The 72089-nt window shown below is 38.5% G+C and overlaps 3 protein-coding genes across 5 annotated transcripts; 1 reads left to right on the top strand and 2 right to left on the bottom strand.

Moving 5' to 3' along the window:
* Positions 1 to 13787: 13787 nt before the first annotated feature.
* mfap5 (microfibril associated protein 5) lies at positions 13788 to 33366 on the top strand. Its single transcript, XM_056475770.1, has 7 exons — positions 13788 to 13866; positions 17915 to 17998; positions 18114 to 18143; positions 18688 to 18726; positions 18822 to 18909; positions 23288 to 23361; positions 31977 to 33366. The coding sequence occupies exons 2-7, from the start codon at positions 17953 to 17955 to the stop codon at positions 32078 to 32080; spliced, it is 381 nt and encodes a 126-aa protein (XP_056331745.1). The 5' UTR covers positions 13788 to 13866; positions 17915 to 17952; the 3' UTR covers positions 32081 to 33366.
* A 12378-nt stretch (positions 33367 to 45744) lies between these two features.
* On the bottom strand, positions 45745 to 49679 carry aicda (activation-induced cytidine deaminase). The gene is made up of 5 exons (XM_056476046.1): positions 49660 to 49679; positions 48246 to 48411; positions 47839 to 48118; positions 47644 to 47759; positions 45745 to 45932 (listed from the first exon to the last, which is right to left on the bottom strand). The coding sequence occupies exons 1-5, from the start codon at positions 49677 to 49679 to the stop codon at positions 45882 to 45884; spliced, it is 633 nt and encodes a 210-aa protein (XP_056332021.1). The 3' UTR covers positions 45745 to 45881.
* Positions 49680 to 63520: 13841 nt separating this feature from the next.
* nat14 (N-acetyltransferase 14 (GCN5-related, putative)) lies at positions 63521 to 70699 on the bottom strand. Of its 3 annotated transcripts, none has more exons than XM_056475832.1 (3): positions 70565 to 70699; positions 70065 to 70150; positions 63521 to 66744 (listed from the first exon to the last, which is right to left on the bottom strand). In XM_056475832.1, exons 2-3 carry the CDS (start codon positions 70143 to 70145, stop codon positions 65983 to 65985), a joined length of 843 nt encoding a protein of 280 aa, XP_056331807.1. In that variant the 5' UTR covers positions 70146 to 70150; positions 70565 to 70699; the 3' UTR covers positions 63521 to 65982. The 3 variants fall into 3 exon arrangements, with proteins under 3 accessions (XP_056331807.1, XP_056331809.1, XP_056331808.1); XM_056475834.1 differs by lacking the exon at positions 70565 to 70699 and adding an exon at positions 70431 to 70451; XM_056475833.1 differs by lacking the exon at positions 70565 to 70699 and adding an exon at positions 70339 to 70423.
* Between the last annotated feature and the right edge of the window lie 1390 nt (positions 70700 to 72089).

Raw genomic sequence — 72089 nt, 5'->3', positions numbered from 1 at the left:
ATGTATTTGTCTCAACTGTCACCGGGTGGCTCACCAGTATATTAGCTTGTACATAATAATACAATTAAAAAGTATAAAGTATACAAGTTTAATACAAATAATTAGTAAGATAATCAGAGAAACATGGTTCTTATGCTTGGGTCACACATTCCTGTATGCCATTTGGTTTATACCTCGTTCAAAAACTCATTTGCATTTGAAACAAGCCAAACTTTCAGTCATGATTTTAAGCATTTGGGGCAGTTCACACTGATTGTGTCTTTTTTGACTTTAGAAAAATTGTACATTTTGTACAGATGTTGAAGAAACTTTCAAACTGTCCATGGTTGTTTGAACAAATCTGGCAATACTTTTAAGCAGCTGGATAATATGTCCTGCATGGAATATAATTCTTGACCATTATTTTTTACTGTGCGACTAGTGTCTCTTTCCATTCTCCGCTTCTCCTAATTGTGAATTTCAACATCTGTCCTTCTGTGTTTCACAATTACAGGAATTAATAAACGAATTAACTTGAGGAATTAACTTGAACTAATGTTCAAGTTCCCTGAGTCATAAAGCAAGGTGTTGATAGGAAGTTCAGCCTCACTGTCAGCAAAGCTGCAAGAAGATTTTGTTTGGAGAGCAAAGTCAGCAGATTGTCATTTTAAATTAGCATTCTTTCTTTATCCTTCTTTAAATTCTGCAATTTCTCATCCATTGCCTGGACTTTTGCTTTCTCTGCTTTGTTCTCATGTCAGTCTCAGATTTATGCTCATGTTGAAAAATTTGTTAGACCAAAATCATTGACAGTCCATCCTTCTTGGTGTTTGTACTTAAGGTTGGTTTTTCCATAAGCCCTTTTAATGTCAGCCAAGGTTTTTGAGTGCTTAATTCTGTATTGCACACATCATCATGGTACTTTCTTTGTCCCATCCTTTTGGCCATTCATGCATTCAGATGCTCCAACTTCTGATCGGTGGTAACACTGCAGACGGTGGTTTGTCTGCAAACAAATGTTTTCACAAATAAATCATGATTCACCAAAATGTTTTTTTTTTAAATCCATAGAAAAATGTTAAATGTTTGCATGTTCTCCCTGAGTTAGCATCAAAGTTCTCTTTAATTTAGAATGGGGAATATTTAAATATAATTTTTGTATTCTTAATAAAAATAAACCTGTATCTGAGCTCTACCACCAAAGAGTCCTGTCAAACAACACAGGTATCTGTTTAATATTCACACATATGTATGTGCATATTAAATTATTATTAATATATATTTTTATTTGTCTCATACATTTTGCAGCTAGTAAAACTCAATCTCAGTCATAAAACAAACGTGCGCAATGTCATAAACAGATTTTAGGGTCACTAAATTCCAGAGGACAGGGATAGACTCTGCAGGGGACAGCTGGATGGAAGGACACACAACTGATGAGTGCTGGGAGACAGATAGAGTGCAATGGATCATGAGAATGACAGAAGAAGAGCTGGAGTGCATGAGCAGAGCCGAAGACAGCAATGTGTTCAGCAGAACCTTCTACAAACCTCAGCAGAATGCAGGGATAATGATTACATCGTGCAAACATATCAATATACAAACTGGCTTATCTTGATCAATTGCAGTCAAAATTTTACATTCTAGTACAAGTTGAATAAGTTAACTTTTTTAAATCAAATGCAAGCTACACAACAGCATTGATTCCATTTTGAATTAACAAGTAATGATTCAGTGACTCACTCAAAATACAAAATAGACAACTTGAAATGGATTGCAAATTATATATTTCTCTGATTTTCCTAATTAGTTGATGCAAATGACAGTCAATGTAGTTTTCAAGTCATCATCAACCATTAGTATAAATCAAATCCAATGCTTACAGTATTTATTTGAAAATACTGTTCCAAATTATGATGTACAATGGAGTTTGAAAACATTTCTAGGTTGAACATTGTTATTTGTTGAGTTTGCAGCATTGGGATGTCACATTTACTAAAATGAAAAGCCATTTCAATCAAAAACATCCTAACAGGGCAAGTTACATGTTAATATAGGACATCCTCTTTGATATCATCTTCACAATTCTTGCATCCATTGAACTTCTGTGTTTTTGGATAGTTTATTTAGCTTGAACTTCTTTGTAGGATGTCAGAATAGCCTGCCATAGCTGGTGTTTTAATGCTAACTAGCCTCCCACTGTCATAGATGTTTTGATTGAGGAGGTTTGAAAAAGTTTCTCAATAGTGTTGAGATCAGGGAAAGGTGACAAAAACACCATGTGTTTCTCTCCTTTTATGTCCACCGCTGGCCTCTGGAGGATCCCACACATTGAGGTTTGTGGGACCCCAGAGACACCAGCCGCTCCAAATATCAGTTTGCTGCTTTTGTATAGCATTTTAGCTGATGCTTTCTTAATCCAATGAATTTGGCAGACACCTTCCTGATTCTGTCTCTATATGCACATAATGATCCTTGTCTGAATAAGACACAAATCCACAAAACGGCAAAAATGATCTGTTTTTGTGAAATATCTAATATTATCATACCTTGTCCATGGCATTGCACTACTTGACTCTTGACTCACATGTTAACTCATAGAGATCATTTTTCTTTTCCATAGTGCTGCTTATGTGAAACATCCTTCATATGTTGTTTTCCTTTATTTGGGCTCATCTGACAAACCAATTATCACAGGTGTCTGAGACTGATTTCAGTTATGCAAAGAGCAATGACACAATACCATCCAAGACTTTAATAAAAAAAATTCTGTCTATGAATTATAAAAACAATTTGCACAATAATTTAGAAAATAGTAACACAGCACTTCTAAAATCAACCTTTCTTTCCCATTTTTGACATTTTTGAATTTTTTTAATGAATGTTATCACTCGATTGAATGGGTATTTCAGTGATTGTTTTTCAGTGATTATCAGCTGATAGATATGGGCCAGTAGAGGCCTTCTGTGCCTACTGGTAGGCTCAGAAGGCTGTTATCATCCATCCACATGGTTAATCAGCTATAGATCACATACGGCTGCGGCCGGTAGTTAACGAGAATTATTTATATTATTTATTAAATTTCCCATTAATTGTGTTTTATTGTCGGCGCCAATAGCCTAGTGATTAGTGCATCAACACATAGCACCAAGGTGCTCACGGCGACTCGAGTTCGATTCCCGGCTCGAGGTTCTTTGCCGACCCTTTCCCTATCTCTGCTCCCATACTTTCCTGTCTGTAAATCTCCACTATTCTATCACAATAAAGGTGAAAAACCCCTAAAAAATAATTCTTAAAAAATTTTATTTTATCAACATCTACCCCAACCCTAAACCCAACCATCACAGTAATGTAAAAACAGATCTGGCGTCTTCTCAATTAGTATAGCTGATTAACCATGTGGATGGATTATAACAGCCTTCTGGGCCTACAAGTAGGCACAGAAAGTCCCTATTGGCCCATATCTATCAGCTGATAACCACTGATAACGTTCATTCAATCGAGTAATAACATTCGAAGCAGATGATGTAGGACAGGACAGTAGTCAGACAGGAAGTAAAAGGGAATGAGATTGGGAAAGGTCTGCAAGTTGGGAATCAAACTCAGGATGCCTACCGCACAGTATCGCTTTACATGTTAGTGTATAACTTCCAGAACCAGCCTTGACCATCCATGATGACAGACTCGTCCCAATCCATTTTGATGAAACTGCTTATTTCCTCCAGTGGCAAGGGCTTATTAAAGTGTACCTTGTTTTTCTGGGTACAAAGATCATTCATTAATTAATTTGCTTTTCAGCTTAGTCCCATTTTTAATCAGGGGTTTCCACAGTGTAATGAACCCATACACTCTCATTTACACACACACTACGGATTTAGCTTACCCAATTCAGCTATAGCGCATGTCTTTGGACTTGTGGGGGAAACCAGAGCACCCAGAGGAAACCCATGCGAACATGGGGAGAACATGCAAACTCCACACAGAAATGCCAACTGACCCAGCCGAGGCTCAAACCAGCGACTTTCTGTCTGTGAGGTGATTGTGCTACCCACTGTGCCGCCTTCTACAGAGATCATAGTTCAGTAAGTGATGTTTGATAAACAAATTTCGGGAGGAGCACGCGCAGAAGTTTCAGTATCAAATACGTCATTGACAATTATTCTATTATCCAATCAGTTCTTGACCAAACCCCTATATATACCAAAGCTGTCTTACCTGCAGCATCTTACGACTTTAGCATCCAAACTTCGACGCAGAATGTCTGAGATTAATCTCTTCGCAGAGGACGACGCCTTCCTTGCCGAGGCTCCTCTGAGATCTCCCGCCGGTACCCAAAGCTCCGTAGCCCCGCAGAGCGCATCAGCTCAGCCCGCGGCTCCACCTCGAGGCCGCCGTTCAGCCAGAATCACGGCTGTCCGATCAAGACGGGGCTCACCATCTCCATCTCCCAGAAGGCAATCCTCTCCAGCCTCATCATTTGCCTCAGCCATGTCCTCCGTCCCAGCCACAGGGATAAACACCGTCTCTGACCTCCGCCAAGCATTGGCCAGCGCAGGCGTCACCGTTCCGCGCCGAACCACCAAGGCGGACCTCCTGGCTATGTATAACGCCTTGCAATCCGGAGCACCACTTCCTTCCATCACTCCACCTTCCAAAGCCACGAAAAAAAATCCGGCCAGGTCCAAAAGTCTCCATACCAGCGTCCGGATCGAAACCAGTCTTCCAGACCCGGACGCAGCAGCAGGCCGTCAGCGAGTCTGGGGAGAGCCCAAGGTCCAGAGGACGTAGGATCTCAAACCCCGGAAGTGGGACTCCACGCCGGCTCTGGACTCGTTCCTTCGAGCCGCCAGTATAGCGTGAGCTTGCCTCCGCTAGCGGCACCAGAAGTTCATCCTCAAATATATCCTTGGCCCGCAGCCCCCCCTTCAAACTCAAGCGCAGGGTCGCTACAGGAAGCACAGGCCCAAATTCACATCCTGCCTCCCCATTCCTCCCAAGCTCCTGCGAGCAGTGCGAGCGCGAGGCCGCCTCAGCTCCCAGCTCAAAACCCAGCTCCTCTAATTCCTCCTCTTCTTCCCCAGGTTTTCTCAGGCCCCGACGCAAGTTCCAGCGCGAGGCCACCTCCGCTGATGTCACTAACGTCGGCAGCCCCTCCTCTCTTCTCTTTTCCTCCCACCGGTGATCCTAGGGCCAGCAGCAGCGCGAGCATGCCTCCGCAAGCGGCCCTAGCTTACAACTTTCCTTCAGGCCCCGACGCAAGTTCCAGCGTGAGGCCGCCTCCGCTGATGTCACTAACGTCGGCAGCCCCTCCTCTCTTCTCTTTTCCTCCCACCGGTGATCCTAGGGTCAGCAGCGCGAGCATGCCTCCGCAAGCGGCCCTAGCTTACAACTTTCCTCCAGGCCCCGACGCAAGTTCCAGCGTGAGGCCGCCTCCGCTGACGTCACTAACGTCGGAAGCCCCTCCCCTTTTCTCTTTCCCTCCCACCGGTGATCCTAGGGCCAGCAGTAGCGCGAGCATGCCTCCGCAAGCGGCTCTAGCCTCCAACATCCCACAGCCACTTCTTCACACTAAGTCTTTTTCTCTGTCCACAGCCACGCCTCTACCTGTTCCACCCAACGCCCTCGCCCTGGATCCTCCACCCGTCTCCAACACCATCAGGAGCCAAATCCTGTCAGGTTCGGATGTTGATCTTTTTTCTCTCCTCTCACCCATTTCACCCACATCGGCAGACCGCCAGATAGATTGCGGCCAATTTTCAGTAACCTTAAAAAACACAGCTAACATTCAGTCACGCATCTTATCATTCGCAGAATTCACAATAGCATTTTCAAGATATACAGACGTCATTTGTTCTGTCTATCCCCACAGGAGGCGTGAGCTCAATGATTATCTCGCGATAGTCGCTGAGCTCGCGCTCTCATACGGAGGCTCTCATTTCTATACATACCACCGCCTTTTCTCCGCTAAATGCGCCATTCGCATTTCACAATGGAACCAGACCCCATTCTGGGGAGCCATAGACACAGATCTCCATAATAAAGTCTTTCTCGGTTGCCGCAGTATATCTTGCGCGGTCTGTCGATCCACCACCCACCACACAGAATCATGCCCATTCATAAATCCCATCCCTCCTCCCCTCCCCGACCCAGCCCAGCCCAGATCTACCAGTTACGTCCCTTCAAACCCAAATATTCCGCCCCTTTTTTCTGATCACAGCTCTTCTGTCCCAGCCTCCGCCAGCCCGTGCACCAGCTTCAATAGCGGCAGGTGCTGGAGACAGAAATGTCGTTTTTTGCATGTTTGCAATTTCTGCGGCGGCGCTCACGCCCGCACAGTATGTCCAGTGAGAAAATCTGTAAATAAAAATACCAGAAAGTACCTATCGACTCCTGTGAATGTTTCTCGCCTAAAATCGGAACTGCTCAAACATCCCGATCCCAAATTCACCGAATTTCTATTAACGGGTCTGTCTTCAGGTTTTCATCCAGGTGTCATTAGCCTACCCACCTGTAGTTTTATTTGTCCAAATCTTCAGTCCGCTCTCGCCGAACCCGACGTCGTCGACCGTCTAATCAAAAAAGAAGTAGACGAAAATTTCATGATGGGTCCTTTCTCCGCACCTCCTTTCAGAGTTTATCGCGTCAGTCCTATTGGCATCGCCACTAGGAAATTCTCCGATAAAAAACGCTTAATAATCGACCTCTCCTCCCCGCATAACTCTCCGTTTCCTAGTATCAACAGTCTCATCCCTCTGGAAGAGTACTCAATGATTTATCATGACATCGACCAAGCTATTTCATTAATTAAAATCGCGGGTCGCGGCGCATGGATGGCTAAAGTCGACATAACGTCCGCCTTTAAAGTCATGCCCATCCACCCTGACTTTTGGCACCTTTTCGGCATTCTTTGGCGAAAAAATTATTATTTTTCCGTCCGCCTAACCTTTGGTTGCAGAAGTAGTCCAAAGATTTTCGATACGCTGTCGGAAGCAATCTGCTGGATCCTTTCCAATAACTACGAAATCCCGCATCTAATACATCTACTAGATGATTTCCTAATCATCTCACCACCAGACGCTATACCAGCCGCGCACCTTTCGACAGTTCAGAAGGTTTTCGCTGAACTCGGGATTCCCCTCGCCGAGGAAAAAACCGCCGGTCCAAGCACTTCAATCGAATTCTTGGGCATCAAATTAGACTCCAATAAATTCCAAGCGTCCCTACCAAAGGAAAAAATTGATCGAACGATCCTGGTAGCTTCCTCCCTATTAGACAGTCCCCTCTGTTCTAAGCGTGAGCTATTATCAATTCTCGGCCATTTGAATTTCGCAATGCGCATAATTCCCCAAGGCCGCTCGTTTATTTCTCATCTCTTATTTCTCGCGTCCTCAGCTCACGGTCTAGAGGATATTATATCCATCGATGACAATAGCCTAAACGAACTCCGTTTATGGATATTATTCCTCAAACAATGGAACGGTCTCTCCTTCTTTTACAGCGACCTCATATCCTCCCCAGCAGACATTAATTTATTCACCGACGCCGCCCCGTCAATCGGATTCGGAGGCTACTATCAAGGACGCTGGTTCGCGTCCACTTGGCCGCCCCAGCTATTAGACCTGCCGCAACCACTAAAATCATCGGCGCTATTCGAGCTCTACCCACTAGTCGTCGCTGCATCCCTATGGGGTAAAGAATGGTCCTCTTCCCGCATCATAATTCACTGTGACAATGAAGCAACCGTTCACTGTATAAATAAAGGCCGTTCAAATTCGCTAGCACTAATTCCCCTACTAAGACGCCTAACTTGGATCTCAGCATGTGACCAGTTTATTTTAACTGCAAATCACATTTCTGGGTCCAAAAATCAAATTGCTGACTCTCTCTCTCGTTTTGCCTTCCAGAAATTCAGACATTTGGCACCAGAGGCGGATCAGTTTCCAATCCAAGTCCCTCCTTATTCAGAGCTGATATTCCCATAGATCATCCTTTAAAAAACCTGCTTGGAGCCTCTCTCGACTTTATCCTTCAGGCAGTGGCTCCTAGAACCCTGCAGTCATATTTAACAGCATGGAAAAGCTTTAAAACATTCCATGCATGTTATAACATACTGTTTCCTGATTTTTCTCTACTTTCCATTTCATCTTACATATCCTACCTCACAATTATCAAAAAACTCCAGATCAATTCCATTAAAGGCTATTTGAGTGGAATTCAATTTTTCCACAAACTAATTTACGGCTCCCCTGCACCTCACATAGCTAATTCGCAAACAACTCTTCTCTTGAAAGGCATACAGAGAACCCACCCCACACGTCATGACACCCGACAACCCATAACACTGAAAACACTCACTAAATGCATATCCACTCTTCGCAAAGGATACGAATCAATCCACACAGCACGTACTCTCGACGCCATGTTTATTTTAGCCTTCTTCGGATTTTTAAGGTGTTCAGAACTCACCATTACATCAGGGTTCAACCCAAACATTCATCCCACCATATCCGATCTAGTAACGCTGGATAACGAAACCATTTCTTTCCTCATTAAACAAAGCAAAACTGATCAAGCAAAAAGAGGCCATTACATTTACATTTTCAACCTTCAATCACCTATCCATCCATACCAAACACTGCTAGCATTTTCACATATCAGGAGATCACAAGCCACTTCCCTTTCAGACCCCCTTTTTTACAGACGATAGCAATCGCCCAGTCACTCGTTTCTGGTTCCAGAAGCATCTTAAATGCGTCCTAATTAAGTCGGGCTTTCCAGCTGACAATTTCTCCAGCCATTCCTTCAGAATAGGTGCAGCCACCACTGCAGCACAAAATGGTCTATCAGAGCAGCGGATCCAAACACTCGGACGCTGGTCCTCACAGGCCTTTAAGTGCTACATTCGAGCCGACCGCTCTCACATTAGAAAAGCCCATCAAACCCTTATTCAAAACACATTCCTTCATTGACACGACACTTCCTTCGAAATACACTTTGCATAATATATTTTAATAACGCTAATACAGCATCTACATAGCCGTTCCAACAGGAGATGCACACCTCATTATTATGCACCACTGCAAGCGCAGAGACTGCTCCCACGGGAGACGTACACCTTTTTATGCACCACCGCTAGCGCGGTGACCGCTCCTACGGGAGACGTACACCTTTATAATCATGCACCACCGCAAGTGCGGTGACAGCTCCCACGGGAGACGTACATCTTATGCACCACTGCAAGTGCAGTGACCGCTCCCTCGGGAGACACACACCTCATTATTATGCACCACTGCTAGTACAGTGACCGCTCCTACGGGAGACGTACACCTTTATATATTATGCACCACTGTATGTGCAGTGACCGCTCCCATGGGAGTCGTACACCTCATTATGCACCACTGCAAGCGCAGTGACCGCTCCTACGGGAGACGTACACCTTTATAAATTATGCACCACTGCAAGTGCAGTGACCGCTCCCATGGGAGACGTACACCTCATTATGCACCACTGCAAGCGCAGTGACCGCTCCTACGGGAGACGTACACCTTTATAAATTATGCACCACTGCAAGTGCAGTGACCGCTCCCATGGGAGACGTACACCTCATTATGCACCACTGCAAGCGCAGTGACCGCTCCTACGGGAGACGTACACTTTATAATTACGCACCACTGCAAGTGCAGTGACAGCTCCCACGGGAGACGTACACCTCATTATCATGCACCACTGCTAGTGCAGTGACCGCTCCTACGGGAGACGTACACCTTTACAAAATTTTGCACCACTGCAAGTGCAGTGACCGCTCCCATGGGAGACGTACACCTCATTATGCACCACTGCAAGCGCAGTGACCGCTCCTACGGGAGACGTACACATTATAATTATGCACCACTGCAAGCGCAGTGACAGCTCCCATGGGAGACGTACACCTTATCATGCACCACTGCAAGCGCAGTGACAGCTCCCTCGGGAGACGTACACCTTAATTATGCATCACTGCAAGTGCAGTGACAGCTCCCATGGGAGAAGTACACCTTACCACCACTGCCAGCGCAGTGACCGCTCCTATGGGAGACGCCCGTCTCCCGTGGGAGCGACGACTCCTGCTGGAGACACTTAACGCATCACCATCAATATAGTTACTGCCTCCTCCCGAGACACACACCTTGCAAAGCACAACCATCAGCTTAACAGCACCCCTCCAAATTTTAAAGATCAGCAAATTTTGGGGGGCTCACCCACTTGTCTGGCTGCTGTCCTGTAACAAAATAAGCAATTTTTGGGGAGCGTTCTGGGGCCGGGCTAGATACTTCGCTCGAATCCCTATTCCTCTTTGTTTCCTGATAAGAGGAATGACTCGAGTTTAGGTGTCTTCCCCGAGCTCAGAGCCCTCTCCCCGGACAGCACGCCAAATACGCTTTATTCTGAAACTGTTGCAAGTGTGAACTCGTGAAGTGATGTTTGATAAACAAATTTCGGGAGGAGCACGCGCAGAAGTTTCAGTATCAAATACGTCATTGACAATTATTCTATTATCCAATCAGTTCTTGACCAAACCCCTATATATACCAAAGCTGTCTTACCTGCAGCATCTTACGACTTTAGCATCCCTCCACCACCCCGTCACCTCACCTCTTAAGCATTACTATCCCGGGGGGAGCGTTCTGGGGCCGGGCTAGATACTTCGCTCGAATCCCTATTCCTCTTTGTTTCCTGATAAGAGGAATGACTCGAGTTTAGGTGTCTTCCCCGAGCTCAGAGCCCTCTCCCCGGACAGCACGCCAAATACGCTTTATTCTGAAACTGTTGCAAGTGTGAACTCGTGAAATAAAGAAAGGAGGAACTAGTGGAAGATCAACGTAACATTATAAAACAATCAAACACCAAAAAGAGAAAAAGCAGTTGATCATCACAGATGACTGCCAAATCTAATCAAAACTGTAATCAAAACTGTGATCATCTCTTGTCCTTCACAGTCATCTTTCCTTATGGTTTCTTTCTTAAGCTCCTCTGTAGGCCTTGAGACTGGCATGGCATTTTTAATTGATGTTAACTGCCATTCTAAGTTTATGAAGAAATAGTAATAACCGTAGTAGTAGTTATGTGGCGCTGTGCTATTTTGACCATTAAAAAACACACTGAAATAAATATTTACATCAGAGCGTGGATTTGAAAAGACTTATTTTATTCTTACACTTACTTAAATATCACAACTTTGGCATTCCCAAGCATCTCCAGTTACCTTTCACTAACCACAAACTTTCTATTATGAGCTGTCATGCTATCCAGTTTACAGATTTTCAGTGTAAAGGATACCGTGCCAATTGTACTGTCACAAGTGCACCTGAAAGCGAACAGGTTTCTCTTTGAAATAAGCTGAAGAGAGTTCCATTCATTTGAGAGACATTCCTCCAATAAACAGGTCTGGATTTTATGCAGTGTTTATGACCTGGTATGCGTACTTTATTTTTGGTCACCTCAAGGACCCTCCGTGTCTCCCCTCTCCCCATGTTGCAGCATGTGAAATTCTACGATCAGATTGTCAGGTCACTGTGTACACAGATTTGGACTAGCTCAGCTTTGGCTCTTCCCTGCGATGCCTCCATCTGTCAAAATGTCATCAGCTCTTCTGTAGATCAGTTTGTTGACCTAGTTAGATCATCTCACAAGAGAGTATGAATATTGGGAAATAATGCAGCCATGTTGTGTCAACTACACGATGACTAGCTGACTAGACGTAAAGGAGGCATCAGTTAAGCTAAAGGTCAATACTGGACCTTCCCAGGGGCACTGCGGGTTTCCCCCAGTTCAAACTAATTGTGATCCCAGTAGAGGTGGTGAGCATTTACAGTGTTTATTTACAGCAGTGGAAATGTTCCTTTCATGTACATGCCAGCTCTATATCTGTCTGATATGGTCTAATTTTTCATCTATAAAAAATATCCATATGTGAATCTGACATCTTGTCTTTAAAGTTTTACCTGATAAAATGTACATTGTCAAACAGTGGAACTATGCTAGACATTTGTAAACTACTAATTTGAGTCACTTAACAAACTTGGAACAATAAAAATGGCAGTGGGAAAAACTACATTATGTAGAAACAGTCGTAATAAAGTTAAGAGTATAGGAATGTTATGTAAAAACATACAACTTTGACCTTTGATAACTTAATAAAAGTTTGTCAAGACAAATGTTTGGTTTGAGAAAGGCTGACAGTCAAACTGGATTCTGTTTAAAAAATTTGAAGACACAGACAGACAGACAGACAGACAGACAGACAGACAGACAGACAGACAGACAGACAGACAGACAGACAGACAGACAGACAGATAGATAGATAGATAGATAGATAGATAGATAGATAGATAGATAGATAGATAGATAGATAGATAGATAGATAGATAGATAGATAGATAGATCTTGATGTGTGTGAGTAATAGGAAATTTAACCCATTGCTATTATGTATTTACAAGTTAATGTAGCTAACACTGGCAGCTTGCTTTAGAATTTGCATTATTTAACACAATGCTAGCATTTTTAGGGCATTGCTAGCATATTTTAACATTCTGCTGTTGCTGACAACCTGCTTGTTTGGCTTTAGTTGACTATCTTTGCTAGCTAGTTACATGTTTTAACACAATTACAAACTTTGAGATAGATAATAATAATTATAAACTTGTTCAATGCTTATTTTTTAAATAGTTTTTGTAATACGTTTTTTCCCCATGTAGCATAACTATTGGTTATTAAAAAAATGTTATACCTGCTCATTTTTTATCGATGAAAATGAATGGAGATCCTTTTCTGTCAGGCATGTTAAAAACGACCATTCACAGCTGTGCGGTGACCCCTACTGGCGGAAGATATGTACAAACAACAGTAATTTAATTCGTGCTCCAATATTTAAAGAAATGCTAAGCAACTTTAATTTTTATCTTTAATTTATTCATATTAAGATTTAAAACAAATATAAGTATAATATATGTAACTTTGCTGTTCATATTGTTTCGCACATCACTTTGTTTAAGGGGATACAGGTTTAAAGGATGGATCAGCGTAATTACAAATATAATTACATTTAGATTATTTTAGAATATAAGTATGGTATAAAAACCTGTGTGTACATTATAAGTGTACCAAATGATTAATTGAAATGTAAATAGGCCTATGTAGTAATTAAGGCCACTTAAAACTGAATAAGTGTGGGGAAGCACAGTGGCTTATTGGTTTGCACTGTTGCCTCACAGCAAGAAAGTTGCTGGTTCGAGTCCCGGCTGGACCAGTTGGCATTTCTGTGTGAAGTTTGTGGCATTTCTCGCGTTGGTTTCCTCCGGGTGCTCCGGTTTCACCCATAGTCCAAAGACATGCAGTATAAGTGAATTGGATAAACTTAATTGGCCATACTATATGAGTGTGTGTGTGTGAATGTGAGAGTATATGGGTGTTTCCCAGTACTAGGCTGTGGCTGGAAGGGCATTCGCTGTGTAAAACATATGCTGAAATAGTTGGTGGTTGATTCTTCTTTAGTGACAGAATAATAAATAAGTGACTAAGCCGAGGGAAAATGAATGATTAAAATAAGTGGGATTTTGTATTTTTTTACAAAATCTACAAACATTCAGGGTGAGTGAAGCCCTCTGATCTGTGACCTTTCCTAACCTGTGTAAATACGATATGATCAACTCACAAATACACCAAACGATGTATTTGTTTTATACACACAACTCAAAAAATAGGATAAAATGGGAGAGCGAATGAGCAATAGAGAAAGGGAGTGAGATAGAGACAGGCGGAGGGATGTTGAGGGGAGGGAAGAGAAAGGGAGGGGAAAAGTAAAAGCCGAAGGATTCTGAAAACACAAAGAGCAGCAGGATTGGAAATTTGTAAGTATTATTAAAACCAATTCTTTTGAGATTATTACATCATTACAATCTCCATCTAACACATCATCTAGTCATTGCTGCTGACAGGCACACACTAAAAATTAAGACGACTAAAAAACATCAAAATTAGCCTTGAAACAACTGCAAAAATACACATTTTTATATGAAAAAGAATGCTAAATGCGAGTTATACATACACTCTGTAGTTGAGTTGTCAGTTTATGAATATGTAACGGATGCCTCAGGCAAAACTATGGACCAAGGGAATTCATAGGGTTGCATATATGTTTATGAGTGTTTGTGAATTCATGCATCTGTGTATGTGAGTTTGTTGAATCCACAGGGAGGGGTGGGAAAGCACATTCTTTAGAGTGAGATCATGTCTTGGACACAGAAAAATACAGGATTAAAGGAGAAGACTCGGGGAGAGAGAAGGAATCAGACAAATCTGGATGGATGGAACAGCTGTAACTGATATCTTTAATGAGTGATTGTGACATCAATGAATGAGAATTTGCATGAGTCAGAGACAAATGGAAATGTAGATTTTCTACATTCTGCGGTTGTGCTTTCTTATACGCTTGTCTTGCAGACTTAATTCGTTGCATCCAGGTGTTTCGAGGATTTCTATAAATGGATACATTTTGGAAGGCAGTGAAAACTGGACTCATGACTCCAATCAGACTCAAACAAGGCTCTTTTTGGACTTTCTGTTAAAAATCCTACAAAAATATTAAGCAACAACTAGAGGTGCACTGTAAAACCCAGCAGTCAACGTTATCAAATGAAATGAGTGTAGTGAACTCAAAATTTACTGAAAGTTAATTCTACTCATTTGAAAAGAGTTTTGAACTCAGTGTTGAAGGTAACCAGTTAATTAAATACTTCATTACTTCAACTTAAATGGAGTAAGTTCACAGTACTCATTAGGATTAGTTTTTGAACTTAAATGGTTTGTTGCAATCGGTTTCCTCAAATGATTTGTGTTATCTTAACTTATTGTGTTTTACAGTGTAAAGTAACAAATTACAAATACTTAAACTACTGTCATTGGGTAATTTTTTGTCAGGAATTGTAATATGCTAAGTAGTTTTAAAAATGTATACTTTTACTTCCCCTTGAGTTCATTTTTCGTGCTGTATCGGGGCTTTAACTCCACTGTTTACCTTCTACCTGCAGTCATTACTTTATTTCTTTCTTGTCTCTGGTCATTGGCTAAAGTAGAAAAATCAGCCCTTCGATTCCTGTCCAATCAAATCACACATAGTAAGTAAATCTTTATAAATGCACCCTTTGGAAGACATAAAAATGTACAAGAAGATGTCCAAAATCTTTACACGCAATGACTCAGCGACTGTTTATAGACTGCATGTCACTGATGAGAAAATGAAGGATGTGGACTGTATGATGACTGAAATCACCAAACAGCCTTAAACAATCACTAAATGGAATGAAGGAACAATGGAAGGAATGACCGAATGAAGGAAGGACTGAACGAGGAATGAAGAATGGACCGAATGAAGGAAGGAAAGAGCCAACTAATGAAGGTAGGAAGAATTCAAGGAAGAACTGGACAAACGAAGGAAGGAACGAACAAATGAATGAATGAACAAAGGACCTAATCAAAGAATGAACGAACAAATGAATGAGTGAACGAATGAAGGGAGGAACGAAGGAAGGAACAAATGAATGAAGGAAAAAAACAAACAAACAAATGAATGAAGGAAGGACAGAACGAACAAACAATGGAAGGAAGGAAAACAGGAATATAACTAAATGCACTACAGAATGTTACGTTTACACATCCTTTCACAAACTGCATGTACCCGGATCAACTTTTTACAGTGTAATACTCATACTCACTACTCTTGAGTACTTTTTAAAGGGCAAATTTTTACTCAGATTTTGAGTAATATTTACAACAGATACTTTTACTCTTCTTGCACTACATTTTTGGGCAAGTAATGGAACTTTTATTTGAGAATGATTTTTCAGTACTCTTTCCACCACTGGCAACAACCTTTTACATAAGTTTTATTTGCACATTATTATAACATTAGAGATAATATTAAAATGCATAGATTTTCATGTCACAATCTGCCTCATTTTAGCAATTACAACCGTCCTTTTCAACATCTTCATATTCAATTTTCTGATAGCTCACAGCTAATACAACAGATCCACTATCAAGACAGTGGCAGCTACATTTGGTTGCATACAGTAGTCATTTAATTTGGTTTAGTTTTATTGAATGTTTAATGCATCTTCAAACAGACAAAGGGATGACCAAATTGAGGATAATAAAACTATATAACTAACTATAAAATCCAAAATAAAATTAGGTTTCTCAATATAACAGTCATTCAAGCCATTTCGAGATTTGTTGATGATACTCTTTTGTTTTATTCAAATAAAAACAAAAGTAAATTAACAAAAATGACATCATCCAGTGTATCCGCGGGGACTTAAAATGTCTTAAATTCCAAAAACTAAATTTTAGGTCTTAAAAAAATCTTAAATTGACTGAAATATTTGTCTTGTAGGTCTAAAATTATTTCAAACAGGTCTTAATTTTCCTTTATGTAAACCTACTCGATCCAACACATCCAATCACCAACAAATATATCTGAATAAAACTTAGAACAATCGGTTGTACATACGTTTAGTTTTTAAAGTGTTTTTTTTTTATGTTGTTAATTATGTTTACATAGGGTCTGCTTACTTTGCCACATTATTTAAAATATGAGGCTAAGAAATAACTATTTAGAATTAGTTTTTTGATAGGGCAAGTAAATTTTTTTCTTTAAGGGTCATTCAAAAATCTTTAGCGTTTAACCCTACAAAAGTCTAAAATTTCATTCCTCGTGGTCTTAAAAAGGTCTTAAAAAGTCTTAAATTTGACTTTGTGAAATTAGCAGAAACCCTGTCATCAATATAATTAGAAACCTTGATCAATAAAGGGTTTATTGCACTGGAATAATTCCAAATTAAATGATTGTTGTGCAGGAAAAGTAGTCTTACACTGCTACATACATTGGGTTACAAGTGACTCTATAAATATTTTTATTTTTTTCAAAAAAAATATAGAATACAGACAGTAATACTCAATAATACTTAATACTTTTTTTTGTTACATTATTTATAATGATTAGACTGAATACTGAGAAGGTTAAGGGCAAAACTTTATAATATGAAGGAATAGTGAATGAACCCAGCAGACACGTCAGAAGACGTTAATATTAGGTTAGATTTAGGTCATGACGTCAGGTGACCAAAATTCAATGTCTAGCCAGCGTCTAAGGACAACATTTTTTGACGTCTATAACAATGTAAAATAACGTTGATATTTGGTTAATTTTAGGTTACGTTGGAAATTGACCAAAATCCAACGTCTGATAGATGACATAGAGGTAATGTCCACATAACGTCAAGGTGTAACAATATTAGATGTTGATATTTGGTTGATTTTAGGTTGGTCATTGGACATTGATGTTGGCCTGACGTTGGGGTCTGACATCAACCCAATTTTCATTTCTAAACAAAATCCACCATCCCCACAACATTGGGGTACAACATCAATATGACGTCATGTTGACGTCCTGTGCCTGCAGGGAAGTCCGGGATTGCTAAAGACCAAAGCTATACATTTATGTTAGCAGTATATTCAGCCAAAAAGATTTACTTACTATTTACTCACAAATGGTTCCAAACATTTATAAGTTTCTTTATGCGCTGGACCTGGATACCGATAAATGAAAAACAAATACTATAGAAGTCAAATTTCTTCAGAATATCTTTTTTTTGTGTTCAACAAAAGAAAGGAAGTCAAAAAATGTTCAGTTTTACGTGAACCATCTCTTTAATATCATGTTTTTAGCATCAACTTAGCATGTCTGATATCTTTAGGATTATTTTACAATAGACACTATGAAAATTCTGTTTTCTATCCTAGGAATAAACAGCCATACAACCATTTTTTGGAATGCACTGAAAGCTATTTCAGGGTTGTTATAATCAACATGCTCATAACCTTTCTTGTTCTCTCTAGCCCCGAGCTGTGATCGAACCCTGTGAAGACCCTAAAAGATGGGCAGCTCTCCAGTCTCTGTGCTGCTATGCTGTTGTTTCTTTAGTAAGTCCATTAAAAACAACAAAACAGAAGCCTGTTCATTTAATTAATATGAATGAATGGTTCCTTTTGAATGCTCAGTCAAAAAAACATCTCTGCTTTTCTTTTTTTCTCACAGTACTTGTTACGGTCCAGGCACAACAGATTGGTAACTAGTTAAAACGTTGTTAAAATCATTGTATGAACATGTGTGTGTTTAAATATATGGAGAAACCATTAATGTCTTTTATATATAAAAACAGGTTTTGAAGGAGTGATTTGGTGTGTTGGTTTCAAAGCTGCAAGCTGTCATGTCCATTTATTCCAATTAATTAAGAATTGTATTAGCACATAATAAATAAATAAATAAGGTGATGCGGTGGCGCAGTTAATGACTTTCTGTTCATCGGATATAAGGCATGGATATACATTGCAATCGTAATTTTCGAATGTATTACATCGCTTTGTAATCGTTTATTATTACCATTTGTTGAGTCTCCGCATACAGTTTGATAGAGCGATTAGACCCAGAAACTGCTTTGCGCAACGTCACACTTAACAAGCCGTTGGTCTTTTTAAAAAAGGTATTATTTTTAATCAGTTTAAAATCTCCTTGTTGTGACAGCTCACTCTATTCACCAGAGTAAAAAAGCATGATAACTAGACTTAGTTACATGTTTTTAGTTTGCTGTGTTTTTCTTTTTTCTCGCCAGAAATAGATGACATTGACGCCACTGTTTTGCCTCCGCCAGGTGAGTGTGTATTTATAGTGTGTGTGAACACATGATTTGTGTGAATAAATTGTGTGATTTGTGTGAATGATTTGTGTCTTGTTTCTGTCGTACAGACTGCAGAGAGGAAACTTACCCCTGCACTAGGATGTACTCGGTTCATCGACCTATAAAGAGATGCATCCATTCGCTCTGTCTCTACAGGTGCCTACAACACTCAAAGACACATGCATACACATCTTTTATAGGGACTTCCAATAGACATAATTTTTTTAATACTGTACAGACTGTATTTTTTATCCCCCTATCCAAATGAGGGACCAAAGAATGTCTCTACAAGGTCAAAATTTACTCGTATGTCTATACTTTTGGCGACATTTGGTCCCCACAATGTATACCCACAAGGAATACAAGGTACACAGACACACACAAACAATGCACATTTTGCTTCTCCAAATAAAGCTGGGTTATAAAAAACACTTTAATGAAACTGGTTTGAATAATAGCACACATTATATCAAGTTATCTCTAAAAATTATGTTTATATGTGTATTTAAGCACATATTATGTTCAAAAATGAACTTTAAGACTCCCACTACACATTCAGCTTGAACGTCAAATTTTCCTGCTTTTATCTTTTACTAAGTTAAATAAACATTTGTTAGAAAACATCTATTTGCTGTATTATTTCTAATTTAAATTAAAAAAAAAACATTTTGTGTGTCTCCCAATATGTTCCAGTCAACTCTGTTACATCAGTTATAAAAAGGTAAAACAATATGTAAAGCCCTAATAGAAAGCATATGATTTGCTCCAAGTGATGTCACTTCCTTTGGAGAGAAATGAGGGGGTAGGGAACTTGTAACCTTATTATGATAATTTCAAAGTTGAAACAAGCATTCCCTTGATTCTTCTTTTCCACAAAAAACTGGACAGATATTACAAAATACATATTAAATATATAAATAAGAAATACACCCTAATAAAGCAAAATACACCAATTTTAAAATATTACATAGATATTATCCATGCAATGATTTTATTAGTAAGTTTAAGGAAGGTTTTTCACCCTTGTGTTGTTTTTGTCAAATGGAACCGGAAACAATTCTTTCAATTTATTTTTCAGTTTCAGTTACAAAAAAGGGTTACTACTTACTCCTTACTACCTTACTACTTACTACCTTACTCCTTACTACTTTTTGAAGTGTTTTATAAATTTATCAACATAACTGATAAAATGGTTTTATTTATGGATTGCAACTCTGGATTATTGGAAATGGACAAAATAACAAAAATTCTTATTTTATTTAGAAAGTATCACATCCACAAAACAAAATGTATGCTTACTGTACCAAATTGTAAACTATTTTTCATTTATCTAAACATTTTTTATGATTCACTCACTTCTATACAGAGTAATACCAAAACTATTAAGATATCCCAACTGCTGAAAAAATACCTAATGTACATGATTAATTTTTGTTGTTAATTCCCTTGTATACTGTTTTATGTATAATTCTGTACTCCCCTGTTTAATCAATTTAAAAAAATAAAATAAAATAAAATGAAAAAAAATTCACAAAGTTTTGACACACTTTCCACACATGTCAATTTCATCACAGTCCACTTATATACAACTTGTTTGTTCTATTTTGATGAATTCTGACTCTGACTTCTGAATTTTACACTTTTACGATCAAATTCTTGTGCTCTGCAACACCTGCACATCACACTAACAACTCACATGTACCACAAACATGCATACTAAACAACATACTACACATGCGCAGTGGAAAAAGTAATTAAAAGTATATGACATACAAATCAACAAGAATTATATAACATTATATAACACAAAAATATAATTACTTTGAACAATAAACTATAAAATATGGCTCTGATACGAGACATTGAGGCATTTTATTTTTTCTTATTAGTTTAACAAAATGTTTAGGATACACCAATATTAGTTTCATTACTTGTCAACTAGGTTCTTGTGTTAATTCAGTGAATATCTCATTCACTATTTAAAACAAATAATATGATGAAATAAATCAACACAGACTCATCATAGATGCGTACCCCTGTCTACATTTCTGGAGAGCGCGAATTATGTAGCCAGAGCTACTTATGGCTGCATTTCATCTTCATAATGAATGCTACAGGGGGGTATGATACCGCAGATGGCTTCTGTTCCTGTTAGTGCTATCAGCTGACTGCTTATCTTCGTATGGACAGCCTTTGTGGTTTTACCAGTTTGCCCAGTAGCTTGCTATGTACAGTGATTGACTTGGTTATGCGTGGCTGAATTAACCACGATGACTATATTATAAAATAATAGATGCTTAATTAAATTTCTGTAATTTAACGTCTGTTATTTTACTGTAAAATTCTGTAATTTAACATCTGTTATTTTACTGTAAATTTCTGTAATTTAACGTCTGTTAATTTACTATAAATTTCTGCAATTTAACGACTGTTATTTTATGTTTTTTATGGCACCCTGCTGCCAGAAAAAAAAGCATAAAATACCAGATTTTTTTACAGTGCAGGTAAAACTAAAAATATATAAATAAACAGCAGGCTGAAAATGTGGTGAAATTGCATGGTTTTGATTGTTTTTCTTTTTACTAGATTGCTTTTGAAAACACTCAGTTAGGTTTAGGGACGAGGATGGGTGGGTCAGTCAGTCAGTCCATCGGTCGACAGTAAGTTGGCCTGGGGTGCGTTTCCATGAACCATTGTTAGTCAATTAAGATCGCAAGTTCTGTCATTACAAACATTGTTCGTTGATTTGGTGTTTCCCAAATCCATCGTTCCAACGAACATTCACAAACTGCATTGCAAACTTGTACACTTGCAACTACAACTCCAGAGCTGTAGATAGAGCATAGCATAGTTCCTGGCTGTGTTCTATTCCCAAGTTAAGTTAACACGTTTAACAAATTTATGTGGATTAAACATAAAAAATTAAGTTGTCTCAATGAAATCTCAAGAATTGTGTTGATTTAGCATATTTTAAATATGTAGTTTGAAGAAGCAAAAAAATATTTTTTTGAGTGTAGCATAGGTTAATGTTTTTAATTTATAGTTGAGATTTATTATTAAGAAATGTATCTGTAGTCTGCTATATATGACATGGGCCTGTTGGTTAGAACATTTCTGCAGTGGTTTGAATGTGTCAAAGGTGTAAAAGTAGACTTTTCTAAAAAATAAAATAAATAAGTAAACAATATCCTATGTAATAATAATAAAATTAATAATAATAATACAAATGAATAATAAATTATAATTTTAATAATTATTATTATTAAGTAGGATTTTTTTCATTTATTAATAATTTTTTATGTTCATATTTGAGACTAGAATATGTGTTAGCTTTTTGTTTATGTTTTATAATAGAATATAGAATATTCATAATATTGTAATGAAAACATAGGCCATATTTTAAATAATATGGAAAGTGAGTGCATGTTTTTACTATATAATTTGCACAAAAAAAAATTATGGGGATTTTCAGTTTTTTTTCTTTGAAGAAATTGTTACTTCCCCCAGTTTAGAGTATCATTATAGACATTTTAGGTTATAGCTAACGTGGTTCAAGTGATAGATCTGCGACAGAGAAACTATGGTTTAGGGAAACACTTGTCACTACATTTTTCTTTTCCCAAATGATGCATTGTGCTATGGTAGTTCAGTCGTAAGTTATGTTTTTGTTTGGGAAACGCACCCCTCATCGGCTGAAGTGTATATTGCGCCCTCTGGTGGATTTATGCAAGAAGAGGACGCGCGAGAGAAATTTGAGATCCTCAAAAAGCATACACAGCGACCTCTGGTGGATTTGCAAAAAAAAAAAAATGTAATCAGACATGTTTTCAGTTACGTATTTTGCTGTCCCCAGAAATGTAGACCTGGGTACGTATCCCTAATGAGCCTAGGATTAAATAAATAGTGTTATAGGCATGCGATGTGGAGCTAAAGCACAAAATGTTGAGAAATGTCAACTCTGTTATTGTCGACCCTGTTAGGGGTTTAAAATTGTTTATACAATAAGTTAAATAATAGTTTGTACAAGAAGCAAATGTTCCCTATCATATTTAAGCATTGTGCATTATTTTACAATAATAATGGATTCATAATAAATACATTATACATTTGTTTTATACCATTCCAGTTTAAGTAAAATTAATGGAAAATGCTTGAAATGTACCAGCAATCCCTGAATGAGTCACATACAAATACTCACAAACACATTCACGCACACACCCACGGTTTTATGAAGGAAACATTCTGCAGTTTAACATTTTCAAGATACTTCATTGTATGATTTATTATCTGTTTTGTCATGGAGTCACCACAAGGTCAGACATCACTGCTATTGCTTTACATACTTGTACGGTCCCCACAACATGATGAATACTAGGACCACACACACTTGCACGCACACACTCCCTTTTTTTCTCTCAATTTAGGCAAGCTGTTTTGTTTTCTCTATCTTGTTAACATTCTCCTCTGCTGAACACACACAGAGATTTGTGTTTGATATGATGCATGTGAAGTAAATGACATCTGTTTCCTCCAGTCTTCCTAGAGTCTATGTGATCAACAAGGAAATCTGTGTGAGGACTGTGTGCCTGCAAGACGAGATCCTGATGGGTAGGACACCCAACATCTAATTAAGAATCAAACTATAAAACCTCTCATATGTTATTTTCTTTTCAATGAATATGGGTGAAAATATCGTTTAGATTGGGCATAAGTGCTGAATATATTGTTGTCATATGGTTAATATTTCCTGAGAAATTATTAAAGGTGCTATATGTAAGTTTTTGACTTTTTAAAGCATAAAAATACCATAATATGTTTGCAGATATTTAAGAAACATGCTAAGTGAACATACTTGTTTATTTGAAAATCAATGATGAAGTCAGATATTCTGCTTTGAAAATGTCTGTTACGTGCCAGAACACTGTCTTTGCTTTGGTTCTTTAAACCTTCCCAATGCCACTTTAGTCAATTATATTTCAGCACCTGGGTTGCCTTGGTGAAAAACTGCGTTTTTGATTCATTCAGCCAGGAAGTTTCTCAAAGTGTGTGTCTGCAACCAAAATGCGACATATAATATAAATAATTATTATATAAATATTGTGAAAAGTAAACATTAGGTGAGCAGGTTACATTGTAAGCCTGTACCCTAACAGCACGCTACGTGATAAGATTTAGGGCCCTATCATACATCCGGCGCAAGGTGCGACGCAATTGTTGTTTGCTAGTTTCAGCTTGTCGCAAGAGTGGTTTTGACGTTAATAGCAAATGCATTTGCGCTCATATGTGCGCCCATAGGCGTTCTGGTCTAAAAAAGGAGGCGTGTTCTGGCACGTTGCTATTTTGAGGAACTTAAATAGACTGTTTAATAGACCAGATCAAATCAGGTCTATAGTCCAGCACAGAGCGCGTTAGTTGTGCGCCCCGCTGACACATTGCTTAATACACACAGGGTGTACAGCAATACGCAAATATCTTTAGAAATGAAAAAGAATTAAAATATTACACATTTCCCTATTCACGAGAGTGAAAGTAAATAATGAGGATTATGGTGTGGATGTTTAACTGTTTTCTCTCTAGTGAAGCTTTCAGTTTTTCAGCTTACAAAGTCCGCCATATAAATAGCAAATGCACCATGCCGCGACGCAACTGGCTCTTAAAGGAAATGGAAGATGACACTCTGATTGGTTTATTCTCAAAACACACCTATTGTTATGAAGCGGACAGGAGACAGAGGTAAGGAAACGTTAGGGTGTTTATTAAATGACAACAAGGAGCACATGAAGGATAGCCAGGAGGATCAGGAATGATGTTGGGGTCTTTTCCTCCGTGGCTGGGTAACAGGAATACACGAGGATGGACAGCACACACCAGATACAGCTGACAGAGGATGACACAGACTTGGAAGGACTGGAAGACAGGACGATTCGGGAGGACCAGGAAGACTAGGAGGAATACAAAGAGAACAGGTAAGTAAATCGTTTGTTTTAGCTGAGGATGACTACGCTGAGTGGTCGCTCAGTTGTCCGCTTTCGTCGAGACGAGCCCGGACAATGAGCGACTGGAGTGCTGTGCTTTTATCTGGTGCTCGTGAATGTGATGCAGCTGTGTGCTCATTAGAAGTCAGGTGATGGTGATCTTCGTGAGTGGGGGTCGTGAGAGCCTGACCAATCCATGACAGTACCCCCCTCCCCAGGGCCCGCTCCTGAGGGCCGACACCTCCGACGCCGTGGTGGTCTCCCTCTGCCTCTAGGCGCTGGGAACTCAGGGTGGCTCTCATGAAACTCCACCATGAGACTAGGATCGAGAATATCAGCTCTGGGAACCCATGTCCTTTCTTCGGGGCCGTACCCTTCCCAGTCCACCAGGTACTCCAACTGGCCACCACGACGTCGGGAACGCAAGATCTCCTTCACTGCGTAGACGGCTCCTTCTTCTAGGAGCAGTGGAGGAGGGGGTTCCTCTTCGTGGTCAGGCTCTGTGGAGGGAAGAACAGGATCGTGATAGGGTTTCAGGAGTGATACGTGGAATGTAGGGTGAATACGGTAGTGAGAGGGTAATTGTAGTCTGTAGGTGACGGGGTTAACCTGTTCCACGATGGTGAAGGGACCAACAAATCGGGGACTTAACTTGCGAGAGGGCAGTCGCATGCGTATGTCCCGGGTGGATAGCCACACCTTTTGTCCGGGTGTGTATCTGGGTTCTTCAGACCTTCTCCTATCGGCGGTTACCTTGCTTCGACGGACTGCCCTCTGCAGATGTTGATGAGCCTCGTCCCAGACTCTCTCGCTCTCCCGGAACCAGTGATCCACTGCGGGGACATCAGATGGTTCGCCATCCCAGGGAAAGAGCGGTGGTTGGAAGCCCAGGACGCACTGGAATGGCGTGAGTCCGGTGGAGGGTTGCCGCAGTGAATTTTGGGCATATTCTGCCCAGCCCAAATACTGGCTCCAGGAGTTCTGGTGACCACTGCAGAAGGTCCTCAGGAACCGTCCCACCTCCTGAATCTTCCTCTCTGTCTGCCCGTTGGTTTGGGGATGATATCCAGAAGAGAGGCTGACGGCCACACCTAGGAGCTTGAAGAAGGCTTTCCATAGACGTGAGATGAACTGTGGACCTCTGTCCGACACAATATCTTCTGGAATACCAAATGACCTGAAGACTTGATTAAAGATATTGTCGGCAGTTTCAAAGGCTGTGGGAAGACCTTTCAGAGGGATTAGTTTGACAAACTTTGAGAATCTATCTACTATGACTAGAATACAGGTATTACCTTCTGACGAAGGGAGGTCAGTGATAAAGTCCACTCCTAGGTGTGACCAGGGACGGTTCGGAATCGGCAAGGGATGGAGCTTTCCAGCGGGTAGATGACGTGGGCTCTTGGATTGGGCACAGTCCTTACAGCCCTGAACATATTGCCTCACATCCCTTGCCATGTTTGGCCACCAGAATCGTTGGGATACTAGCGAGAGAGTATTGTTGATCCCTGGATGTCCAGTGCCTAGCGAGGTATGTAAGGAGTGGATCAGATCTACCCGGTGTTCAGGTGGTATGAACTGCCGATGAGGAGGGCATCCCGGCGGAGCAGGGGCTTCCGGAGTGGCAACGACTGGAGGAGCGTTCCAGGTGATCGGACAAATGGAGATGTGTTCGGGAAGAATCTTCGTTGGGAGTTCTTCATGATCGTGATGCTCGTGTAAACGAGAGAGAGCGTCTGCTCTTAGATTCTTGGGTCCTGGACGATAGGAAATGGAGAAATCAAAACGTGAGAAGAAAAGTGACCATCTGGCTTGACGTGGACATAGTCTCTTGGCCTCTTTGATGTATTGGAGGTTTTTGTGATCTGTGATCACCTGGAACGGATGTTTGGCTCCCTCCAACCAGTGACGCCACTCCTCCAAGGCTAGCTTGATTGCTAGAAGCTCCCTGTCTCCTATGCTGTAATTCTGCTCCGCCGGGCTCAACTTCCGAGAGAAATAGGCACAGGGATGCAGTCGGGGCGGTGTATCATGATGTTGAGATAATACTGCCCCGACGCCGGTGGTGGATGCGTCCACTTCCACCACGAAAGGAAGATTTGGGTCAGGATGAGTCAGGAGTGGGGCCCTTGTGAACTCCTTCTTAAGAAGGCGGAAGGCTGCGGCTGCTTCTTTGGTCCACTCCAGTCCTTTGGGTTTACCCTTGAGGAGATTAGTGAGAGGTGATGTAATCCTGCTGTAGTCCTTGATAAACCGTCTATAAAAGTTAGCAAACCCAAGAAACCTCTGGAGCTCCTTAATGGAAGTGGGTTCTGACCAGGATAGAACAGCCTCAATTTTCTTCCCATCCATACGTATACCGGTTTGGTCAATGATGTATCCCAAGAAATGAATCGACTTCTGGTGGAATGAGCATTTCTCCGCTTTGAGGTAGAGGTGATGTTCTCTCAATGTGTGTAGGACCTCCGCAACGTGTTGGCGATGTTCGGCCTCACTCCGGGAGTAAATGAGGATGTCATCTATGTACACTATTACACAGTGGTGAAGAAACTCCCGGAGGACTTCATGAATGAAGTTTTGGAATACGGAGGGGGCGTTGACCAGACCGTAAGGCATGACCTCATATTCATAGTGGCCAGTAGGGGTCACGAATGCTGTCTTCCATTGGTCCCCCTCACGTATTCTTATCAGATTATACGCGCTGCGGAGGTCCAATTTAGTGAAGACTTTAGCTTCTCGGAGCTGTTCCAAAGCGGCTGGTACCAGAGGAAGGGGATATCGGTATTTTACTGTACCGTTATTTAGGACCCTGTAGTCGATGCATGGACGCAGCCCTCCGTCCTTCTTGGCCACAAAGAAGAAGCTTGAGGCGGCTGGTGATTTTGAGTGACGTATGTACCCCTGACTCAGAGCCTCCCTTATGTAATCTTCCATTGCCTGATTCTCTGGAAGCGAGAGCGGGTAGATCCTACCTCTTGGCAACTGGGCATCTGGAACTAGGTCGATCGCGCAGTCCCATGGCCGATGCGGCGGTAGCTGGGAAGCTCTCTTGGGGCAGAAGACATCATGAAAGGAGCTGTACTCCTTAGGAATGTGGATAGACTGCTTCTCAGGAGGGCTCTCGACCGATGTTGCAAACAAAGAAATGGGGTTCCGACCTTGAAGAGGGAGATTTGGAAAACAGGCAGGTGTACATCCAGATCCCCATTTCTTTATCTCTCCTGTGCCCCAAGAGATGATGGGATCGTGCTTCACCAGCCACGGGCGCCCTAGAATGATGTCCATATTTGCACCCTCCAGAACCAGAAATTGAATCCTCTCTTGATGTAACAACCCCACTTGAAGAAGGATGTCTTCGCATTGTCGATGGATACGGGTCGAAGATCGAGTGCACTGGGTTATCGGTTGTATCTGGTATATATGCGAGGACGCCTCAGTACGGAGGTGGAGTTGACGACAGAGGGATTGGGAGATGAAGTTCCCTGCTGACCCGGAGTCGATGAGGGCTGTGACAAGGAGAGAAATAGAGGCAGTAGTTATTTGTACGGTGGTAGTAAGTGGTTTACATTGTTCAATATTCGTACTGAATACACTCACTGAAGTCCGAATGGGACGAAGGGGACACTCCATACGGGTGTGTCCACTGACACCGCAGTATAGACACAGACCCCGGGTCAGCCTCCTCTGTCGTTCCGCTGATGTCAGTCTTCCAGACTCTATTATCATGGGTTCTGGTTCTGGAGAGGCTGTTGACTCAGGCGATTGGAGGAGTGCAGACGAGGGGGTGATGGTGTCCTGTTGATAGGAACGGAGACGATCGGAACATCGGAGAGAATGTTGGATGAATCTCTCCAGACCCATTGTATCATCTAATGTGGCCAGTTGGATTCGGAGAGTGGGTTCCAAGCCGAGCCGGTACGTGGTCAACAACGATCTCTCATTCCATCCACTTGCAGCTGCTAGAGTGCGAAACCGGAGAGCATATTCCTGTGTAGATAGAGTACCTTGCTTTAGATGATACAGCTGCTCTCCAGCGGCTACTTCCCCATCAGAACGTCCAAACGCCTCTTTGAAATACTCCGTGAAGGTAGTGATGGAATTCATGACCGGCCCGGCTTGGTTCCAGATCGTCTCAGCCCATTTAAGTGCAGGTCCAGAGAGTAGAGATACGATGTAGGCGATCTTCGACTTATCTGTGGGATATAGAGAAGGTTGCATTTCGAATATGAGGGAACATTGTAACAGAAAACCATTGCACTCCCCCGCTCCGCCTGAGTAGGGCGCTGGTCGGGCCATGGGACTGGAAGGAAGGGCCGAAGAAGAAACTGTGGAGGCGGAAGTGCTCGGTGCTGGTGGTGCGTTGGAAAGTGGAGCTGGTGGCTGTAGAATCCGCTTCAACTGGTCCACCAGCTCTTGAAGGTGATCGGGGGTGCTCATGTTGTCGTCGTTATGGGTCCGGGCTTCTGTTATGAAGCGGACAGGAGACAGAGGTAAGGAAACGTTAGGGTGTTTATTAAATGACAACAAGGAGCACATGAAGGATAGCCAGGAGGATCAGGAATGATGTTGGGGTCTTTTCCTCCGTGGCTGGGTAACAGGAATACACGAGGATGGACAGCACACACCAGATACAGCTGACAGAGGATGACACAGACTTGGAAGGACTGGAAGACAGGACGATTCGGGAGGACCAGGAAGACTAGGAGGAATACAAAGAGAACAGGTAAGTAAATCGTTTGTTTTAGCTGAGGATGACTACGCTGAGTGGTCGCTCAGTTGTCCGCTTTCGTCGAGACGAGCCCGGACAATGAGCGACTGGAGTGCTGTGCTTTTATCTGGTGCTCGTGAATGTGATGCAGCTGTGTGCTCATTAGAAGTCAGGTGATGGTGATCTTCGTGAGTGGGGGTCGTGAGAGCCTGACCAATCCATGACACCTATAACTCATTAAGAGAATAAGCTCAACCCTGTAAGACCATGCGCCACGGCGCAAAGCAGATTTTTCCATCCTTAAAATAGCAAAAGTGGATTCTGACACGCCCTTAATGCTTTTGCACTCTGCGATTGCACCAGACGAAACACAACAGAAATTTAAAACTGCCATTTAGAAGCACAGAATATGAACTCAAAAAATAATAAGGTTTACAATCTAATTATTAAAGGTTAATTTTATTTTAGATCTGAGGTGAGCTATCTGCTGCTGCTTTCAGTTGTATGGCAATAAATGTGATGTAAAACACATTGTTAGCATTTAACACTGAGGCACATGAGGTGATCATTGTCAGTTTATCCTGTTGTTTAGCTGCAAGAAATAGAAGCCTTTACTAAAATGTCTATTTTAGGTGTTGGTAAGAACAAAAACTCCTTTTAGTATGTACATATTCCTTCTATCGCGTGTCGTTGATTTTTATGTAGAACACGATTTAAATCAGCCTTTAGGCTTGATAGTCAAACTCGCTCCTGTTGGTGCTCAATCTGGCAACCTGCGCTTGGGTTTGTTTTGATCTAGGAATGCAATACCTAGTTAAACCACTGGGTGTCAAAACTTACATACTGCACCTTTAAGAGACAGAATATTAAAACTTTTAAAAGGATCTCTTTTTTCCTGTTACATCAGACAAGGCAATGAAGAGGAAATAAGATTTTAGTAACAAGTAAAATACAAAATTGTTCAGATATAAGGCTGTTGATTTAACACAATAATTTCATGAATTAGTTCTAAGGAAAAATAATGTGTTAAGTAATACTACAATGCAATTAATGCATACTGTTTTATTAATGCAATTTAATAATGGAATTAAGGCACACAGCCCAAGTCCCAGACCTGATCAGTCCTCTTGCATTTGATTGCATTGGAAGTTTATTAATGATGAAAATATTGAAGAATATGGTAATAAAAAATAATAAAAAAAAATACTGAAGGTGAACAGTTCAATCAACTCAAATTTAATAAATTGGGGTAAGAATTACCCACATGATGGTTTTTGTCTTATATTTGTATCATATGATATTGTTAAACAATATCACAAGTAAAAATATCACATGAGTACTGTTTTATTTATTTTAAACACAGTACTGTGTTTTTTGTCAGTTTTGCCAATGAAAAAGAATTCATTGCTAAATAAAATTAGTAGGTTGAACGAATCAAATAAATAACTGAATCAATAACTAAAGCATTAGACATTTACTGCCACTTATACTGGCTGGTTCAGTTTGTTTTTTTTAGTTATTAGTGTGCGCAAGCCCTAAGGGCCATTATACAGCAATTACAAACAGAAAAAATGTATGTGATTTGTTTTGTTTGTTTACACTACAGCAGCATTTTGGGGCATTTTGATTTATTGTATTGAGGTATTACATGTTCAGTCTATACTATGGTGGCTGAGAGAGCTTAACATGCTGCAATTTAAGAAAACACATGCAATTACAAAAAACACCAGCAAATTGTGAAAAGATCTTTATCCGTTTGACAGCACAGGTGATGCATACTGTCACAATGGAAACACATTTTTAGAAGACGCACTGCATTTTCGCAAATAATTAATAAAAAAGTGCTGCATTTTCTCACAACGTAAACATTTGACGAAAACGTGCTGCATTTTCTCACAATGCAAAAAAAACGGAACACAATATAAATGTTTCAAAGGGGACAGAAAAATGTGACGGACGCTGCTGTGCTATGACTTTTGCTCGGTGAAGTTGTAAGTAATCTTTGTTTTTTTTTGTTTGTTAATTTTAACATACCGATTCCTGTTACTTTAGCATTTATTAGCCTAAATAACCATAACCTAAATAGTGAGGTCTGTCACATTTTAGGGTCTCCTTGAAACATTTCTGTTGTGTGAGAAAATGCAACATGTTTTCGTTAAATGTTTGCATTGTGAGAAAATTCAGCATATTTTATTAATTGTTTGCTTTGTGTCAAAATGCAAAAAAAATACGTTTTTTTTTTATATATGTGTGTTTGTGTTGTGAGGATTTGCAGCATGTGTGCTCTCAAACAGATAAAGATATTTTCTCAATTTGCTGGCGTTTTTTGTAATTGCTTGTGTTTTCTTAAATTGCAGCACGTTAAGCTCTCTCAGCCACTTTATTATAGCCATTTGTGAGTACCTCACAACCTAAACAACAAAAGCGGACAATAGAACTGCATGAAAACAAGCATGCAGTGTTTATTTGAAAAGCAACATCGCCAACTACTGGCGAGTACAACTCAACTTTTTGCTAATCTAATCTCTTTCTCACTTCAGCTGAAATCTGTAGGGAGAAATCAGGTTGGCCGAAACGCCAAAAGAGGACAACTAGGAGACGCTGTCATCGTGGCAACCCAAAAACATGGGCAAACAAAGCTTAAAGTGAGATGGAAGGCAAGGCCAGCTTCCAGCAACAAAAACAACTATAAATCTGCAAACTGAATCTCAAACTTTAAACTAGCATGTTCGAAAACTAGTGGTTCGAAATTACTGTTCTCGTTATAATTTGGTACTTTTTATCATTTAGGGGAGCACGGGGCACAAAGTAACTCAGGGTAAAATGTAACATGGAGTTTTAAGGTATTTGCTTAGGGTTAACCATGGCATGCTTCCGAGGTTTTCACCACCGTGTCGGCAGATGCCTTCCTACCAATTATTGTAAAAGTTCGGCGAAATTTGGATGAGAAACACAGGAGAAATCATTTTTGCAGCGTAAAAATATTTTTTATTATACTCTATATTTTTTATTTTTAAAAAAATCTGTGAAAGTATGAACGAAAAAATCTTATATTGTTGTAATTACCGTTTTCTAGGCTAAAAAATGGAACCATTTTGAAAAGTGTAAAAACACACAGTGACTGCAAGCCAGTTTTCAGGAAAACACAATAGGCCACACACTATTGGACACAAATAAACAAACAAAATAATGTTTGAATTTTGAGTTTAATGTTGAGAACTTTTTAAATTAAAAATGTTTTTTAATAGAAAATATTTTTTAATAGAAAAAAATACATTTTATTGTTAATAATGCAATTAAATGCGTTGTATAATAATGGATAATAATGCAAATAAATCCAAGTGTGTTTATCCAATAGATATATACATAAATAAACATTCTGTGCTATGTAGAATAAAAAGAAATTAGCTACTGAGGAAATACACAATTTAAAGTAAACTGAATTTAAATTAACTGTGTGAAATCTAACTAACCCTGTCTGTTACAAATTGCCCCACAGGTGGGGTAAATAGTAACATTTTTACTCCTGGCACTTTTGGCAATACTACACAGAAACCATTGGTCCGGCGGGCATACTTTCAGTGGTCATTTGTAGGAGAGGCTTGTGTGTTGCTGGAAAAAAAAATCTGATTTGTCTAACCCCATTACTTTGTTCATTATTTAGCCAAAACCAAAAAGTGTTACTTTGTGCCCCGCTCTCCACTAAAGCTTCGACTTGGAACTGAAATTAGCTCGCCAGAATTTGTCTGTTTTTACATATTATTTCACAAAATCACAAAGGGCATGAAAATGTACAGCTCTGGTCCTGAATGTTTAATTATAACCACTATGTGCTTTATATTCCTCTATTATACTGAATATGTCCACACCAACCACTGTAATTAAAAGTGCACAAAAGCAAATAAAAATGTCTATATTTTCACTCTGAAAGACCTTTTACAGTGTCCTATTGAAGTATCACATGCTTGAAGGGATAGTTCACCCCAAAATGAAAATTTACACACCATAACTAATTCTAAAGTGGTTTCATCACCTCGTCTGATGAACCCAAAAGAAGATCATTTGAAGAATGTTGGAAACTGGTAGTTACTTCTTAAGTAGTAAAAAAAATATTATTTAAGTCAATGACTACCATATTTAAATCTTATTTTTTGTTAATCAGAAGAAAGAAACTCAAATAAATTAGGAACAAGTGGTGTGTGAGTTTATGATGACTTTTGGGGGGAACCCAAAACCATATTTTACAGGTTAGGATGTTATTATTTACCTGTTATTATATATTCATATGCAGTAAAGCACAAGTGTGTTCAATGCATATAGCTTACAAATCTTCAGCACAACGACGAAACAACAATTTTACCTTTATTATCATGGGTTGTTACACAAATCAAACAGAAGAGGGAGACAGACATAAAAAGACAGTAGAAAACAACATGCTGAAAGTATGAACACAAGACCTATCTGGAAAACAACAGCTGTGATACACGTGTATCCTCTGAGTAAAACTGTTTTGAAAAGTCGAGATAAATAATAGAAATGATGTAATAATTTGATTAATGGTCTGTGGCTGGTGCCTGAAAATGTTTACTGATCTCATTGTAGTTGTGAGCATTTCTGAGACAGTATGTCGACTGATAAGCAAACTGACGAAAATAACTTTGTGAACAGCAATAGGCTGTTTCTGCCTCTGCTTGTTTTGGTTTAAAATCAATAATTTGGTGACTGGATGTGTTGTGAAAATGTGATTTATCTTTCAATATCAACAGATTTTAAGTCATTTTTCACATTATTCTTGTGGCGACGCCTTTTATCTGGCTTTTATTCTTTCATTGTGTTGGTTTTTTTCAGAAATGTAATCCTAAAGAACTATAGATATATATACTAAATACAGCTATGCTTTTGTTGTCTTTTGGAAAGAATGCATCAATAGAGCAACCATTTTTGGTACAGGGTAACGCTCTTTAAAATGAATGAGGTGCAGTGGCTGCCTGCCCATCTGGAGCCATTGATATATATATATATATATATATATATATATATATATATATATATATATATATATATATATATATATATATATATATATATGATCTGAGGTTTTCCCAGTGGTCAATATGCAAAAAAAATTTTAAATTATAAAAATTATAATTTCACATCACTTTTCTACATTGATGGTAAAGACACAGGCATTGCTGACAAAGGGTGTGTGTGTTTGTGTGCATGGAAATGTATTATTTTCTGTCCCTGTTCAATTTGATCTAATCTATGTCTGGAAACACATTTCCTTTTACTTCTAATTCTAATGGAGGGAGCCATTCATTTGTGAATGAATTTTTGTTGTGAACGATTCATGTGAATCATCGATATCCCTAGGTTAATGTGCATATCGACCTTTCTGATCTAAATGGTATGTAACATTTGTAATATTCAATCCCTTATGGTGGAAAGCATGCATGCACATTGAAGCACAGGCACTATTATATTATCGGGCACCCTTATAAGTAACTTAAAAAACGTTACTGAACGTTACTATAAAAACGAACGTTCACTTAGTCGAGAACAATACAAGTTTCTGGCACAACAGCGTCTTATTGTCATATTTAATTAACTTTTTTTTCTGATTTTATTCTACCAAACTAGCATAAGCCTAGAATTTAGTGCAAATTGGTGCTACTTTGCCTTATGGTGAATGCAGTAAGTGACTGTATTATCATCAATAAAGTTACTTGTTTAGCACAAAAGTTTGTAACATACAAAATCGTAAAAAAACGAAATCTTACCTATGAAATGTTATTCCTTTATGCTTTGGTTTCTTTGTTTGCTCATTATTACACCTGTATGCAGCACAAAAGTCCAGCATCTTCAGATTGGCATTATTATTACTTTTGCAGCAGTATTGATGCATGCTCAGGGCCCATATGCAATACCTAATGTATGTGTCTATGATAAAGAACAATGAAAGACTTTTACCCACCTGGTGTGAAAAGTGAGAGCAAGAGTTCAGACAACCACCCAGATCGTCCCAGAAGTAATTTTGTATAAATTCAGAGAAATGACTCTGATGATTTAAAATGTTACATTAATTACATGAGAACCGGTGAGATATTTACCCAATAGGATACCTATTTCTCAGTGATGGACAAAATAAATATATTACTGTACAGAAAACATAAAAAAGGCAGATGAGGTGACAGAGATGCTTGTGAATATTGCTTGTGATGTTGATGAGGTTTTGTGACCAGACCAAACAAGAAACAATAGTAATATTAATTGAAAATACAAACGTATTTGAATATATCAAATAAAATATCAATAATTATAATTGATATATCCTAATATAAAAAATATAAAAGCATGTACAGTTCAATTAAATTCATCTTTATTTGTTTAGCGCTTTTACAGGGTAGATTGTGTCAAAGCAGCTTAACATAGAAGTTCTAGTGAATTGCATTTGAAACTGTGTCAGTCCAGTTTTCAAAGTTAAAGTTCAATTTAGTTCAGTTCAGTGCGGTTTAATTTTTACTGCTGAAAGTCCAAACACTGAAGAGCAAATCCATCGATGCGCAGCTCCATAAGTCCCAAACCAAGCAAGCCAGTGGCGACAGTGGCAAGGAACAAACCTCACCAATTGACGAAAGTAAAGGAAAAAACTTAAGAGAAACCAGGCTCAGTTAGGCATGACCATTTCTCCTCTGGCTAAACTTCCTGTGCAGAGCTGCATTCTAGGCGCCGGAGATATACAATATATATGCCACTTTAATCACAGCTGATTGGTCCAGGTTGGGTTTGTAATCTTTAAACCTGAATAAATACTGCTCCACTTTCTTGAGCTCTAAAACCCAAAGTTTGCTGAAACTAACAGCAAACATATCTGTAACATTCCTCTGGGTTTCGAGATTCATGAAAAAAACACAAAGGACACAAAGGAAAACGATTACATATCTGTGATTGAGCAATGAAGTATTATAAAAACCAGACAAGAAAAATTCAGATATTTGTATTGCTCTAGAAAATTTACTAGAATAAGCTGAATTTGTTGATATTAGAGTCTATTTTCATCTCAATTTCGAACAATGGCCATACTGGTTTGAGCTGATAGAAAGGCAACAGTTACTCAAACACCCACTACACAAGAACTTTGAAGCAGATGAATTAAAGTAGCAAAAGGAGAGAACACAAATGACACTCCTGCCATCAAAAATCTGCAAACTATGGCTACAATTCGTCACCTTGGAATTATAAGGTTCTATCTGCATTTTGAATAATTTTGAGATATTGAGCTTCAAAGTTTTTGCATTCCATATAGCAAATAGTTTGTTTGTACCATTTGTTTTTTAAATAAAAAGTCTTAAAATGTAAACAACTTATAAAAAAAAACATCCCATTATAAAAATAAGTTGTCATTTAATACCAAAATGTTAATAACGCAACTTTTACGCAACGCGGCATTTATAATTTTAAGGTGACGAATTGACATAGGCTCACTGATGTTGGACAATAGAAGATTGGAAAAAAAAGCTAGGCTAGTCTGACGAGTCTCAATTTCTGCCAGGACATTTGGATAGAAGAGCCATGATTTGGCATAAACATCATTAAAGGCCTTGAGCCATCCTGCATGCTTTTGTATCAAGAGTTACTGTACACTCACTGTCCAGGAAACAAGACATGTTAATAAATGGGAGAAAGAGTGGGCAGAAATATATAAACGTTGTGCTTCCTGAATCCCCCACGCAGAACATATCAACCTCAACAATGCACATGATGTATACACTGTGTAAACAACCGCTGTATGTTAATACTGAGGTTTACCCAATTTAGTCAACTTAGGATGTTAGGAAGGGTCATCAGTTTTCCCCTGGCTGATGTTATGATATTTACATTGCAAAGCCATCGAAAGAATCACTACTGATGTTAAAAATGTTATGCTAATTTATTACATTTTTATTTGCTTTTAAGCTGACTTTTAATTTTATAACTTAAGGCCTTAAATGCTGTTATTTATTTTTTTTTAATGCATAAAAATTATAACTGAAACTATATTTTTTTTATTGCACCAATGTTAGACAACCTCTGCAATATCAACATAATAGAATGGTAAGAATTTTTTTATATACAAAAAAAAGTATATTATGCTCACGAGGATGCTTCTACAGTATATAATATTGTGAAATAGTATTACAATTCAGAATACACTACTGATCAAAAGTTTGGGGTCAGTATGATTTTTAAATGTTTTAAAATAAGCTTATCCTGCTCACCAGAGCTGCATTTATCTCATCAAAAATACAGTACAAATTGACGCTTCGCTAAGCCCCGCCCTTCTTATTTACTGTTGTCACGCCTGCACTGCAAAAATTGCTTTTCTTACTTAAATTTTTTGTTTTGTTTCTTGTCCAAATATCTAAAAATTCATAAATCAAGAAACATTTTCTAGGCAAGCAAAACATATTGTCTTGATTTTTAGAAATGATATGCCGAAATTAAGTGTTTTTTCTTAAAACAAGCAAAATAATCTGCCAATGGGGTAAGCAAAATAATCTTGTTTTTCCTTTTGACATATGGCATATTATTTCTCAAAACAAGACAATATGTTTTGCTTGTCTAGAAAATTCTTCTTGATTTAAGAATTTTTAGGTATTTGGACTAGAAATAAGACAAAAAATCTAAGTAAGAAAAGCATTTTTTGCAGTGTGTCAAGCTTCCGTGCCTGGCACAATATATATGTATCTATTACAATATATATGCGCCAGTGTCACACATTCCCAGGAATATATAGTCCTTTTTGGCGAACAGGTGAGATATCTGAGAAAGCCAGGCAAAAAAGGACTATAGCATGCATTACAGGGGTATAATCATGACTTATTACGCAACCGATTAGAGAATAATTTAATCAAAATTGAAGCTAGGTTATAGTCAGGCCAACTCATATGCTAACCATTCAACAGCTTATGCACAGCGGGATATGTGAAATTTAAAAATAATCTAATAATAACTAATTAAACCACGATTTCTCTTTTTTAGCAAAAAAGTCTGATAGACTAATTGTTGTGCAATAAAATATAGCGTAACTAACCGACAAGGAAATATGCATGGGCAGTCCTACATAATTAATTCATAGAAAAGGCCTGAAAGGGGAAATTGATAGATTTGTGCCAAATATTAGCACAACAATGTACATTAACTGTCAGTATGTTCAGCCTGATCTCACGAGAAAACGTAAGTATTTTACGTTTTGTCAGTTTAGTGGCTAATTTGTACGAATCAGCTTGATCCATGCTGCCATTTCTCTCCTTGGGTTTTAGGTTTTGGAAAATAAAATAAAAAAACACCACCCTGTCCAAACTTTTAGGATGATTTGCACAATCCATATGCACAACACTTTGGCTTGTTTCCCTCACTCGAAAGCTTGACAGACATCCTGCACATAGCTATGGTTGCTAAGCCACTATTGGTGTGTGGCGGTTTTCAGGTGTGGCTTAGCGAAGGGTCAATTGTAAAATTGTGAAATGTTATTGTACTATAAAATAACTGTTCAGAAGTAGTTTATAATTTAATTTAATCATTTATTCCAATGATTTTAATGATGAATTTTCACCACCATTCCTCCAGTCTTGAGAGTCACATGATCCTTCAGAAATCACTCTAATATTAATTATTGTTGTTATTATTATTATTAATATTATTATTATTAATGGTAATAGTAATAAAAGCAATAGTGACTGGAATGATAATTTCACTTGAAACTACATGCAATAAGAAAGCAGTTATTTAAAATTTTAATAAATCTTTAACAGTTTAACAATTTTTTATTTAATAAATGCCGCCTTGAAGAACACAATCATTTTCTTTAAAAAAACATGAAAAAAATAAAATAAAACAGACCCCAAACTTTTGACTGGTAGTATTCATTCATTTCTTTTTTGAATTTTAAAAGTCACAGTTCTAGTCTTCAGATCCTTAAAAATTAACACAGATATTCTAGATACACACAAAAGCCATTTATGAGAAAGGGAAACAATAATAATTGTCTTTACTGTCACTTCATGGTGAATTTAATGCATTCTTGCTAAATAAAATATTGCTAACTAATGTATGTAAAGATTCACCTAACTCACAATTTAGTCACGATTAATTGAAACAAATTTAGGGTTACATTTTTTTCTTAAATGCTGCACATTTTTTGTAAAATAATATATTTTCTGCCATAACTAAATTGCTATTTTAAAAACAAAAACAATGTAATAATAGAAACTAAGGAAGACTTGTTAATATAAACAACCTAAAACTGTAAATGTACTGGGATTTTACATTTTTAAAAAGAAATATAGGCATATCTATGTTTTCTGAGATCTTTGCACATTTACAATGTTCCCTGCTGAATAAAACTCTTTCACGGGGGACTAAGATGGTTGGTGTGGAGAGGCAAGCCTTTCCTAAACTAGAAAGCAATGTGTACAGAGGTGGTCGATGGGTCCTCTGATAAAGGGGACTGGCCTATAAAATTATTAATTATATAGAAGGAGAGAGACAGGAGTTGAACATGATTATAAAGGTGAATAATTAATATTACTTGTATAATTAATTAATATAAGAATCAGTGTGAAAAGGATAGGGTAAAAATAATGTAATATTATTTGTAGTATTTCTATTGAGCTCACTCTTAAAACAGCCAACTGTACAGCAGAAAGAAGAGGTGTTTACAGTCAGGTACAAAGAACAATTTTGGTTCAGATAGCTAATATTACCCTTTATGACAACTGTGAGGGGGCGAATTTTTTTTATAACTCATCCATTTAGTTTATATTAAGTCTACATAATTAAGGGTGTGGCCACTTGAGTGACAGCTAGGTCTCGCTGGTCACCGTCACTTCACCTCAGCTGATTCCGGCTGATTAGCCGCTGAGCTCGGCATATACATTGTATTTTTGTGTTGTTTTATGTGGCTTTACACAGTCAATTGCCTTTTGGAATTATTTCTTACAACTATCCAGATGATATGGCATGCTTTGTGCACTTAATTGTGCTCACAAACCATTCACGTTTCCCAGGTGAGTAAAACTATATACTTATACCATATCTATAAATGTATTTGTTTTTTTTAAGATCATTTATCATTTATAATTGTCTTTAAAACTTGAGAGCACTCCAGAATCTGACAGATTGATTAGCTGTAGGCTACAGAACAGTCGTCTGAAATGTTGTCATACAGTGTTATGCCTGGATTTCATCAATATCCTTGCATTTAATATCACAGACTATATCTGAAGTATTTGGAAGAAATTAGCGTTTTTGTCCTGTAGAAAAACATCATAAAAACAATACTTGGTGGCTCAATGTGTTACAACAGTGTTTTTAAAGGACTAAAAACTTTATTAATATAGTTACAACCCAGCACAAGTGGTCAGAACATAAACAGTCACAGGTAATAAAGTATTAAGCGTTTCTCCCAAAGAAAAGCCAGTCTAAGCAAAATGCTAGCAGGCGTCTGTAGCTCTGCTCACACTCCGCCTCTTTGCCCTTGTTTGGTATTGTAACACGGGGAGTGACAGAGACAACTGAAGTTTAGGATCCACTTGCAGGTTTATTCGAAGTCAGGGAATCAATGGTCAACACAGGTGCAAACAGATGTATAAAGGCAGTCCAGAATCGTGGTCAAAAGTAACAGGCGAGAGGTCAGAAGGCAGGCGGCAGACAATGGGAAAAGTAAACAAGGCAAAGATCAAAACACGGAGAAACAAGACCTGGAGAAACGCATTGTAATGTCACTTATACAGCTAACAAGACTCGGCAATGGAAGTGAGAGTGTGTGTGGTTTAAATCGTGTGTGTAATCAGTCTCTGACAATCCTCAGCTGGTGCAAGTGTAATCAGTGAAAATGAGGAAGCGTGTGTGTGTGAACGGAGTGCATGTATGAATATGTAGTCCATGAATGGCGGATTTGTAGTCCATGCGTGTTTGTGTGTGAGATCCAGCGATCTGGGAGTTATGATCGCTGATGATCGTGACAGAGCCCCCCCTCTAAGGAGTGGCTTCCAGACACTCCTAATACTGTTCAGGCGGGAGGTGGAGCGGAGGCGGAGCAGGGGGAGGGATGGAGGGCCAGGACCATGCAGCGGAGGCGTACCTAAAGCATGGGGCTGAGGAGGGGCTGGAGCATGGAGCTGCGGAGGGCCTGGAGAGTGGAGCTGTGGAGGGCCTGGAGAGTGGAGCTGCGGAAGATCTGGAGAGTGGAGCTCTGGAGGGCCTGGAGCATGGAGCTGCAGTGGGCCTGGATCATGGAGCTGTAGAGAGCCTGGAGCCTTACTTTCAGCAGACATCGGTGACCATTCGGGAAACGCAGGTGGCCGCGTCCACCATTCAGAAAGCTCAGGCGGCGACCGTTCTGAAAGCGCAGGCGGCGGCCATTCAGGAAGCTGAGGCGGCGGCCATTCAGAAAGCTCAGGCGGCGGCCATTCAGGAAGCTCAGGCTGCGGCCATTCAGGAAGCTCAGGCGGCGGCCATTCAGGAAGCTCAGGCGGCGGCCATTCAGGAAGCTCAGGCGGCGGCCATTCAGGAAGCGCAGGTGGCGGCGGCGGCCATTCAGGAAGCGCAGGCAGCCATTCAGGAAGCGCAGGCGGCGACCATTCAGAAAGCTCAGGCGGCGGCGGCAGCCATTTAGGAAACTCAAGCATCAGCGGCCATTCAGGAAGCGCAGGCGGCAGTGGCAGCCATTCAGGAAACTCAGGTGGCGGTGGCAACCATTCAAGAATCTCAGGCAGCGACCATTCAGGAAGCTTAGGTGGCGGCAGCCATTCAGGAAGCTCAGGTGGCGGCAGCCATTCAGAAAGCTCAGGCGGCGACCATTCAGGAAGCTCAGGCGGCGGCCATTCAGGAAACTCAGGCGGCGGCGACCATTCAGAAAGCTCAGGCGGCGGCGGCGGCAGCCATTCAGGAAGCTCAGGCGTCAGCGGCCATTCAGGAAGCGCAGGCGGCGGTGGCAGCCATTCAGGAAACTCAGGTGGCGGTGGCAACCATTCAAGAAGCTCAGGCGGCGACCATTCAGGAAGCTTAGGTGGCGGCAGCCATTCAGGAAGCTCAGGTGGCGGCAGCCATTCAGAAAGCTCAGGCGGCGACCATTCAGGAAGCTCAGGCGGCGGCCATTCAGGAAACTCAGGCGGCGGCGGCCATTCAGGAAGCGCAGGTGGCGGCGGCGACCATTCAGGAAGCGCAGGTGGCGGCAGCCATTCAGGAAGCGCAGGCGGCAGTGGCCTTTCAGGAAGCTCAGGCGGCGGTAGCCATTCAGAAAACTCAGGCGGCGGCGGCAGCAGCTCTGGCAGCTGTGGCAGCTCTGGTGGCGGCAGTGGCTCTGGCAGCTCTGGCGGCCATTCAGGAAGCTGAGGCGGCGGCCATTCAGGAAGCTCAGGTGGCGGCCATTCAGGAAGCTCAGGCGGCGGCCATTCAGGAAGCTCAGGCGGCGGCCATTCAGGAAGCGCAGGTGGCGGCGGCGGCCATTCAGGAAGCGCAGGCAGCCATTCAGGAAGCGCAGGCGGCGACCATTCAGAAAGCTCAGGCGGCGGCGGCGGCAGCCATTCAGGAAACTCAGGCGTCAGCGGCCATTCAGGAAGCGCAGGCGGCGGTGGCAGCCATTCAGGAAACTCAGGTGGCGGTGGCAACCATTCAAGAAGCTCAGGCGGCGACCATTCAGGAAGCTTAGGTGGCGGCAACCATTCAGGAAGCTCAGGTGGCGGCAGCCATTCAGAAAGCTCAGGCGGCGACCATTCAGGAAGCTCAGGCGGCGGCCATTCAGGAAACTCAGGCGGCGGCGACCATTCAGAAAGCTCAGGCGGCGGCAGCCATTCAGGAAACTCAGGCGTCAGCGGCCATTCAGAAAGCTCAGGCGGCGACCATTCAGGAAGCTCAGGCGGCGGCCATTCAGGAAACTCAGGCGGCGGCGGCCATTCAGGAAGCGCAGGTGGCGGCGGCGACCATTCAGGAAGCGCAGGTGGCGGCAGCCATTCAGGAAGTTCAGGCGGCAGTGGCCTTTCAGGAAGCTCAGGCGGCGGTAGCCATTCAGAAAACTCAGGCGGGTGACTGAGGATCTGGCTGCTCTGGAGGTGACTGAGGCTCTGGCAGCTCTGGAGGTGACTGAGGCTCTGGCAGCTCTGGAAGATCTGGTAGTTCTAGAGGCGGCGGCTCTGGCAGCTCTAGTGGCAGCGGCTCTGGCAGCTCTAGTGGCGGCGGCGGCTCTGGCAGCTCTAGTGGCAGCGGCTCTGGCAGCTCTAGTGGCAGCGGCTCTGGCAGCTCTAGTGGCGGCGGCGGCGGCGACTCTGGCAGCTCTAGTGGCGGCGGTGACTCTGGCAGCTCTAGTGGCGGCGGCGGCGACTCTGGCAGCTCTAGTGGCAGTGGCGTTGACTCTGGCAGCTCTAGTGGCGGCGGTGTCGACTCTGGCAGCTCTAGTGGCGGCTCTGGCAGTGGCTCTGGCAGCACTGGCAGTAGTGGCTCTGGCGATGGTCTTTCAGCAACAGGAACAGACTCGGGACAGGAAGCCATCTTGTGTGCTGGAGGACTGGGAGCAGCCATCTTGTGAGCTGGAGGACTGGGAGCAGCCATCTTGTGAGCTGGAGGACTGGGAGTGGCCATCTTGTGAGTTGGGGGACTGGAAGAGGCCATCTAGTGAGCTGGAGGACTGGAAGAGGCCATCTAGTGAGCTGGAGGACTGGAAGCGGCCATCTTGTGAGCTGGAGGACTGGAAGCGGCCATCTTGTGCGCTGGAGAACTGGAAGCAGCCATCTTGTGCGCTGGAGGACTGGAAGCGGCCATCTTGTGCGCTGGAGGACTGGAAGCGGCCATCTTGTGATCTGGAGGATGTATCGTAGGCTGGAGAGATGGTGATGCTAGCATTACTGTCTTGGTGAAGTGTATAGCAAGCCCTGTTGTCACCTGGTCATGCTGTACACTGCCCTCCCCCAAAAAACATTTAGGAGTTTCCTCCACCTCTCCTACAGTGAAGGGGGACCCACTCATTTATAGTGACAAATCTATGTACTTTTCTAATGTCCAGTGGGGTTCGTACAGTGGCATGCCTAAATAAAGTGGCTCAGATAACCCACCATGGAAAAATATCATCAAGCACAAATTGTTCATAGATGTTAGGTGGGCTACCTGAATAAAGTCCTCAACATAGTCTTCGATCTCCCTGACAAAGACGCATGAGTTGAGCTCCTGCTGGACCCATAGTATGGCCGAGTCTTCTGTAACACGGGGAGTGACAGAGACAGCTGAAGTTTAGGATCCACTTGCAGGTTTATTCGAAGTCAGGGAATCAATGGTCAACACAGGTGCAAACAGATGTATAAAGGAAGTCCAGAATCGTGGTCAAAAGTAACAGGCGAGAGGTCAGAAGGCAGGCGGCAGACAATGGGAAAAGTAAACAAGGCAAAGATCAAAACACGGAGAAACAAGACCTGGAGAAACGCGTTGTAATGTCACTTATACAGCTAACAAGTCTCGGCAATGGAAGTGAGAGTGTAAATGGTGTGTGTAATCAGTCTAGAAGCTGCAACAGCTATGGGAGTCTAATCAGTGGAAATGAGGAAGCGTGTGTGTGTGAACGGAGTGCATGTATGAATATGTAGTCCATGAATGGCGGATTTGTAGATCCAGCGATCTGGGAGTTATGATCGTGACAGGTATCCCACGGTCGGTGTGATGACGCAAGAACGAAATAGTGACAGTTGGCCACGCCTACTTGTAGCTTCTTTTGCGTTCTTCAGAAACCTATGGGTGATGTCACGGATACTACGTCCATATCTTTTACAGTCTATGGAGCAAGTGGAGCTGCAAATCATCCGGTGCATGTGGTTTGTCTTATTAATAGTTTTTTTTTTGCATATAGACGTCTGTGACGGTAGTTTTTCACTGTGCTGATAGTTTATGATCATCACATTATTTGTTCTGTTAGTTTAAGTAAACGTCTTTTTGCAGTATTTACACACAGTTTGTGTTTGTCTGGCGCACTTCACCGCTGTCATTTTACTTTGCCGCCACACCTCTTGCTCGCCGCTGATGTGAAGGTCAAGCGAATTTGCGCTTGTGTAAACAGCGCCCCCTCTTTTTTTAAAAATGTATCGTGATTCGTTCAACATTTCTACCTTTTTGAATCGTCACATATTTGAATTGATTTTTAACCAGTTCACAGTGAATTGTTACATCACTACAAAAAAAGTATATCTCATACTCATTTCACACAGAAAAACAAAAATGTTTATGTTAAAATCACGTAAAAGTTTAGATTTTTTAATGTTCACAATAATTACGTTAATGCTACAGTACATACAGTACAAGATCAGAATACAGTCAAATTCAAGTCAAAGGATTCAAGTCTCAGGTAATAACAGCACCATTTCTCTTCATCCCATTCAGGTCATATCTCAGTGTTCATTGATTTGTAAGTCTCATATTTGTCATCATAACCCAAGGAGAGCAAAAACATCCCTCAGATCTTCAGTCTCGCAAGGCTATAGTGAGAAAAAAAGGTAATTAAGCAAAATGACAACGACATCATTATTTATATATAGTAGAATATGAATAACTACCCCAAAATCAAGCAAAATCAAGAGAAGACACTTTCACATGAATTTTTAATTTGTTGTTGTTAGTTATTTTTGAAATGGCCATATCAATACCATGTCATATTAAGACCCGTTCACACCAAGAACGATATTTCAAACTTCTCATGAAGGGATTATAAAGTGTACAAAGGGGTCACTAACACCTGTTTTAGACAAAAAAGTGTCTTTTGAACAAATAAGGTGTCTATTGGTAGGCTAGATCTGCCTACAGTATATCTGCCTTGACCACTGAAAGTGTGATCGCCGGACCTATGATTTCTGTGCAGTATTGCCAAAAGTTCCAGGAGTAAAAATGTTACTATTTACCCCACCTGCGGGGCAAGTTGTAACAGTCAGAGGGTTAGTTGTAACACATGCTTATAAAGGCAGATTTCACACAATTAATTTAAATTCAGTTTACTTTAAATTGGAGCTATTTTTCCTCGGTAATTGGCTCATTTTTTTGTACATAGCACAGTAGGTTTATTTATTTATTTTGTTTATTGTAAAAACACATTTGAATTTATTTGCATTATTATCCATTATTATACAACGCATTTATTTGCATTATTAGCAATACAATTTTTTTTCTATTTAAAAAATATTTTCTATTAAAAAACATTTCTTTATTTAAAAAGTTCTCAACATTAAACTCAAAATTTAACATTTTTTGTTTGTTTAATTTGTGTCTAACAGTGTGTAACACCCTGTTACAACTAACCCCACTGTGTCATGTTTTCCTGAAAACTGGCTAGCAGTCACTGTGTGTTTTTTACACACTAATTACAACAATATAAGATTTTCATACTTTCATACGTTCATACTTTCACATATGTTTTTAAAATAAAAAAATATAGAGTATAATAAAAATACTTTTTTTTAGCAGTTTTTTTTTTTACAATGGAAGTCTATGGGGTAGTTGCTAAGGTGCCATAAGTGGTTGCTAGGGTGTTAAAAGGTCATCAGTGATTGCCAGTCTGAGTTAAATGAGCCCAAGCTTACGTCTGTATGACAGTCTGGTACAAAGTTATGAGGTCACAAAGTTTGGTCCAATGTTAGGTCAATGGGACTTCTGAATTTCCGGGTCAGTTTTAGGAAAACCGTATGTCGGATCAGTTGGAAAAGATAAATCAACTTAATTCAGTATAGTTTGGAGTTAGTTTGGAGGTTGTAGTATGAACGGTCTAGAAGGAAATGCGTTCTTAAAATAGTCTAAGAAGAGGAAGAAGAAGACGGAAGAAGAAGAATTTTATAATTTTTATAGTTTATATAGTATAACAGTATGTTGGCTTTCTCAAGCCACCATAACAGCATAACAGAGTCCTGGCCTAATTCCTATTATCAGCCCTTACCTATCATGGCCTCCCAACCATCCCCATCCACTGAACTGGCTCTATCACTATCTCTCCACTCCACCTATAGCTGGCGTGTGGTCAGTGCATGGCTGCCATTGGACGTCAATATAGTTCCTGCTATATTTCATTCATTTCAATTCTATAAAACATTCTTGGTGTAAACAGACCTTTATATTGATAATCAGTTATTATTCACCACATTCTTGGGATTTCGTTTTAAAGACTCAGACCGCATTTAAAAAATATATAGAAAAAGTCGTAACCTGCAGAATCCGATTGAGTTTTCGTACAAGCCGGACAGAGTTTTGATGAAGATCATCCCAGGCTTTAAAACTCCGCTCCCTCCGCGCGACAAACGTTTGCCAGCAGTAGAAAAAGTCTAGAAACAGGAACAGGAAATGTTCAAATAGATATTCACCGCATAACCAATACAGCATAAGCCATGCCCCTTTGTTTACCTTTATAAGTCATGACCGAGATCTGAACTCCTGCCCTCTTCAGGTGTCGCAGACCTTCTCTCTCCACGCTGTCCTCTTCATCACAGAAGTACAGACGTGACACAAAGATCCTCAGCCTCAGATTGGGTGTCTGCGACAGGAAGTGGGCGAGCTGTTGAGCGCATTTAGAGCAGGGCGACCAGGAACAGAACCAGGTCACTGAGTAACACAATCTTGCACCGTCCACGCTGGAAGCGCTCAGGCCCGGACACAATGCACCCAAGTGACGCAGAAAGAGCAGCTGGAGGAGAAACAGGAGGGAGAAAAACCATCAGATAGAGAGAGAGAAAGAGGGAAGTGGCTATCTTTAGAATAATACTCGTATATTAATAGCTGGTCATTTCTTTATCAGTTCATCTCTTCCTCACCTCTACATGGCATCCGGAGCGATTGCGCAGGTGTCCAAAGTCAAAAGAGAGGGAATCAGGGCCGATGCGTCTTTTTACTACAAAACAAAGGTAGGTTTCGTGTCTCCCTCGAGCCCAGCGCACGTTCTTATAGTGGAAGATGAATTTCTTCTGGGTCATGAGCACACTGGAGCAAAATATTGTATTTTGTTATTCATTTTAGACTGCTGTCATAATAAAAAATTAATTTATAGGTAGACTATTCTGCAAAAAAAAAAAGGTCACACTTTATTTTGATGGTTTGTGTGTTGAATTTAAGCTACATTGCATCTACATGCCAACTAATTTTCATTAGAATATAAGTAGACTGTTAGGTTGGGGTTTGGGTTAGTGTTAGTGTAAGTTGACACGTACTTGCTAAGTTCCTTATGGTAAGTTAAATGTCTGTTGAAGGAGCAATATTAACAGATATTAAGCAGACAGTCTACTAATATTTAAATGGACCATCATAGTAAAGTATTACCAAAAAAAATCACATACAATGGTAATTCAAAGTGATTGCATTGAAATGACCCATAAGAAGACAAAAAAATTCAAAATGTAAAAAGTACATTACAATAATAACAATAATACAATCAAAATGCAATGTTTTAGTACTCTTCTATTATATGTGAATAAAAACTCTATTCATATATTCTAATGTATGAATAAAAATGAATCTACAATCTTGCAATACATTTAAATGTACAGTCAAATCAAATAAGTTTATTAAAATATGAAATAAATATTTCATTAAAATGTAGCAAATCTGCAACTTTTATTTTATAATTTTTTTTTAATGCAATACAATTGAATGCAATCGTTTTCAACTAATGAAATATTACCTAAACAAATTGCTCAGATAAAATCTGATCACAGGGAACTCGTGCACATCAATAATATCAAAACTGAATAATTCAGAAACTCACACCTGTCTACAGCGTTTTGTAGTTATCACATATTTCAGGATGACTGGGATGGCAGCCGTCATCAATGGTCGGTTGAATTTAGTGCATTTATAAATAAACCGCTAAGCAACGTGCACCAAAACAGTCTCACAATCACTCAGCCATTCACACTAATAACCATGAGTTTCAATTTACTCTTTCTGAAACTGGAGAACATCTTCAAAAAGTTCATTGCACTCACAAAATAATGTAATCAATGCATTGATTTATTCCTTCATTAAAAATAACATCTTACATGTATATTTTCTTCAATTCTAATGTTTATATATATATAGCTTATATATATAGCTTATATATATATATATATATATATATATATATATATATATATATATATATATATATATATATATAGCTAATTATAGCTGCATAATGTAGAAACAAAATCCCCCTTGTCTCTCACTATCACTTGTTTTGTTTTCGCTTACCTGTCCAGCTTGCAGATCATTCCGAAAGTCGAAACTTGCTAACTCATTTAGTCACCCGAAAGTCAGTGAGAGTTTAAAAATGGGCTGAGGAAGAGGGAGGTATAGAAAAGCATGACAAGCTCATATAGCTGTAAGAAAGAGGGTTCCTGATTGGGTGAAAATGATTTTCAAACCTGTTTGGGTGCATTTACACTATGTTACGACTCAATAATCTGTGCATGTGATGTTTAGGGAGATATGTAAAAGAGTTGGTTGCACACACTTGGCAATGTAAATGAGAGAATCAAACAGAAGGCATTGAAGTCAGAATGTGGTTGGCATAAAGCATGCATGAATTTATCATCATCTTTCTTTTTTTAAACTGTTTATTATTTTCCGAGTTTCTACAATAGCACTTGACCTTGTTCTAACCACATATTAGTCTCTTGCGCATTTGACGTGTTTTCTAACCTTTTTTTGCTCCAGAATGTGCGTCAGAAATTGCTGCCAACAGCATAACCAAAGCCAGTTGGAAAATTCCAGATCTCTTGCACCCATTTAGGGAACCCTCGGCTTCATTTTTCCCACACAAATCCAAAAAAACAAACCAAACACTCCCATATACCTTCTCTTTTGCTCAGACGTTCTCCATCCACACCCTTTCCACTTGTTTAGTTATTCCCACAGGGAATTAAAAGAGGGGGGAAAGAGCTCGTTTTACTACAGGGGGTCACCACAACCCCCAGAGAGACAGTCCTTGAGGATTTTTCCAAACAAAATTACTCACAACTTGACAATTAAGGGACTAAGCCGAAGGAGAATGTTGAATGAATGAATGTTGTCAACTTTTCAATAGGTATATGTACTCTTTAGGTAATTATATGAAACTGAAAAAAATATTAATTGGATTGACCAAATTTATTTAAGGTGAGTGATTGCTTACATAAGGTATATGGGCTGAATTTAAGCAAACAAATTAAATTTAGGCATGTTCAACTTAATTTGTTTGTTTAAATTTAGCAAATATAGATGGTTTGCAACCACTTGCCCTAAAAAAATGTAGTAAATCCAAGAAATAAATCATTTTTATTGTACACTGTAAAACCCAAAAGTCAACTTTATCAAATGAAATGAGTGTAGTTAACTCAAAATTTACTAAAAGTTAATTCTACTAATTTGAACAGATTTTTAACTTAGTGTTGAAGGTAATGAGTTAATTAAATACCTCATGTAACTTGGAGTAAATGGAGTAAGATTCATTCATTCATTTATTTTCTTTTTGGCTTAGTCCCTTTATTAATCTGGGGTCGTCACAGCGGAATGAACCGCCAATTTATCCAGCATAAGTTTTACATAGCGGAAGCCCTTCCAGCTGCAACCCATCACTGGAAAACATCCATACACACTCATTCACACACATACACTACGGACAATTTAGCCTACCCAATTCACCTATACCACATGTCTTTGGACTTGTGGGGGAAACCGGAGCACCCGGTGGAAACTCACGCGAACACAGGGAGGACATGCAAACTCCACACAGAAACGCCAACTGACCCAGCCGAGCCAGCCCCTTATATAGATTATTTTATTTAACTCAAATGGTTTGTTGAACTCGGTTTCCTCAAATGGTTTGAGTTGCCTTAACTTATTGGTTTAACAGTACTCAGTTGGTTTGAGTTCTCTTCATTTATTGGGTTTTACTGTGCTCAAATTGCTCGATTTACTCAAATGGATTAAGTTCACAGTACTCATTAGGATAAGTTTCTGAACTTAAATGGTTTGTTGCAATCGGTTTCCTTAAATAGTTTGAGTCACCTTAACTTTCTAGGTTTTACAGTGTACAAATAATGCAATAAAAATAGGGTAAATGGGATGAAAAGGTGTTCCTTTAGAAAAGGTACCACCTCAGGGTCTGACAGTGGCTATGTTTCCATATCCCATAAAATTGCTTAATGGAAATGCCAAGATGTACATACATTTTGAAAATGTGCATAATAAACTAACATAGGCTCATTCTCATGGGGCAAATTGTGCTTTTGAAAACACTATAGGCAAACTACTGGTTTGTGAACATTCAGAAGGCGCGCATCGAGGTTGCAAAAAAGGCAGTGAGGCAATGACATCTAATGCGGTACAGAGTTTGTTATTGTATTAGAGATAAGTTATATTGATTGCATGTTATTGTAATGCTTTCAGCGTATTGTAACAGCTTGTAACCCAATGATAAGCACAGTTATTCTAAAAAATTAATGTTAAAGTGAGCGGCGTTCGTCTGATAGGTCCATTTGCGATAGCACCCTCCCAATGGATATTGGATAAGAGGAAATGGCCAAGCATCCAGCTTGAAACATACAATCTCATAAAACTCCAAGTGATTTTACAAGAGAGAAGTTAAAGGTCTACAAGTCCTTGGATGCCAACTATTTTGTTCTCTGTGGTTATGTGCAAGAAATAATGTTCCATGATTACCAGATTCAAAACTATGTCGTGCTAAAAACCAAGGTTCAGCAAGCCAAAGACAAGGAAAGAAGACGGAACTGTACAAGGCCTGGGTAATCATCAACAAGCAAAACAACTGCATTCTGACAACGAACTGCACCTGTATGGCAGGGTATCTGAACTTACATGTTTACATTTCATTCTAATCATAAAGTGTGCGCAGTATAATTCACCATATTTAACTGTTTTTGTTAAAATCATTGCAGCAATCAAAAACGAGTAATGTGTATGATTCAGCATAGCGTGAACTTACCTGATATAAAATGAGAACTGCAGAGCATTTTTAATTTGGTGCTCACTCCATTCAGCTTTTCTGATGGCTGTTAGCCAAAGACATCTGCAATTGGCATTAAAAGCAGTGTTGTGTGCGGTAAAATGTAATTTTAAACACGACATGTTTGCTATTGCAACAACATTTTTGCAACGTCTTTTTTTTTTACAACTGGTATGTGCGGTTGAAGCCGTGTGACATCATGTGTGACGTAGGTTGGTAATTCCTCTATTGGTTGGGTTTAGAGAAGGACGAGGGTGGGTTGGTTGGTCGGTCATTCAGTCAGTCAGTCAGTCAGTCATTCAGTCAGTCAGTTGACAAAGGCCTCTGGTGGATTTATGCGTGAACAGCAGGTGCGAATGGCACTCCTGAGAAAATTTAAGATCTCAATAAACATACACAGTGGCCTCTGGTGGATTTGCGAAAACAAAAACTGCAAAAAAAAAAAAACATAGTTCCTGGGACGTATTTGATGCTCTCCAGAAATTTTTATAGAGGTACGTTTTCAGAATGAGCCTGGGTTGTCATAAACGTATGCACACAATGGAGTAGGACAAACCTTTTATCCGATAAGAGAAAATTTGCATAAACTATGATGGAAACACATTTGCAAAATAAATTCTAACACGAATTTCAAAAAAAGTCATGTGGTTTTGCTTCACAGACCATGTGATAACAAAAATTGATGTAATGTGACATTAATGGACAAACTAGTGAACCGAACAAAGTTTTCAAAGTTGTTGGGTATTATTACCTCCCAAAACTTGAGCAGCTGCACTCCCAAAGAGAGGTCTCTAAAAGCTACCACGCGTTCATTACATTGCATCTTCTGAGACACAAGAAAAAAATCCCACAGAGGCGACATGGTGGCTCAGTGGTTAGCACTGTTATCTCACAGCAAGAAGGTCGCTGGTTTGAGTCCCGGCATGGTCAGTTGACATTTCTTTGTGGAGTTTTCATGTTTTTCCCGTGTTGGCATGGTGTTTCCTCTGGATGCTCCGGTTTCCCCCACAGTCCAGAAACATGCAGTATAGGTGAATTGAATAAACCAAATTGGCCATAGTGTATTAGTGTGTGAGTGTGTATGGGTGTTTCCCAGTACTGGGTTGCAGCTGGAAGGGCATCAGTTGTGTAAAATTCTGCAATGGTAATGAACACAGGGACTAAACCAAAGGAAAATTATTGAATAAAAAAAATGCTACAGTGGCTTCTCCCACCACAGCAAATAAAATTTTTCTTTTTAATATTTGCTACCAGTTTATAACGAAAAATATTTTTTGTCTTTGATTGGATGGAAATTAGGCTTTATTTGCCAATGTTTTATGGGATATTCCGGTTTTGCACATAAATTCGCATCTTTGGCTGGAAATATAGCTTGTGCATTGAAAAAAAACCCTGATGAATCTGCCTGGTTGAGGAAAAAGGAAAGCAAGTAAAACGCATGTGCTGCATGCTCCTTCATTTGCTGCTGTCTGCGACTGAGTTTGACTCCATCCTGGTGACTTTAAAGTTGGCATCCTGCGTGTTTGTCTGTCTCCAGTCACAGTGCTTCACCCTCTCGTGCACTCTGTGGCCAGGGAAATCACCGCTCCCCAATGAGCTCCCTCTCAAGTGTGTGTAAGTGCATGTCTGAACGCAGACATCTGGAAGAGATCTGTCTGCTCCCATGATTTACCTTCCGACCACAAGTCTTTCTGAGGTCTTACCACAATGCGCTATGTGTGTATAACATGGGAAAACAGAGAAACGAATACACTGTGGGTCTTGCTCCCAACAAAGCTGATTCTCATGGCTTTTCACTGCTAATTGTTTCTTTTATTACACAAAATGACTTAAAGGCAAATAAAAAACTAATGATATATATGTGTGATAAATCCTTTAACACTATCACTATTAAAAACAAACAGTTTCTGTAATCGTCGATTTACCCTCATGCTGTTCTTTCTTTCATCTGAAGAGCACAAACTAAAAACCTCTGAGACAGTTTCTGTGCTTTTTTGTCTGAAATTTTCTGAAAGTTAAAGCCTGTGTGAACTCAAAATGTGCAGTGTTTATTTGACTAGCACACATTGTTTTTCTTTATGTGAAGTAATCCATACAAGTTAATCCACTGAAAGAAATGTTTTTGTAATCTTCAAAGAGTGGAATTCCTTTTCTGTTTACATCAGTTTGGCGGCTTCATCCACAATATTCTTAGCCACGCCCCTTTTACCATTAGTTTGCTATGAGAGAATAATGTGTAAAAAGAAAGCCCCGCCCCCTAATCAATATTCTGTTTCAGTTGGAAGTACATCAACATACTAAAATAAAAGTCTCAGCATCTTCAACAGAGTCCAGTTTTGTTTTTGAACCCTTCTGACTTCATGTCAAATTACTTATTTAAAGGAAATCAATGAGTGAAGGTTTTCAGAAACCCTTGTTTTTATCAATGGCTGTTTAGTGAGCTGCATGCAAGTAACGTTTTGCTTGTGCTCACACTTGACTGAATGTGATTCAAGTTCCTATTTTTATGCTTTTAACAAACATCTGTCGAAGCTGCTGAGAGCGACATTCAGATGAATATGCAAATATTTGCTGCCTCTTTCCTTTCAATAACGGAATAAACACACATGTAAAATTACAAGCGGTAAGAAAACAGCAGTTAAGAATCTGATCAATGTGGATTTGTTTGCACAGGATCTGCAATTCATCAGCATCATGCCAACAGATGAGATTGAATTTACACTGATTTGTAAATGTGAGACAATAGACTATAGGCGTACCCTACCTGACCAAATATTGTGGCCTATCCAAGTTTTGGGAACATCAAATAATATTTTTACTTCTAGTTGATCATTTGGTACCAGAAATGGTTTATGTGAAAGGCAAAGACCTCTAGATTATGCTTATTTGACCAAAATAAAATATTATCATGTCTTGATTTTTAATTGTTTAATTAGGACAGTAAGGTCTGACTTTGCTTAGACAAAAGCCTTGTCACTTAACAGAAATAATGCACAGTATAGAATATAAAGTCATGGTGCAGTGGAAAAAGAATTATTATTGTGTATGACTCCCATGAGCTTGGAGGACTGCATCCATACATCTCTGCAATGACTCAAATAACTTATTAATAAAGTCATCTGGAATGGCAAAGAAAGCATTCTTGCAGGACTCCCAGAGTTCATCAAGATTCTTTGGATTCATCTTCAATGCCTCCTCCTTTGTCTTACCCCAAACATGCTTAATAACGTTCAGTTTCGTGACTGAGCTGGCCAATCCCCGAGCACCTTGACCTTCTTTGCTTTCGGGAACTTTGATAGGAGGCTGAGGTATGAGGTAAGGAGTGCTATCCTGCTCAAGAATGTGCCCTCTTCTGTGGTTTGTAATGTAATGAGCAGCCCAAATATTTTGATACCTCAGGCTGTTGATGTTGCCATCCACTCTGCAGATCTCTTGCATGCCCCCATACTGAATGTAACCCCAAACCATGATTTTTTTCTTCACCAAACTTGACTGATATCTGTGATAATCTTGGGTCCTTGCAAGTTCCAACAGGTCTTCTGGAGTATTTGTAATGATTGGGATGCAGCTCAACAGATGATTAATCAGGGAAATCTACCTTCTGCCACTTTCTGCTACTAGAAGTCAAGATATTAATTGTTGCTCTTACAACTGGGATCCACGACAAGACTTTTGTCAGGAAGTGAATATGAGACTACTTAAAATATATCCCTTTTCTTTGAGTGATATGTTGATTTTGCAGTACAGAAAACTCTTTTGACAGTATCTTGTATTGCATAAACATTTGTTTCATCTAGAAAATGAGCCAATGTCAAAAAGTCACGTCTTTCACATAAATATCATTCTATTACAGGTTTTCCAATGCTGTCAGTTCATAACTTTTTGAAGTGTGTGTGGCTAATTCATATGAATTTGTACGATCTCTTTCGGACAATTTGGTACGGTTTGGTGCCACACCTCCTTTTAAAAATGTACATTTTCGTACGACTGAACTATGTATGAATTTGTACGAATTAGCCACTAAACTGAAAAACCTTAAAATAATTACGTTTTCTCAAGAGATCAGGCTTGGTTTTTACATGCAGTAATACAGGACAGGTATCATTTATTTATTTGTTTATTTTTTAAGTTTTCCATTTTTTAAGTGTGCAAAATGGCAAACTGCTTCTTGACTCATGAGTGATTTATTTTATTCAATATTTTTAATTGAATGTGGCAAAATTCGACAAAAATCTAGTAATTTGGTGTTACTGTTGGTCTATTTATGGCCTCTCAAGAAATCTTCTTCCCATTGTCAAAATTAAAGTTTTTAATTATGTTAATACAAAATGAACTGAATGTAATGTTCATTTACACCAAGACATCCAAGATAGTTGTCTTTTTTATTTGGTAAGAAATTCAAGATTTTTTAATTGTAGCCCTAGATGATTCCTGAGTTACACGTCAATATTAGCCACCAGCACCTTGAGAGTTAAAAAAGAGGGTTCTTGACAACCTATGACTAGAGCCAGATGGAATCTGCAGACATTTTTTGCTATTTCTGCGAAGTATTTTGGTAAAAATCTGCAGATTTCTGTGGAATTATCATGCGGGATTAATTCTGCGAGAGTATCATAACTAAAACCTTAATATGTGAAATAAAAAATAATATCTTTTTAACTTTTATTTAATGTTCAAAATGCAAATCTAATTAGATTCACTTTATTTGGTAAACAAAGCAAGTCTCTCATATAATATCTCTACTAAAAGACTTTACAAACTGCATTGTACATAAATCATATGAATATTTTCATATTAGTCAACAATATTTCTGAAATTAATTTAAAAACTGAATAAATATACATTTACACACATTTACTCAAGTAAATAAACAGAATTAATGATGGGCTAAAAATCTGCAGAAATCTGCGGAATTCTGCGCGCGCAGATTCCGTGTGGGCCTACCTATGACACATGACGATGATACTCCGCTTCACACAAAAAACTCAAGCTCTTCTTCTCTTGCAGTGAAATCTTTTGACCTTTAAACTCTTTGTTTTGAACTTTAAACAAGTTACCAGGAGTTAGTAATCTTAGCTAGAGCTTCCACTAGGAAAGCATCTTATGTCAAAGGTCAGCCAAGACATTGTCGAGAATGCAGCTGGATATTATCTTTAAGCTTTTAGAATATGGAATACTAAATATGTTTAGATAAGCAACTGTAAAGCCGTTGGAAGTCAGTGATTTGAGTTTATAATTAAAAAAATGTATAATTGATCATTTTTGTTACAAAAAGCACACTGAACCACTTCATAAGACATGCATCCGTCTCCAGGTGGTGTACAGGTTTATTTTTGGAAGCTTCAAAAAAGAGTTACTTTAATACAGCGTGAGGATAAAAAACGTACAGCCTGGATAATTTTTTAAAGGGAACCTATTACGCAAAAATCCCTTTTGTAATTGGTTTAAACACAATTGTGTGGCAACAGTGTGTAAATATAACCAGCTTCTAATAGTAAAACACATATATTTTATGTTTTATTATCACACTTTATAAAAACTGTCTGCAGAAACACGTTGATTGACATTCTCCCTTTGTACAGGTTAGGAGGGGGAAAGCCCCACCCATTAGTGACGATCACTTCCTCATTAGCATATGACAATAGTCTTGTTTTTGAATCTGCCACTTTGATGACACATTGGCATTTGTAGCCCCGCCCTCAGTGGAACCATTTCATAATGTTATTTTAATTTAAAGCGACAGTCACCAAAACGGCACAATTAGGATCAAAGCCTAAAAGGATTATAAAACATTATTTATAGGTTATTCTGAAGCTGATACACACCCTAGGGCAGTGATGCCCAAACTAGGGCTGGTGGGCCAAAGTTGGCCCTTTGTATCCTTTGATTTGGCCCGCCAGAGGGAAAATGAATGGGAAGGGATGTGGAAGGCTTTTAACAGAGATTCTCATTTCTTTTTAATGTAACCTTTTGTCTGTTTGTTTTATTGTTTATTCATTCATTCATTCATTCATTTTCTTTTCAGCTTAGTCCCTTTATTAATCTGGCTGCCACAGCACAATGAACCGGCAACTTATCCAGTATATGTTTTACACAGCAGATGCCCTTCCAACTGCAACCCATCACTGGGAAACATCCATACACACTCATTCACGCACATACACTACGGTCAATTTTAGCATACCCAATTCACCTACACCGCATGTCTTTAGACTATGGAGAAAACCAGAGCACCTGGAGAAAACCCACGCGAACACGGGGAGAACATGCAAACTCCACACTGAAATGCCAACTGACCCAGCCGAGGCTCAAACCAGCAGCCTTCTTGCTGTGAGGCAATTGTGCTACCCACTGCGACACAACGTCGCCTTGTTTTATTGTTGAGCTACAAAAAACAAACAATAATGAAATTAAATGTTTCAATTAAATGTTGTAAATGAATTTTATTTTTTTTAAATGTACATAGTGTCACTTAACAAATAGGGGACAAAGCAGAAGGCAGTGTGCAAATCAAGCCAAAGCTCATTAAAATGATATATATTTTCCAAAAAAATAAACGCATTAGTAAATACAGTTGAAGTAATCTTTTCTTTTTATTTTTAGTTATTATGAAATAAATTAGGAAATTATCCATTGCAACTTTAATGTAATACAGTTTGCTGTATTTACCGTCGACCCACAGCTCTTAATCAAGCTTGGATTTTAGCCCTTCATAAGAAATAAAGAGCAAGAAAAAAACAGATGAAAAAAAAGGAAAATATTTAAAACGAAAAATGATCTTTGCTACTGTTGCTGATAATGCTAAATATAGAAATCTAACATCTTGTACATCATATCATATTTATTTTTAATTAATGATACAACAATTCATGTATAAAACTTCATGTTTGATTATACGAGTATCGTTTTTGAAAACCTATTCAGTGACATAATTTTGATGATTGTTTGTCGCCACCCATTGGTTAAACAATGCTACAAAATTCAGCAGCGTCAAGTTCCATTAAACTGTGATTTTAATCTTTACCATAAACATCAGTGTTTATATCTGAACTATAAACTGTTCTCCCATACATCTGTGTTATTTAACTGTTTGTAACTAACTGAAAAAGTGTAAAAACTGAATCTCTCTTGATCAAACGCAGATTTGAATGCAGCGCTTTGAAGGATTAATAAACATATGCAAATCATTATCATTTATCATTCATGTTGAGCAGGTTTGAGTTGAGATCACGATCTTTTAATGTTTAATTGTGCAGCTTTACACTGAATGCATTAATGCAGGCTAAACAAACAGTGACAGAAAACATCCTTAATTAATAACCTATAAAAACATTTAGGTAGGTCCCACCACAACTTTTTCCGTCATCATTATATTTTACAGGGAAGCCAAAATGCTTTCATACATGCTATTTGAATGATGTGGGAGGTGATCTCTCTGCAATTGTTATAAATGTTGGATTAACCTACAAAAAAGTTATTAATCCATTGTTCATGTGCGTTCCGAACTGTGGATTGTGATCCATTACACCCATTATATATATATATATATATATATATATATATATATATATATATATATATATATATATATATATATATATATATATATATATATATATATATATATATATATATATATATATAGTTGTCTTCTTCAATTTGATTGGCCATCTCAGTGATTTTGATACTGATGAGCGCTGTTTGTCAAATTTTTTTGTCAATTTTTGTCAGAAAAATCTATATGAATTAGAAAATAATTACAATGCAATAACAGGTGTTCTGGTTAAAAAATAGCCTTAAAGTTCTTCATTCGCATCCTTCAGAAGAAAGAGCAACACATGGCTGATTTATCACAAATTATGATAGGCTTAACGTTTGGTTCTCACAGTCACAGGTGACCCAAAGCCCACTTTAGTCTCTTGCTTAAGGTGCGCTATGAAGACCACCACATTGTGTGAAGGGGCACAATATATGAATCGAATCATGGCCGGAAGCGCCTAGTCATATTTTCCGAAACCTACCCACCTACACACGCACACACACACATAGAGACAGAGAGACCCATCGTGCAGACAACTCAACCACAACTCCAAACACACTTACTTTCCAGAGTCATGAACTCACATCTGTTTCCTGGCGACAATAATAGTTACACATTGGTTGGGGGGGTGGGGGGGTTCAGTAGCAGGTGTTCAATTGCCTGGACATTATAACAAAAGCTCCTCCACAACAAACCAGCCACCATGACTTGCAAAAACTACCAGAAGGAAAGATGAAGTAATTGTGCTCATTAGTAGACTAACACAATTGCAGCCCATGAAAAACGTAGTGGCTGAGTACTAAAACGGGTTTTTACATTAGAGTTGTGGGTGTTTATGACAAAGGCATGGCAATGTTTGAAAAAAGAAGAAGAAAGCCTTTTACCGGTTCTTCAGCTGCATGGTGGATTCATTTATATATCTATATGTGAGTCAGTTAAATGTGTGAATTTACAGAAGTTGTCTGATAGAACCTAAATAAGTTTCAGGTAACTATTACAACTCATTGTGAAAGTGTATTTACACTGAAGCATGCAGAGGAAAGTGTACTAGAAAGAAATATGCTAAATGAGTACAACAATTTTTACTGAGTATTATTTTATTGCAATTTATGCTTTAAGTTTTATTAATTTAACTATTTAAGTAATGTATTTTATTTTAATAGTTAACAAATGTTTGTAAATAATATTAATATGTAAATAATATATTTTGCTGTTTGTTCAAACTACTTAATGTTAAATGAGCTAAAAAACACAATTCTTGAGCTTTTTCAGGACAACTTAATTGTGTTATGTTCAATCCACTTAAATTTGTAAAAACTAATATAACTTAATTCCTTCATGTTGTCCCGATGCAAATCGATTCTGAGGAACCAAGCGTTTTTTAGTTTAGTTCCAATGTGCACAAAACTGCAAAAAATCAGCCTGATCTCTTGAGAAAACGTAAGTATTTTATGTTTTGTCAGTTTAGTGGTTTAGAGTTTTTAGTTTAGAGTTCAGTCATACAAAAATTTACGATTTTAAAAAGGAGACGTGGCACCCAACCCCACTCCTAAACCCAACTGTTATTGAGTGATGAGCAAATCGTGCTAAATTGTACAAATTAGATCGTACAAATTTATATGAATTAGCCACTAAATCAAAAAGTTACGAATTGCCGTGAGATTGTCTTGGTTTGTCAAGTATTATATTCACTTCTTCTGTGCTTCAAGCCAATATAATCTAAAATCACATAAACTTTTGAAACTTTACACACTACAAACGTATGAAATACACTTTCCTTTGTTAAATACTAGCATATTTTGATGGGTTGACAGTGTTGGGGGTAACGCATTACAAGTAATGCGAGTTAAGTAATAATATTACTTTTATAAGTAACAAGTAGCGCATTACTTTAAAAAAATAAGTAATAATATTTGAGTTACTTTTTAGTTTAATTAACTTTAAAAAAATCATTGCTGAATTAACATTAAAAGTCAAAATAAATCATGCAGTCATGAAAGAACGTGTTTATTATTTTGAACGCATCGAAGAAAAGGAAAAGGGGATTATCTCAACTGACAGTGATTTTACTTAAGACAAAAAGTACAAAAGTAGCAAACACATTGCTTTAAACTTTTAATAATCTGTATATATGGTATGTAGAGTTCTGGGGTCAGGAAGTTCTCAACATTATCCCAAAAATATCATTTTTTATGTGTTTTTAAAGCTAAATGTAGGTGTAGATTATAATAGAGTGCTGTTAATTGCAGAGCTCCTCTAAAAAAAAAAAAAAAGAAACTAGTTTTGAATGAGATCAAGCCTCAGCCAGGTAATAAAAAGTAACTCAAAAGTAACGTAACACAATAAAAAGTAACTTATTAATGCAAGTAGTTATTTTCTGTGGGCAGTAACTCAGTATTGTAATGCATTACTTTCTAAAGTAACTTTCCCCAACACTGTTGACAAACATAGAACAACAGTTGGACCATTTTAACTACAGCAGTCAACATTTGAAGTGAATCATCACCTTTAATCAAAGTTACCTAAAACAAACAACACCCATTCTTGTCTTCGGACAATTTTAATCAACATTTTGATCCACTTCAAATGTTGACTACTGCATATTTACTACATGACATTTAAGGTTAATTATATATATATGATTTCAATAATTATATAATTAATATTCAAGCAATTAAAAAAAAAGAAAGAATATGGAAATGTACCCAGTAAATGCTTGCCAGTACGTTGCACAGTTCTATTTAAGCATCTTCCAAAAAAAAAAAAAAGTAATTCTGAAATGTGGATTAAAAAAAGCCATATTAAGCTCAGATAAATAACTTACATAAACTACATTTTCTACTAGCAATTGGAATTAACTGCAATTAAGTGGCCAAACCTTTTACGTTCAGTATTTACATCATGCTCATGCACGTGTTCTTTTAATAAGCAATGTTGAAAGTGTACTTCTTTTTCACATAGACGTGGTTTACAAACAAGAGTCAGAGGGTTTTCTGTTAGTTAGCAGCACTAGCTTTTAAACGTGACGATGCAGCTTTGTGTTGCAGGTGAGCATCAGGCCGACCGCACAGCGAACTGTATAAACATCCGGTGGTAAATGACAGCCTTAGGTGCTGTTGGGTAAGTAAGTGTGAGTGGTTAAGGTATTGCTGGGGTTTTAAGCTAACCACTCGGCATGAGCAGCTCTTAGTTTCAAATAGACTAAACTGTATCCACCCACACACATTCAGCATGCGAGAATGAACTGTACTCATGTTGCAGCAAATTCAAAGTAATCTGTCTGTATAGGAGAGATTGAACTCAATTCGCTGCAAGTTTGCTTTAAAAGAGATAAATTATGATCCTATTACTAAAATAAGTCTTTTAAACGTCATTTAAATAAACAGAAAGTTTTATAAGAAGTGGTCTATGGAAAACGGTGAAATGTTTAAGCATTTACAGCATTTTAAATGATGATAATACTAATTATATTTATTATTTGTCATGTTTGACAGTGAAAATGAATCGTCATGTAAACAACCCATATGTATTAAAAATGAGTGCTAATTAAAATGGTATGATAACCATTGGGGGAAAACTTTTATTACATTTAAAAAGAAAACAATGCTTATTCATCAACTGAGAAACAAGTGTTTCACGAAGGAACAAAAATCTCCAGTTCACTCATAAATACAATATAATAAATAGGTTGATAAATAAGGTAAACACTTGTAAATCTGCCTTTGTCCATGTTAAAAAAAAGTGATCCATGCTATTGTCTTTCAGATACAATGTCACCTCCATGGACCCAGAGCTGACTTCTGCAGTGCATAACAACGTTAAAAATGACTTATGCAACAACATAAATGATTTACATAAGATCATTAAGATTAGATCTTTTTATAATGGCAACCCAGTGGAACGGCTGTTCAAACAAATGGAAAAACCAACAAATTTATTCAGATTGAAATATTTCAGGTTCAAAACAAGTTGAGCTCAATCAACAGCACTATTTGGATTATCGTTAAAACGGTCTTAAATTCAGAATAAAATGAAAATTTATTTTCTAAATACATTATTGCTCATTTTTGAGACTAGTCAGCAAATAATAAATAAGAACTAACAGGCGCCATACATTTGTTGTGCTTTGTTTTGTTTTGTTGATGATTTGTTGAACTCAGATGTACATCACAACACAACAGAAATCTGTTGCTATTTCATTTTTTCGGGCTTTTGGAAAGGCAATACAACAGAAGTGAATGGGTTAAAACAACAATAATAATTTAAAAAAACTCAAGACAGCTATAAACAATCTGCTTGTAAAAGGCACCACATGTAAGATTTTGTCATTAAAATATCAAAAACCACTAGAGCAGTTATATTTTGCTGACTTACATGATACCTAATGTTTTTAAGAATGTTCAAATCCAGAGAAATAAGCTATTTTAACTTGTGATACGAATCCTGTGTTGCCATGCTTATAATGTCAAAAACACTCAGTTTACGGTTTGTTTTATAAAAAACACAGAAGACGATTTATTATGTTGCGCGTTTTATTACACCACTGTGGCATAATAATAGCTCTGCTGCTTTCATGCTGCGTCGTGCTCGTCTCTTATTGGCAATTGCTTTAATGTTCTCATTTCACTTCCATGGCTGACAGCCTTACTTCATACTACAATGATAATAAAATTGAAATATTCGGCTCATGTAACGAAGACAACAACTCCAATGATTCCACACTCAGCTATGGCATCAGCAAACTATGCCTTAGTTTGATGTTAATATGTGCCATCTAGTGGCGAAAATTACAAATTGTGCCTTTAACCTGATTCTAGTGCAAAAATCGCTCACTGGCTGTATAAAGTAAGCGCATATGTACATAAAAATAAAAAGGATGCTAATGAAACACCCTCATACATTTCATTTTGGCTGTTTGGTTAAAGGTGCCCTTTAAATAAAATCTAGATATGCCAAGCCATCACTTAATAATAAACAGTTCAATAAATAGAAAAGAAATAACAAAATCTTTAAAAAAAATTCGATTGAATTAGGATGCTGAGGAGATCGCTCAGAACAGGTGAGCGCGTTCTTAAACAGCACTGATTTGCCATAGTATTCACCAGTACTCAACAGAAATGACTGTGATTGGCCATGAAGGTCATCAGTCCACTGCACTTCACCGTTGTTTACAAAGTGCAAACACAGACGAGCGATCCGCTGATGACTCGACTGATCTTCGCAGCTTTAAAATGCTCCAGTGTCCGTGTATATGTGTTTGCACTTGGTGAAGTGTGGTGACATAGGTTGAAGCAGGGAAGCGTCCCCACGGTGTTTATGTGGTGCCATGAACTGAAGCCTAGGTGGATACTTAAGCGTATTACTCTTAAAGAGATTGTGCTTTTGTTTGATGCCCAATATGGTTTTAAATGTTTCAATTAAGCTTAACTGAATGATATTAAAGTGATGTTTACACTATATCTGCACTTTGGAATCACGACAACAGCTGGAGGTTCGTAGTCCATAGCATGTTGTTGCAATGTTTACAGTACTGCTGATCCCATACTTCCAGGTTTCTTCTCACAGCAGCCTCACTTTCATTTTTTTAAAACGGCGGCCGCGTGAAATAAGCGTAGAGATTTTTAGATGTTTAAAACAGCTTGTTATGCTGCTTGATGTTGCAAACTGATATTTTCTAATGATATTATTCTACTTTATGTACAGTCATGAACACATTTGCTTGTAAAGCAAGTAGATTGACCGTTTTCTGTCGTTTATTATTTCTAGTCATTTCTCTCATAGGACACTGAATCGAAAGTTCTAAAACAATCGTAAAAACGAGCGCAATTCCATACTGCATAATAAGGTCAATAGGCTAGGATGACACACTACACAAATAAGAATCTAATCTAATCAGTTAGTCTTAATACCCAAACTATTAAGGAACAATCATGATATTGAAAATTCCAGGCTGAAAGAGTTGAACTTGTTTTGAAGCCAGAATATTCCTTGCATTTTTCATCAGTTTCTCTAAATCCTTTTGATGCCACTAAAGGTCTTTAACAAACACTTTAGTTAAAGGGTACCCCAGCCAGCCCTTCTCTGGGTCTTCATAATCGTCGTCCTCCTCTTCCTCAATCCCTGCAGTCTCACCCTGCAGACGATAACCCAGCCTCCTGAAGAAAGCTTCTCCCACTTTGGAAGGGAACGGCACATGTGCATAGACCCGGCATATGCCTTTCTGCTTTGTTCTTGACTCCAGGCCCTGCACCAACAGTCTGCCTAGTCCCTCTCTGCGGTACCAACACTGGACCACCAGCCTGCAGACTCTGCAAACACCATCCCGACTCCAACCATCTCTAGCCACGCATCCCACAATCTCCCCATCAGAGTCTGCCACCCACACCTCTCCAGCAACCTTGGCCCTCTGCTTCAGCTCATCTTCATCCACCTGCTCCCTCTCATTCGTCTTCTCCTTCTCTTTGGCCTTTTTGCGTCGCCTGGTTTTCTCCTGGTTTGTAGTCAGTTTGGCTCTGCCCAGGTGAGGATTGGGTAGATCTGGCTCCGTGTCTGCATGGTAACTGCTGCCCATGTAGTCCCAGTACGGTCTGCATGAGCCCAAGATGCCTGCCGATCGCGGGATGGTGAGCTTGAGGTAGATGACAGAGATGAAGACGGGAATAACCAAGGCCAAAACGAAAGAGTGAAGCAAGCAGCGCAGGATGGAGGAGAGGATGGCCAGAAGGAGGAGAGCGAGCGGACGGGTCAGAAGGTGAAGAATCAGGCGGTTCTCTGTTCCCTCACATCCTTCCTGCAAGCAGAGTCAGAATAAAAGGAGGAGCCACAGAGAGAAAAGAAAGCATTGCTCTTTATTCTTTTTGTAAAATCATTTGTACACTTAAATGTTTAATCTTACAGCATCAGCAAAACAATAGTTACTATTTTTCAAAAAGTAGAGATATTTTCAAATGACATTTTAATTAATTGTGCAGTAGGTGATTGTCTTCAGAAACTTTTTTTTTTTTGTTGTGCTGGTTGAAAGTCTCTTCACATTCCAATATTAATGATTAAAGTAAATTATGTAAGATGCATTTTATATTCTGGGTAAGGCATAAGACTAAAAAATGTTCATCCAATGAAAATTTGTCAGGCCGACAATTGCCATAATTCTGATAAGTAGCCCAAATTGTCCGTCAACAAATGTAGATTTGTACATCTGTGCACCCGTTCACGCAGATCTGCTGTGCATCGAATTAATTTGTAAACGAGAGAGAGAGTGATAGCGGTAAAAACAAATGCTGAATCAAACTTTTTAAAATCCTGAATCAATATTGGAGTTACTTTTGCACGCTGGAGGAAGGATGACACCATGGATGAAGTATTTCTGTTAGACACGTAATTTCACGCTTTAAAACTATTTTAGTCACGCAAAGCTGATGTAGATTGTGTTGTGTTATAAATGGGTTTTATGCACAGAAGTGTTGTTCAGCCACTGAAATCTTCTGAGCGACTGATGTGAATGTTTTCAATTTCATAAAGTACCTTTTACAGCATCAATAATGTAGATTTTTATTTAGTTTAACAACAAAACATCAGTAAATAGTGCTATTCCACCTAGCCTGCTTTACTAAGGTGAAATTGCTTTTATATTCACATTGGTTCATTTTTAAAGAATAGCTATATTTTCATCCACCTATTTTATGCATATTTTGGGTATGCGCAAAAAAAATGCTTGATGGAAATGCCAAAATGTGCATGAATTTTGAAAATGCACATAAAAAACATATGCACATAACTGAGTAAGATAAACTATTTGTTCGATAAGAAAAGATGAGCATAAACTACGATGGAAACACTTTTACCAAACAAATTCCAGATTAAAGTCATGTGATTTTGAGATCATGTGCTGATAAAAATGTGTGTGAATGTTGTTTTGGTCATTCTAAAATGCTTTAACTTTTTCAGTATTAGAGTTATATAGTATTAATTACCTCCAGAACTGTCAGGAGTGTCTGTGCTCCTCGTCTCACACTTTCAAACGCCACCACGTGTTCATTGCATGTTAGCATTACCTTCTGAGGAGCAAGTCATTTATTAAAAGAAGAAAAGATTCACGCAGCTTTTCCTGCAGTAAATTACTTTTTACTGGTGATATTTGGTGCCAGTTAATCAGGAAGTAACGATTTTGTTCTCTTTGACTCGTTGGGATAAAAACTGTGGGTTATTTGCACGTCTTTTATGCGATACTCCTGTTTTACCCATAAATTTAATTAGCATTTTTGGATGGAAACATAGCTGATGACAACCTGTGATGATGTCCCTAAATTGTTTACCATGCTACTTTGAATATTCAGTCTGAAATAGCATGCAAGTAGGCCTATGGCTTAGTAATAAAGTGTAATTCCTGCACACCGCCGGCCAACAACTAAGCATACAGTAGTCGTTTAGGACAAAGCGCGTGAAAGAGTGAGACCAGCGATCCTTGGATGCATGAAATTTAGCACATTATGACAAGTTTTGCTTGCTACGCAACTGAAAACGTGCTAGATATAATACAGTTTTACGTTCAGAATTGTAGGATTATAAAGTGCTTTAAAGTTTTCTAACTGCCGACTGACATGATCTAGTGGGTCTCTGTTATTTTTAATGTTCTGATTTCAGGAGGTGTGGCTTTGGACAGCAGGGAGGGACTGTGTTTGAAAGATATTATGCTAACAGGTTAGCATTTAGCCATATCACCTACTGCACTGGAAAAAAATCCTGCTTTATTCCTGCTTCAATAAGCCTTTAAAAAATTTCAGTCATTTCAAAAAACTATGTTATTTTTCCTGATTTTGTAAATGCATTCCTGTAGATGAAACTGGTAAACCATTTTTGAAATTTACAAAAACGGAATTGAATGACTGAATGTTGGGCTGCACGATACTGGAAAAAACTGATACTGCAATATTTAATTTTTCTGTAATAAATACTGCAATATGAATAGTTTCCCAAGATAGTTTAAATAGCACTATTTGATGACTTTCTGGGGAGCCTAACAGTATTCACTTACAGAAATTCAATAAACACAATACAAAAAAAATGCTTTTCTTACTTTGTCTCATTTCTTGTACAAATATCTACAAATTTCTTAGATCAATAAAAATATAGTTTGTTTTCAACTTCAGAAGTTAAAATTAAAAGTTTTTCGTTAAAACAAGTAAAATTATCAGCCAGTGCGGCAAGTAAAAAAATTGTTTTCGCTTTGAAATGTAGATATTTAGACTTTTTTTTTTTTTTACATATGTTATATTATTTCTGTATAAATACAGTAATTACAAACAACTCTGTAGCTCCTGGTCAACTATCATTCACTCAACATTTGCGAACTAGACTCAGACTTAACTATTGCGAATGCGCACATTGCAATATCGATGCTGAAACAATATATTGTGCAGCCCTAGTTAAATGACAGAAAAGTACAGTAAAATAAAAATAATAATAATTTTCAGTGATATACTATATATATATATATATATATATATATATATATATATATATATATATATATATATATATCCACACACACACTACCGGTCAAAAGAATGTGTTTTTTTTTCATGTTTTTTTAAAGAAAATTATTCTGTTCATCAAGGCGGCATTCATTAAATGTTTAAAAAAAAAATTTTACATTTTTATTACAATTTTAAATAACTGGTTTGTTATTGTATGTAGTTTCAAATGAAATTATTACTCCAGTTATTACTGCTTTTATTACTATTGGCATTAATAATATTAATAATAGTAATAGTAATAATTAATATTAGCGTAATTTCTGAAGGATTATGCGACTAATGAAGCTGAAAATTCCTCTCTAAAATCAATGGAATAAATTGTTAAATGAAATTATCCTTTGAACTACTTTTGAACAGTTATAGTACAATAACATTTCACAATTTTTCAATTTGTACTGTATTTTTGATCAAATAAATGCAGCCTTGGTGAGCAATTATTTTAAAGCAATATATATATATATATATATATATATATATATATATATATATATATATATATATATATATATATATATATATATATATATATGAGCGTTAATAAATGTGTCTTTTACTGTCTGTGTGTGTTGAATCGCACCTTAATAAGAGCCTTTACTGCTTCAATGTCCTTCTCCTGCATTCTCCGCAAAACTACATCACCAAGGTCCAATCGTACCATTTTACCTAATACATATTTCAAAAAAAGTCATTCACACATTTACTCAACAAGTTAAAATTTAAATGCACTCTACTTTTGTTTATTGCAGATATTTTCGTGGAAATGCTATGAACAACACATGCAAATAAGAACAACTTTAACGTAATAGACTTTGTGGTTTATGTATGCCTGCCTCGTGGGAATTTTACATTACATCTCAAACGTCCAAATAAAAACTCCTGATGTTAAGGCTCGTCTATGTCTTTCATTGTGTGGAGCTGTTCGAGAAGCATTTAACAGGTTTACTTTAAATCAGCATGTTGTACCGTTAGCCTGCTCCGTCCCCCCTCATGTCGATTTTTTTAATCCTTATATGGTAAACGCCGCCTTCAGGCTCAATCCCATGGCTATCATTTAAAGATCACGCGTGACCTACTTACCTGATTTTCAGAGACGCACGTATTGCTTTAAAGACAAAGTGTTGCGGAAATGCCCTCCTCTAGTCGATGTTACTTGCAGCATTTGAGGGATTTATGGAACAGCGTTGTCTCCTCAACATGGAATGTAATTTCCACCAATCCTCATCCGGGAATAAGACCTTGGGTAAAATGCGTAGTGTGTTTGCGTATCAACGTTTGAGCGCATGCGCCCTGTATGTGGGTGATTCTTTCTTTCTGCTTTAATTTTTTTTAATTATTAATTTTCTATAAAATGTGCAACTTATTTTTATAGATCACATGATGTTACATGCCATGACAATACAGCATTTTTCGTAAAAAGTGTCTTATATTGGCATATATCATGATTACACGAGCTTTCCCCCATCATGTAATAAAAATATGTTTCAAACTTATTTTGGCGATATTTGTTTTTATTGTAGTCATCTTTCTAATTTTACATTAAATTGTTTAAGAATATATTTTATCTCTGGCTAGGCTGTAAATTCTTCTGAAGTCAATACAAAATGGTCTAAAATTAGGCAAACACTGGATAACTCTGCATTTGTGAAGATGGAAAAGGCCACAAAGAGTTAAAAAATTTTTTATCAGGTTCTTTAAATAATTGTTTTTCTTTCTTCTATTTTTTCTTTTTCCTTATCCCTTGTGTCATTGCTACAAGATGTACAATGCATATGTATAATTTGTATTCAGGTCACACAATGTTAGCACAATTTAACGCTTTATGTATTACCTGTTACTTACGTAAAAAAAAAAAAACTTAAATCTCAAAAAAAAAAAAAAAAAAAAGTATTTGAACTGGAAGAGCCCTTACCCTCCTTCTCACTTGTTAGATAAGAAATGTTCGTTATTTTATTAAATTAGAAAAAAGTATATACAATCTTCACCGACCTAGCACTATTCTCCTATTTTCATTAAACTGCAGGAACCCCTTCTTCAGCTTAACCCTGTTCTTTCTGAGTCCCCACCCCCAACTCCCAGCTTGATACTGGATACTAGTTCTGGTCAGCACAATGTAGACCTGTATTATCTGTATGTAAGATTGCACTAGTGTTTTTTTTCTCACGAAATACTCTAGTGTATTTGTGTTTCACAATGTATAAATAAAACTATATATATATATATATATATATATATATATATATATATATATATATATATATATATATATATATATATATATATATATATATATATTAACAAAAATGTATCAGCAAATCTTGCTTCATTTCTGTTACCATGCATTACTTTGCCTTTAAATCGGTAGAATTACCTTTCACAATGTGTAAAACACAAGCAGTGATGTCACTTTCCTTTGCTGATAAGATGTGAAGCATTGAAAGGCTTGTGTGTGTGCTCTGAGAAAATATTTCACTTGAAAAGATCTTACAAGCAGAGTTATTTCCCCGTGTCAATACGGTTACAATTTCAAAAGACAAAATATTTCACTGATCACACAATGATTATTTGAAAAAATATTTTTATATATGTATGTATGTATATATAT

This window comes from Danio aesculapii, chromosome 16 (genome assembly GCF_903798145.1).
Source record: "Danio aesculapii chromosome 16, fDanAes4.1, whole genome shotgun sequence".
Classification (NCBI taxonomy): Eukaryota; Metazoa; Chordata; class Actinopteri; order Cypriniformes; family Danionidae; genus Danio; species Danio aesculapii.
Note: the sequence above shows the minus strand (reverse complement) of the source record. Positions and strands in the feature narration are given on the sequence as shown.

Coding starts and splice junctions, on each gene's coding strand:
- mfap5 (XM_056475770.1), top strand. CDS start 17,953: ATGGGCAGCTCTCCAGTCTCTGTGCTGCTATGCTGTTGTTTCTTTA. Junction 18,727..18,821: donor CACTGTTTTGCCTCCGCCAG/GTGAGTGTGTAT, acceptor TCTGTCGTACAG/ACTGCAGAGAGGAAACTTAC. Junction 18,910..23,287: donor CATTCGCTCTGTCTCTACAG/GTGCCTACAACA, acceptor TGTTTCCTCCAG/TCTTCCTAGAGTCTATGTGA.
- aicda (XM_056476046.1), bottom strand. CDS start 49,679: ATGATCTGCAAGCTGGACAG. Junction 48,412..49,659: donor ATGATCTGCAAGCTGGACAG/GTAAGCGAAAAC, acceptor ATTTTGCTCCAG/TGTGCTCATGACCCAGAAGA. Junction 47,760..47,838: donor CTCGGTCATGACTTATAAAG/GTAAACAAAGGG, acceptor TCCTGTTTCTAG/ACTTTTTCTACTGCTGGCAA.
- nat14 (XM_056475832.1), bottom strand. CDS start 70,145: ATGGTACGATTGGACCTTGGTGATGTAGTTTTGCGGAGAATGCAGGAG. Junction 66,745..70,064: donor CAGTAAAGGCTCTTATTAAG/GTGCGATTCAAC, acceptor CTCTGCTTGCAG/GAAGGATGTGAGGGAACAGA.